We start from the raw sequence: 72,089 nt of genomic DNA on the forward strand, positions 1-72,089 counted from the left end.
TGCTGTTTGTTAGTTTCTGTTGATAGCATGCTTACTAGGCAAAACTTATTCTGCTTTCATTTCAGAAGCATTACAAATACGTTGTATCCCTGGGAATAACATGTTAATTTTACAATTTTACCTAACTTGCACTAGAATGAATTTGTAAGCCAGTATGAAGTTATTTAGTTGACAATTTTTCCCCCCAGGCATTCTGAATTCATATTACACTTACTTAATTCTGTTTAACAGTACAGACTTAAGCTGAAATAATTCATAACTGTTTGTTTAATACTAATACTAATACTAATACTAATACTAATACTAATACTAATACTAATACTAACAACAACAACAACAACAACAACAACAACAACAATAACGATGCTGAACTAGACTAGAATTCAGTGTGACTTTTCATCCAGTGCTTACAGATGAGACAAATGACAAAGACATGGGCCAAAGAGAAGCTATATTAGCCGCTTGACCCACACAGGAACATGTGTCTTCTCATACACTAATCGAGTTTCTGTAAATCGAAGATATCTTGCATTCAAGTGTATAAATCAAAAGTTAAAATTATTTTGGCTTCTTGGCACATAATTAATTTCTGTTCTTTGGCAAAGCATGTATTAACAGGATCGAGGAAGTCCTGTCAAAAACATAAGCACACCTTTGACTTGACAAGCAGGGGCATGAAGAAAGAGGTAGGGAAAGGGTGTTTACATCTTGTTAAATCATGACTGGAGGAAAGTGATAAAAATAACAACAGATATTATTATAAGGGTTAAAGCTGTGGGTTGAACGTACCAAACTTTTCGATATTTCTGAAGTAATCTGAATTGAAATTAAGTGCATTATAAATACATTGCATATGGCAACAGATGCTGAGGCCTGTCAATCCCCAGATATGCACCAATCCACAATGCCCCAGTTTATGGGCAACACTGCTTACACTGCCACTTAATAATCAAGAATTCTGTACACTAAGAGGGGTTATTTTAGAACTCAGGTCTATATTATTGTCTTTAGCTTTTGCTTGCTGCTGTTTTGAGATACTCTTGCAAGAACATAAAGTTTTTATAATAATATCTTGGATTATGACTTACTCTTCATACATTGTTTCAAAATATATTTCTGGAAGAAATTTCTTGGAACAAGTTTCTTTTGTTTCATAATACCAATTACTACTTCCGCATCTGTAGTCTTCCTGTGTCAGTGTTTAAGAGGCATTTGGACACTGCCCTTAATAACATGCTTTAACTTTTGGTCAGCCCTTAAGTGGTCAGGCAGTTGACTAGATGATTGTTGTACATCTCTTCCAACTGAACCATTCCATTCTATCCTATCCTATCCTATCCTATCCTATCCTATCCTATCCTATCCTATCCTATCCTATCCTATCCCATCCTATCCCTGTCGACACTGAAATAAGATTTAATGGAATCTGTAGCTTCTATAAAACACCAAACTATTTGTTTACTGTTGCACTCTACTTTTACAAAGAATTAGACCGTATAGTACAATCTGTCTAAATTTCGTCCTGTACTCCATCGCTGGTGTGATTTCAGCAGCAGCTCTGTGATAAACTTCTCACCAGTGGTATCCTGCAAGACACAGACATGTTTCTTCTGAGGCCTTAGATTTAAGGTCTCTGTTCTATTGATAAGGTAGCATTTGGTTATTAAATTATAGATTCATAGAAAATTGCCAAGCCACTCTCCATCATTTACCAGCAGTCCTGGTCAACCGGGGAGGTCCCAGATGACTGGAAGTTAGCAAACGTGATGCCCCTCTACAAGAAGGGTCGGAAGGAGGATCCGAACTACAGGCCTGTCAGCCTGACCTCGGTGCCGGGGAAGGTCATGGAGCAGATCATCCTCAGTGCCATTACGCGGCATGTGCGGGACAACCAGGGGATCAGGCTCAGCCAGCATGGGTTTATGAAAAGGAGGTCCTGCTTCACTAACCTGGTCTCCTTCTACAACAAGGTGACCCGCTTAGTGGATGAGGGGAAGGCTGTGGATGTTGTCTACTTGGACTTTAGTAAGGCCTTTGACACTGTCTCCCACAGCATTCTCCTGGAGAAGCTGGCTGCTCACGGCTTGGATGGGTGCACTCTACGCTGGGTTAAAAACTGGCTGGACGGCCGAGCCCAGAGAGTGGTGGTGAATGGAGTCAAATCCAGTTGGTGGCCGGTCACGAGTGGTGTTCCCCAGGGCTCAGTATTGGGGCCAGTCCTGTTCAATATCTTCATTGATGATCTGGATGAGGGGATTGAGTGCACCCTCAGTAAGTTTGCAGATGACACCAAGCTGGGCGGGAGTGTCAATCTGCTGGAGGGTAGGAAGGCCCTACAGAGGAACCTGGACAGGCTGGATCGATGGGCCGGGGCCAACTGTATGAGATTCAACAAGGCTCAGTGCTGGGTCCTGCACTTGGGTCACAACAACCCCCTGCAACGCTACAGGCTGGGGGAGGAGTGGCTGGAGAGCTGTCTGGAGGAAAAGGACCTGGGGGTGTTGGTTGACAGCCGCCTGAACATGAGCCAGCAGTGTACCCAGGTGGCCAAGAAGGCCAATGGCATCCTGGCTTGTATCAGAAATAGTGTGGCCAGCAGGACCAGGCAGGTGATAGTGCCCCTGTACTGGGCACTGGTGAGGCCACACCTCGAGTACTGTGTTCAGTTTTGGGCCCCTCACTACAAGAAGGACATTGAGGTGCTGGAGCGTGTCCAGAGGAGGGCAACGAAGTTGGTGAAGGGTCTAGAGCACAAGTCTTATGAGGAGCGGCTGAGGGAGCTGGGCTTGTTTAGTCTGGAGAAGAGGAGGCTGAGGGGAGACCTTATCGGTCTCTACAACTACCTAAAAGGAGGTTGTAGCGAGGTGGGGGTCGTTCTTTTCTCCCAAATAACGAGTGATAGGACGAGAGGAAACGGCCTGAAGCTGTGCCAGGGGAAGTTTAGGTTGGATATTAGGAAAAACTTCTTCACCAAAAGGGTAGTCAGGCATTGGAAGAGACTGCCCAGGGAAGTGGTTGAGTCTCCATCCCTGGAGGTATTTAAAAGATGGGTAGACGTGGTGCTTAAGGACATGGTATAGTGGTGGACTTGGTAGTGATAGGTTAACAGTTGGACTCGATGATCTTAAGGGTCTTTTCCAACCTTAACGATTCTATGATTCTATGATTCTAAAATGTCAATCAAGCGGTTCCATGGCTAATTATATGAATTAAATACACTGGTACAAAGAAGTTTATTTACAATATGGCCTTCAGCTTGTAACTAATAAAAATTACATTAAAAAAAATAAAATTCAGTAGTTCCTTTCCTTCGGAAAAGCTTCTTCACTTTTAAAACTAATATTTTACCACAACCACTTCCAAGCAGTAAAAAGAGACTGGAGACAAAAACTGACCTAATTTAGAGAGAAGGGAATCTGTTATTCCAGTGCTGCAAGACCTTTTACTGTACTTAATCCAACTTTTATATTACATAATTCCTTCTTGCTTTGGAACAAATATACCTTTGTAAGAAACTCTAATTTGTATACAAATCTTTAGTGGACAACCTTGTGTTCTAAATGTTTCATTTTTTTCCCAGGCTTGCATTGTAAAAAATGTAGACATTTTTAAAATGGAAATTTTTAAATTACCTGAAACTGGTAAGCTCATGGTTTTGCTTAACGTTAGAATTGTGCTTAATTCTAACATGAAATGGAGAGCAGTACACAAACAGTTTAACCTATGTGGTATATCTTCCCATGCAAACACTGCCATTAGACAACTAATTTCATAAGGTGGGAGAGGAAGAGTTGGCTGTCTTCCCCTCTTTTATCCTCCCCCTGATCTTGAAATACGTAGCTAATATTTTCAAGAATTTCCAAATCATATGGTGGTTCCCACATGAAAAGGAATCTGAATGAATTTGTCCTGCCGTGTAGGGTCTGGATACACTCTGGATAGGCCTAGAAGAAAAAAAAATCTATTATGGAAGAATGTACTAGGCCTTTTGGTATACATTAGGTGAATCTGTGAGGAGGCAAGCGAACCAATGTGACTACATTTTTAGGAGTGACTCATTTTTAAAAGTGCTGACCAACAGACCCTTTTTACTAGTTTTTACTAGGATTCCTAGTATCTAGAGCTGCTAGCAATAATACCAGTTTGCAGGAATGGAATATTGAGTTTGAATAGCCAATGACCAGCAGATCAGATGTTGTGACAGCTTGTCATAACCTTTGTACCACAGGGCCAGAAAAGGAGAAAAAAAAAAAAAAAGACTGGGGACTGGACACCCAGAATGACTTTGTGCAGAAATATCAACTTAAATTCTTGTCATGAGAGAAAACAGACTCTTGTCTACATTTTTGTCATACCGGATGAGGAAATAGTGGCAGAGTTCACTGACCCACCTGAGCTTTGATTCCACTTCATCTTACACTCATGTTCAAACATCCTTGAATAAATAAATAAGTAGCCATTATGCATTAAGAAACTACATACATCTAGATTATGTGAAGAAATGAGTGCATGGAAAACAAAACCTTGGGTAAGACAGCAAAAGTTTTAGATTTAAGGGTATGCTTATACTTGTGAACATTCAAGGCTTGATCTCAATACTTCTGGTCATTCTTTTGGCTCTCACTTCACTCCAGTTTGGTGAATATAACCAGTCTGAGTTCTCCCTTTGTGATAAATCACTTCAAATGGAGAGGGCTTATTTACTCAAGGATAGACTACTCAACTCTCCACAGACTTTGATGATGGAACACAAAGCACAAAGAATTCAATTGCAATATTTTATATGAAAGTATCTACATGAGGACTTAAAAGATTAAGAGGAACTCAAGTTGTCAACAAGCGCTTTGCTATTTTTGAAAAGTAATGATCAATTGTTATTAGGAATATAATATTGCTCAAATGATGCTGTATTAGTGGCTGAGAAAACATCTGACTCCTATTTCCAATAAAGTTGATAACATACCTAAGTTCCTAATATTTGGGTTGGAAATGTTTTATGCAATGTCTTATGCAGTTCAGTAGACTGAGAAAAAGCTTTAAAAAAGATTTGAAGAAAATATCTTTACTAATTTTTGAAACTTTCTCTATTTCAGAAATGTTCTGTTTGCTCCAAGTATTAAAAACATGTTCAATATTTAAAACTGATCATTTGCCATGTTTTTCCCCTCATCAGCAAAGAATGCACAACATACCTTAAAATGTTTTGATATAGGCAGAGGACAGCTTAAATAATAACATAACTTACTGTATTTTCATAATAGGTTTTCCTAACGTGAATGTCAGAACACCATGTACATACAGAATTTCTCTAATGATGAAGAGATTAGCCTAGAAGAGGCTAGGAATAGTGCTTTCCCTTTACTAGCATATTTCAAGTATTAGAGTTCATAATTCCTGTCTTGGATGCACAATGACACAGTGTATAAAGATTTCAAAATTACATTTGTTTTCATGTAATTCAAATATTATAACTTCAGGTGGTTGCTGGAACAAGTGCTAGGCCTTGAACCTATAGTCAGATGATACAAGTAGCAGCTATGCAGTGCCTACTAAACATACACAGTAAACATTTTATCTGGCAAGAACTGTGAACTTTTGGTGTTTAAGAACTTCTCCCCTGACTATTTTGGTGACAGCATTCAACGCTATGTCTCTGAATGTGGAAAACAGAATTGGAGCTTACTTGTTTTTCTTCTTCCACACCTTGATTCTAACCTCCTGAAGCCCCTGTTTCTACTTAAAAAACATATGCAAAGTGATTTACAAGGTAAAGCATTGTTCAAACTGGGACAGCACAGGTAACCAGGAAAATTCTCTCTCACCTGCTCCTCTCACATTCACCATCTTTTGCATTTGGAATATGTAAATCAACTACGAAGCCACTACATCAACACCTCTATAAAGACCCCATGAGTTTGTAACTTCTGTAAAACACTGCTCTACAATTTATGTCCAAAGAACTCTTCTTTGAATGTCAAAACATTATCAGCTTTTATCACCATTATGAAAATCTAACTGAGCAGTAAGTCCATGGTATCAATTCCTTAAATTAGCTTAGGTAAACTCAGTATTTTCAAATAAAATGTCAGTAGGATTTATAGAATCCTGGCGTTTTTGCTATGAGGAACAACTACTAGACTTAAAGAGCAGGTAGAGCTATGGTTTCTCTTGCACAGAACTAGCATCTTATGGTGCACTGGGTGAAGAACGGGCTGAACGGCAGGGCTCAAAGAGTTGTAGTGAATGGGGCTACATCTGACTGCCAACCGGTGCTCCTGAGGGCTCAATTCTAGGGCTAGTTTTGTTCAATATTTTTATCAGTGTTCTGGATGCAGGGGTTGAATGCACCATTAGCAAGTCTCCGGATGATACTAAACTGGGAGGTGCTGTTGACTTTCTTGAGGGACAAGAGGATTCGCAGAGGGATCTAGATAGATTGGAGCACTGGGCAATCATCAACGGCATGAAATTTAACAAGAACAAATGCTGGATTCTGCACCTGGGACAGAGTAACACTGGACACAAGTATAAACTGGAAGAGTGGCTGGAGAGCAGCCCTGCAGAAAGGGCTCTGGGGGTGCTGGCTGACAGCAGGCTCAACAGCAGTCAGCCATGTGCCCTGGCAGCCAAGAGGGCAAACTGCATCCTGGGATGCATTAAACACAGTATAACCAGCTGGTCAAAAGAGGTGATTATCCCGCTGTATTCAGCGTCGGTGCAGCCTTACCTTGAGTACCGTGTGCGGTTCTGGCCCCGACAATTTAAGAAGGATGTGAAAGTCCTTGAATGCTCCCAGAAGAGGGCAACAAAACTGGTGAAGGGGCTGGAACGTTGTCCTATGAGGAGCATCTGAGGACACTGGGTTTGTCTAGTTTGGTGAAAAGGAGACCTCATTGCTCTCTCCAGCTTCCTGAGCAAGGGACGTGGAGAGGGAGGTGCTGATCTCTTCTCCCTGGGATTCAGTGACAGGATGTGTGAAAATGGTTCAAAGCTGTGCCAGGGGAAGTTTAGACTTGACATTAGGAACTATTTCTTTACCGTAAGGGTTGTCAAACACTGGAACAGGCTTCCTAGAGAGCTGGCCCCATGCCTATCACTGACCTATTCCATTCTATTCCATTGTATTCTATTCTATTCTTGTACCAGAATTAACTAGACAGTCCCAAGTGGGACCACTTTCTCCTTTGGGTCAAATACAAGAAGTAGGTATGTGTTACACCAGTAGTTGTTCACAACTTAAATCAAGACCTGGTAACATTAACTTAATAAGCTGTTGGCTATTTCACCTTTCAGGTCTCATACAGCGTGTTTTTCACAGATGATACATTGAAAAGTGCACTCAGTCTCAGATGGGTTGCTTTTAAGGCCAAAGCACAGAGCAAACCATCAGAAGGTAGATGAGGAAGTTTTAAAGCACACCTGGGCTGCTGGACAGCCTGCGGCTCCTAGATGTTTGGCACGGGTGCAAAGAGGACGCCATGCAGCAGCAGGTTTCCTTTGCCTTCGGCTTCTGGAAGGCGACAACGTGAAGAGGATCCGCTTCCCACGGGGCCTCCCAAGTAATAAAACAAGTTGTGCCGGGCCCATGCCCCTTACTGACGGGCTGTGGCGCCCGGGGCGGGGACGGATGGCTGGGTAACGCCCGCTGCTCGGCTTTTGCTCTCGGCGGCGCCTGTTCGGGACGGGCCGAGTCGCCAGCGCTCGCCAGCTTGGATGAGAGGCGGGCTCTCCTCCCGGACGGGGGCATGCGGGCGACCTTGGGTTTGGCTCCGGAAGCGGGGCAAGAGCAGGGACAAAGAACGGCTGTTCCGGAGCAAGAGCCCGCCCAGGGCAGCCCTGTGCCTCGCCCCGCGGCGTCCTCGGCGCGCCTCGCTCCGGGGCAGTTCCCGCCGGTCTCCTCCTCCCGCCGGTCGGGGCGGGGCCGCCTCACTGCCGTGCGGCGGGACCGTACCGCAGCTGCTTTGCCTGTGTCGCCCTGGGGTGCGCGGAATTCCTCGCGTCCAGCCTCTGGTCACCCAGCACAGCCGCCTGCTGTGGAAACCGCTGGTCTCCGACCTGGCACCGCCTGGCCAGCCTGGTAGGTCCCCGCTCGGTGCTGGGGGGTTTCCTACCCAGAGCCCCGCTCGGTCTCGTCCTTCCCACCCGGCTGAGTCTCTCCGGTTTCTGCGAGAAAAGGGCAGAAAGGGTTGGGATCGACAAGAAGTTTTAGAAAAATGCGCGGTTCCGGCTGGCCGGGTTTCAGACCTGTTACAGCTGTCTTACAAAAAGGGATGGCAGCGCTCAAACCGCCCTTTTGTTGATGAAGCAGTTTTAGCTGTTTACCTAGACAGTGATCTCTAGGGGATTTACAAAGATCAGCGGCTTGTTTAAGCCGGGCTTCTTGTAATCGTGCTAGTTAAGACAGTTTGCGTTCACACCTAATTGTTCACACCTAATTGTTAGGCTGTCTCCGCTTCTTTCACTGGCACGGGCACAGCATTGATTTCATGTGAAATATTTAGGAAGCTGTTAATTGCACTGTGGTACCAAGACCTTTTGTATGGGAAATATCTTGGAAAAAAGCTCTAATTATTATTTTTTTTCTACAAGTATTTTACTAGTGAACAGGAAAACATGTTGCTGCTGCTTTTTTTGTCACTCCACCTCACCCCTGCCCCCAGCCTCGTAGTTATTTCAGGATATACCAGCGCACTTTTTCCCCTCATGCTCCAAGTACTTGATGCAGAAACTGACTCCAACAATAATATTCAAATATAGCCACATACTATGATTATGTTACCACATACACACACAAACATTGTGACCTCCAATCTTTATTCTGCCGTAATTTTAAAAAGCGGGGTTCTCTGCATACCACAAGCCCCTGAACTGTGTACTTTGGGGAGTTAGCATCCTGTGTTCTACAAAAACCACTACTCACCAATTGTTAGTTAATACAATTAACTTTTTCTCCCCTTAGAATCATGGAATCGTTGAGGTTGGAAAAGGCCGTCAAGAGCATCAAGTCCAACCCTTAACCTAACACTGCCAAGTCCACCCCTAAGCCGTGTCCCTGAGCACCACATCTACACCTCTTTTAAATACCTCCAGGGATGGGGTCTCAACCACTTCCCTGGGCAGCCTGTTCCAATGCCTGACTACCCTTTCGGTGAATAAATTTTCCCTAATATCCAATCTAAACCTCCCCTGGTGCAACTTGAGGCCATTTCCTCTCGTCCTATCGCTTGTTACTTGGGAAAAGAGACTGACACCCACCTCACTACAGCCTCCTTTCAAGTAGTAACAGGGAGCAATAAGGTCTCCCCCGAGCCTCCTTTTCTCCAGATTAAACAACCCTAGTTCCCTCAGCCGCTCCTCATGGGACTTGTTCTCTAGACCCTTCACTAGCTTTGTTGCTCTTCTATGGACATCCTTCCTCATGTTTCACATACAGATACAAGGCTATTAGTTTTTATGTTTAACCTGTGAAAATTAAGATATCAGAGCATGCCACATTTTGTTTTTTCTATATTCAATAACCTAGCTATTTTCCTTTTAATCTCTTTTTCCTCTTTGGCAGATGACACAGTCTTTCCATCTCATGCCCACAGGTTTGAGTAGATCAGAGCTACCTCTTTTGAAGCTGCAGATGGCACACCTTCAACCAGTATAAATAGATAATATATTTTTAAGCAGCAGACCAGGTTGTTAATAATTTATTCTAACACCACAGCTCCGTCTGACACAAAAGACTGCACTGCAAGAATTCCTTTTCTCCCTGAAGATTTTGCATTCCACAGTTGATTCTTTCTAGACTTTCTTTGTCTGGCTGAGACTTGATAGCAATGAAGCTTTATTGGTCATGACACTTCATTCTGTATTCCAAAGTGATGCAATCATCAGATAATCACTTTTTCCCCTTCTTTTACACCCTTTCTCGTTTGGATTTTTCACTTTTTCTTTTTAAAGTCTCTTTCCAGGTACCAAGTAGTAAGGGATCCTATATATGCGATTGCCTTCATTCAAATTATCTATGTTTTAAACACTTTTTATTTTTAGTGACTTCTGATTACTTGGAAGGTGCCTATAGAATACACTTTTAAAAAGAGTCTTAAGTTTTAGCTGTTAAATTACAGCTGAGCTTAAAGATTTAGTATATGCAGATTAATTGAAAGGACTAAGCAAAATCTGCCAGAATTCATGGATTTTGTATTACAAAACGAGTTAGCACTGCTTTCTGCACAGTTTATTGTACCATTCCATAACAAATCCGCTGCTAAAAAGCCAAGAGAATTCTTAGAGAAATTGGAAAACTGATAAATTATGGGCAGGATCTCTCTTCCCTCAGTTTCTAAAACATAGATCTAACCAACCTAAAAGGAAAGAAAGGAAGAGACAAAGAAACCCTTATTCTTTCTACTCTGTAATTTCCTATCACAGATGACACTTCTTATTCGTGGAGTATCTCCAACAGTTACAACTCACGGAAAGAAAAATTAAAGGTGAATTATTAATTTCATTTTGTGTACAGTTTACCCATTCCATTTCAAGGAGATTAATTCTGTTAAATTTGGAAGGTTAGAAGATTTTAGATATTAGACATCATTGAGCGTTCTTTAATGAATTCCTTCTTCAAATTAGCCCAGGAAAACAAAATCATGCGCAATTGTCAGTTTTATTGTTTTGCTTCCACAGTAAATCTAGTAGCTTTAGCTTAAACCAGTCTGGCCAGCCTGTTATAAAAAACTTAAGACAACAGCAACAAAACTTTTGTGATGGAATTTTTCCTTGGAGCCTTTAGCCATGTTTCTTTTACTACTAAAGAAATGTTACGTTTGTAAAATGAAAGGTCCTTCTCCGTGGTCTGAGTGTGCTGCTTTGGTGTGCCCATAATGTTCAGAGACTGAGAGACAAATGGGTATGATCTGAATAACCTGAAACATTATCTTAAGTGCTTTGAAGTAATCACAAGTGGTAAGTAGTGGCAAAAGTGTGGAAGACAGAACAGAGATATCTATATTGTGAAAAGTCAGGTTAATGAATGAGACAGCAGGCTAGAGGTATTTATATATTACTCATTCTGTTCCTTGGTGTAGAGAGGGAGGATCTTAATTTTAGTGTACAAGTTAACTTTTATGTGCTGGTTTGCAATCAGCTTTTTTAAAACTTACAAAGAAAGTTACTTTTTACATGATAATGTGCCTTTGGTTCCTGAACAGTAAGGTTGAATCCTGTTTTTCACAGCAGGTTTAACTTTGTTCTTGAATTCTTACAAAAAAAAAAAAAAATTACAAACAGGATGAATAGTCTAAAAGGACACATTTTATTTTCATTCTCTAAAAAGTAGAACTTCATAGACTAATTTGATGTATTTTTTTGGAATGAGTCTATATTGTGATGCAAATCTGTTTCTGCTCCATGTAGTTAGCACTTAAAGAGGCTGTTATGTGTTTAGTACATGTCTTTTATGTCATAAAATAGTAAAAACTTTAATGACAGGTGAAATTTAGCTGTCCCTTACTGCATGGAAATGTGATATATATAAACATAACATGTTACGTAGTTTAAACAGTTTGAAAGTGCTGTTACCTTTGTCACTTAGGTATGCATGCAGAGGAAACCAGTCTTAACATGCAAATAGTGTTTGTTGAGACTGCAGAGGAGGACTGACAGATCAATTTTAGAATAATTAGATTTTCAGTAGTGGATGCCAGATGTGATATGGAGTTATTTTCTTTCTGTGTTCTAACACCAAGCTTCTAGCTGATGTAAAATAAATCTGATTAGCATTGGTGCCTCCACATAAGAGAAAGGAAAAAAAAAATTAACTAATGTATAGCCAAATTGGTCAGATTATAGACTGGATAACTGGATTATAAGGCCGGATGAACTTTTCGGATGAAAGTTTGTGATTTATTAATAGTACAAAGTCCAACTTGCTACCAGTTACTAGTTGGTGTCCCTCAAGGGTTGATAGTGGGGCAAGTACTATTTAACATCTTTATTAACAACCGGGACACTGAGACTGAGAGTACCTTCAGCAAGTGCACAGATGATAGCAAATTGGCAAGGTGTGGTTGATACACAGGAAGGCAGGGCTGCTATTCAGAGGGCCCTGGACAGGCTGGGAAGTGGGCTGGCAGGAAGAGACCTCATGAAATTCCATATAGGCACATTACAGAGTCCTGCATCTGGAATGGAATAACCCTGTGCAACTGTGCAGGCTGGGGACTGACAGGGTAGAAAGCAGCTTTGAAGAAAAATCTGAGGGATTCTGATGAACCCAAGATTGACTGTGAGTCAGCAGTGTGCCCGAGTACCAAAGAAGGCCAACACCCAGCAGGTTGGGGGACGTGGTTCTTCCTTTCTGTTTGGCACTTAAGAGACTTGTGTGACACTGGAGTACAGTGTCCAGTTCTGTGCTCCTTAATACAAGAAAGATACTGACAAACTGGAATGAGAACATGATGAACCACAAAGATTTTAGGGGGCTGGAGCACACAACCCATGAGGGTAAGCTGAGAATTGGATTTGTTCTGCCATAAGAAGAGAAGGTGAAAGGATGATCTTACATTTGTCTACAGCTATCTGACAGGAGAGCGTTGAGAAGATGGAGCCAGACTCTTCGTGGAGCTGCATAGTGACAGGACAAGATGCAATAGACAGAAGTTTGAACATTGAAAAATCTGATTAGATGTAAAGATTCCTCCCCCCCACCAATAATGGAGGTCAAATATTGCAATGTGTTACTCAGAGATGTTGGGGAATATCCGTCCTTGGAGATAATGCAGAACTTGATGAGCCAAGGCCCTGAAGAACCTGGTCTAATTGGTCTAGGTTTGAGCAGAGGGTTGGAGGTACTTTCCAACCTCAGTTATTCTGTATTTTAACTGGAAAACTGGTGTAAGTAAGACATTAAGTAACGTAAGTACTGTTTGAATTCAGCATTAAGCAGCTGAAATGCTAGAGGAGAATTCTGAAGTTTATGTGAAGAAGTCCCATCTGGAATGTGTTGTGACATAAAGAATTTGTGATCCTGTATTGCAGCTATGATTGATCTGTCTTTGAGGCCAAAATACTAATTCTTGGATCAAAAATACTCTAAACCAGTAGGAAACCAGATGGTATTCTCTCAACTTTATCCAGAATACCTGCTGCAAAGAAATGTTCTTTCTAATTTTCAGAGAAGATGGAATCTGTGATAGTCCCAGCTCTACTGCTGAGGTACCTCTTACATTTTGAAGTTCAGTGCATTTATCCATATATCAGAGGGGAAAAAACAAAACAAAACAAAACCAGCAACCCTGAAATCCCAGAAAACCTAGGCAGATTCCATATCCTATGTGTTATGAGGTGAAACTGTGCCTATTTTCATAGATAGGAGAACTTACAACCCATACCTGGCAGAGAAGCTCAGTATCTCCTTCAGAAAGGAGACCCAGTAATTTCAGTGACCCAGAGGAATTGACACAGTCATATGCAATGTCAGAGTCACCACAGTAGAGTGCTTCTGTTTGATATCAGAACTCCTATGGCTCAACTAGGCTGTTCATAAAGCTGCATCTTGTTGTACCTGTCCTGAGGTTTTTGTCACAGGTCTTCCTCAGTGGGCACTTGTACTAAAACACTGTAAAAACCACCCTGGATTACGTATAGAGAAGCTGCTAAGCTATAGAGAAATGAAAACTGATGCCACTTAAGATGTTAGCTGCCCCTCAGGCTACTGATGACCAGTTAAATGAAAGAGCCTGCAAGGCATGTATAGCTGTACTGTAAATGAGCAACATTATTTGCTGTATGACACACAGCAAGAATCACACCAGGCAGATACACTTCCTAGGGACACAAGGACGAGAAGGGAAAAAAAGATTTATTTTTTTTTTTTTAACATCTGTTAAGCTTGTATTTTTCAGCAAAAGATCATAATAGCATGGGAAAACAAAGAATACAGATTGAGTAATTTTTGGTCAAACAACCAAATGCTCTCTAATGCTTCCCAGTCTGGGGACAGCATAGTAGGTTTGGTTTTTTTTTTTTTTTTACTGTCAGTGAGTTGTGTGTGGATTCAGTATAGGGTTTTATTGCTACAGCCACTCCTTAGAAATCACAGTCTCTTCTAGAGATATAGTGTTAATGTTGAAAACATTTTTAAATATAAATGTGTTTTGACAGGACAGCATACTGTGAAATGGGGGGAATAATTTGTCTGTGAGGAGAAGTGCTGCATCTTTATTGATGTGGACTCAAGACTGTTCCACCTAAGATACTAAGTTCCATCTTCCTGAAATTTTTTTGTGTCTTCACTATAGGAAATAATACCAACAAAGTGAAAGCCTTACTGAGAAAGTGTTTAAACTAAACTTGATCTAGTCAGTCTGTTTTGCTAAGTATTTATAAAATGCGTGCTTACCACTACGGATGGAGATTTACAGAGGTCTATCCAGTGGCTCACACAGAACTCAGACATTCTGCTTGGGATGGTGTAAAATGGTGAAAGGTCTGTAGTCTGGCAGGGTCACAACCATTGAACCATCAAAGGATTTCGGAAACGGGTTGACATTTTACGAATACTGATATATTTCAGTGCTGTGCAGGTCCTCTCCTATTGCTTCCTGCCCTCTTGTCTGTTGTTTCTTTGGTGAATTCTCCTGGGATTTCCCACTGAACTATTCTCAAACAATGCACACAGGTTATTCTTGTGACCAATCCAGTAAGTAAGTGGCCTGAAATTGCTCCCTACCATCTCAGAGAATGGAGTCACAGTTGCTGATGATTGTCAGATGTTTTTTTTGAGAACAGAATGACAAATGTTTACCAAGGAAGAAGTCTGTTGACTCTAACAGCCTTCTTGTTTTCAGGGAGATTCAGGCTTTTTCTTTGAGGTGCTGAGTGTTGAGGAACTGGACCATCACATTACTAGATCATCCCAGAGTGGGAGTGAAGCTGCATTAGCAGCAGGGGTTTGTGCTGTGATGCTTTTCTGCTGCCAGGCTGTTGACCAAGTGCTGGCATTGTCATGGCTGTCATCCATTTCTGACGTAAAAGAGGTCTTTATTGGATGACTTTGTTAATTGTAGGGAGAAAATAAATCATGGCTGCAGGTAGGCAGGAGGCTGTTTGGCTTGGTAAGCCTTCTCTCAGGTGGGAAGTTGGTAAAAGAGCTAAAGGAATGTGTGTCAGTTTCACAAATAGGTGAAAAGGGGACAAAGGCAACAGGAGAAAACATAGAACTATGTTTTTCTCTTCTCTGTAGGATCTGACTTAAGGGAATGACACTGGAGATGGGCCTATAGCTTTGATGTCATAAAGTCTAGCACGTTGTGCCTGCTCCTGCTCAGAAAGAGCATCTTAAGCTTTAAGCCTGTGTTACCGCAAACCAGTCCAAACGACTTTATAACACCAATGTGGCATTTAGAAAGTAGGCATTCTTTATTGCAGCGCTGGATGCACTGGGGATATCTCCACCTAGCGTGCATACTGTCATACAAAACTATAGTGTATTTATCAGGTTACATGATTACTATAAACCCGCCTAAGTTTACTCTTATTGGTTAGTGATGAACATTGCATACACTATTGGTTTATTGTATTCAAATTAGCCTCACTTGCTATGTAAATGAGCACACATGCTCCTTTCAGGTTCAGGGCGGCAAATCTTTTGGGTCCTGAATTGAGTCAATGGTCGCGATCTCCCCTCGCCGCATTTACCTTTCACCCAGTTTCTGCAGTTTTATCAAACTTCATGCTTCTCTGGCCACCGTCCAGTCTTTGATGCCAAGATGTTGCCTTTTATCGGTCTGTTAGCTCTTCTTCAAGGCTAGAGCCATTATTTTTCCACAGTTCGTTACTGATGCGAACACTTCCGTATCTTGTAGCTCCTTCCCAAATTCCTTTCCCAAGGCACAAGTGGTTAGTAGTTTTGCTAATTGGAAAAATTACTGTTTCTGCTTAGCTTTAGAAACTTTACAACAGCATGTCGGTTTGCATGGCACATTCTGCATATGCATGCACCATGTGTGCGCTATGTGTGGGTGCACGCAGTGTCTGTGAGCACTCTACATCTATGTACATTATACCCTAGCTAGGGTATCACCTGAACTGCACCTAATTCTGATTCTACAGCCTTAGTGGGAGTGAGCATTTATGGACTATGCAGGTCAGGGCTGTTGTCAAATTCTGAAAAGAACTGAATGTTGGAATGGGGGTGTATCCTCTGTCTTCCTTCCACTGACCACTGCCTATCCACAACTAATATATTAATTTCTTTCAGAAGGTCAGACCTTCATTAGTATCATAGGGAAGGTGTTGAAGTGACTATTTACATGGCTACTGATTGTGGTGCAGAGTGTGAATATCTGTTTTATTACCAGGTTTTGATGGAAACAAGCACCTAATGTTGGTGCTCTGTAGTCTGCCAGAGAAGCACACTTGGTATCACTCATAAATGCTTGAAAAGATTTGGATCCTTTTGATTAAGAAGCATAATTTAGTGGGATTGATGGATGGGTCGCTAAATGGAAACAACACTTCTTGACAAGAAGCTATTCAAAGTCCGGTGCCTTCCACACTCAATAATCTATTTCTGTTCTTGATAGAATTTCTGATGCATGCTGATATTACTTAGCATTAATACCTTTGCTGAGTAGCTTTATGTGTTTATTTTATTGACTGTGTTTTGTCTGAATGCTTTATTTATTGAAAGTGATGCCAAGTCAGTAGAGTATGTTTATTATTCCTACCATAAATCAAAGTAAAGTCATTCTAATATCGCCCTCAAAACCACACATGTGTTGAAAGTGGTTTTCCTGAGCATGCAATTGGGGCATAATAAGCATGTGGTTTACTGAATACCTAAATTGCTATGTCCGATAGCATAAGAACTCTGTTTGTAGTACAGTACAGCTTTGGGGGCAGAAATGCAAAATAGATTAACGTTTACTCTTAAAAGTTTCATTGTCAACTCAGTAAGATTCATGTCAATCTCCCTTTTGCTCTTTGCTGAAATGTATTAAAATACTCTGGCAGTTTACACGATATTGAATCTTTAGCGCTGGATGGCAAATGCTGTTAGGTAGTGAGGACAGTGGAATTTTTCTTACCTTTCTGTTTATCTTATATGGAAATTCAGACAGTGACCAATGGAGTAGCTTTAATGCCAGTTAGCTGTTTTTGTTGTGTTTTCAGGATAATAAATCTTTGGTACATTGTCTTCACATAAACAAAACTTTTGGGTATGTTCTTGCTAATGAAGTACTCTCTGCATCCTTCAAATATCTCTATAGTAGTTAAAGCCCTGCAGGTTTTAAATATTACATAATTTTAAAAAGAAAGTAAGCTCTTCTCAAAGTCTGTTATAAATCATTACCATTATTCCATATCCTGGTTTCTAAGTCTCTTTCTACTAGAAATAGATTTCTTTTGTGGTTTTGACAACAGTTTTTGAGTTGTCAGGACAGTTACAAGTATGCACTTATACTTGTAACTTTCAAATTGGGAAATGTGGAGAAAAAAAAAAAAGAATTTTCCTTTCATTTCTTTCTTTGTGAAAATAAAAAGCACCTAGACCAAATTCTAAAACTCCACATATCAAGTGACCTGTGAACTGAAGGTTAGTTCTGCTTCAAACCATTAATACCAGAGGAGACACATTCAGAACAAAAACTTTAAGAGACATTACTGGGACATTAGTCTTTTGAGAGAGTTCTTCAGTAAAGCCTACCATTTAAACTGCTGAAAAACAATTTAGAAAATACTTTATAAATTCAAAAAATCAGTGACTTCAGAGTAAATCTAATGCAACTAATACTTCTGGTTAAGTATCCCTTCAATTCAAAGTGTGTTGTGTTTTGAATACACTAGTGTTGCTCATTAATTCTTTCTGCACACAGCAGTAGTCAGTATTCAGTACAGTCAGAAGAGAAATAACTGAGGAAAACAGTATAAATTTCCCAGCATGGATTAATAAAACCATTGCCAGAAGATCTGCATGGTCTTGTTTCCTGGGAACATTTGTGTAGGCATTTTAAAAAACAAGACTTATTTTGGCCATGACTTATCTGGCTATGCTGCACTTCCACATTGCATTAAGTTCTTTATGTGGCAAACTATGTTCTTACTTTTTTCATATGTTAAAAAGACAGTGATTGCCACTAGCACTTTGTGGGGACGTGAATTTGCAAACATTAGGCTGAAGAAGAATCATTACTGGTTGTCAGTGTTTAATCCAAGCCTATTCCTGTAAACTACAATTCTGTTCCTGAAAACAGTTGCTGCCAGTTTTTTACTACTTATGCTAGAATAATTTGCAGTTGCAAGCAGTTGCAGGATTGGATCATTTAATTTAGTAAGGGCTATGTTAATATGTACATCTTAAACATTTATTATATATAAATCAAGTTGTTGTGTTGTTGTGTTGGGAGTGGAGCAGAAAAGGTGATCCTGAAAGATAACTACATATGCCTTTTCTACTCTGGGATTTTAAAAAGCATGTTGGATTCCACTGAATACCTTTGAACTACAAATCCTTTTTACAAGCAAAATTATGATGTATCTGCTGAAAAGCATTGTGGTCTGATCTGTTGGCCACACTATGGATTTGTTTTCTATCAGTGTTGATGGATAATTTTCTGGAAACACGTGTCTGTGGTGGGTTTTAAACACCATGGCCTCAAAAGGTAATTTGTTTTATGGGGAAAAAAGTATGTTCCTGAAGGAATTAAGGTGGCTTTTTTAATGGGTGATTGACTATCGAACGTAGGTAGTAGCACTGGGAGAATGTGAATTGTTCAGCCTAAAAAGAGACAATACAGAACAGTTGTCCCTATTGATCTCATTCAGAATTTACCTAAGAATGTAGAAGACTGCCTTGCAACTTTTACTCATTTATATGATGGTATTGTGTAAATGTTTTCAGTTCTTGAACAAACAAAACAAACACAAACAAAAAGATAACTTTGAACTATTATGCCTGCTCTGTTTTGTTCTCTGACTTCCGTGTAATCCTTTCAAACTTACCATGGTGTCTGCAGAGGTGTGTCTTCTCCTTGCCTTTATTTAGCATCCTTCATCAGCCCTTGCACTGGAACAGTTTTCCTACATCTTTTTTCTACTCCCTAACTTTTATTGCTGTGAACAGTTGCTCTGTGCAATTTTGATGAAAAGATGGATTTTCTTTTGTACTGAGATCTCTTCTATGCCAACTGTTTTCTGTGTTAACCAAGATTTCCTCCATTATTTGTCTCTGTGCAGTGTAGACAGTCATGTGGCATACAATTTAAAAGAACATTATGGTAAGGCTAAATTGTGAAATTAACTTTAGAATATAATACTGTAAAGTGTCATAAAGAGCAAAATATGTTCCTCAGTTAAACTATTTTCTCAGTCATTTTCTTAATTATTTTCTCAGTTTAGCTATTTTTTTTAAGAAAATAGATCTTCCAGATCTCTGAAACACTTGATGTTTGAGTCCAAACCTAGCTGGTGCCTTATAATAGTTGTCATTGTAAAGAGGACAAAATCACAGGCCTAGTGACTGTGAAAACTGTTAGTCTCCCATTTTCTGATTGATATATTGCTCTTAGATCATGCAAAGATTTTTGTGTGATTCTGAAGTGAGGGCATGTTCAATGCAAACAGATGTCAAAGGTCTCAATAGCAAATTACTATACATCTGCACATGCTTTGTGCAGATATGTAACAGCATGTTCAAAATAGGGTTTGTAGGCTGAAGATAGAATTTTTTGAAAACAGAAACAAGGAACTTTCCAAACTAAGGACTTTGTTTTAAAGCTTAATTTATAAATCCTTTTGCAAACCAGGTTTCCTTAAAGCAGTTAAAATAAATGTAGATTTTCTTGTTAATGATAAGCGGTAATTTTATTTGGGACCACTGTTGTTCCTGTGTGGCAGGAACACCCAATTTTCAAGTATTTCCAACTGATTTTGGTTGAATGTGGTCCCACAGAAAAAGTCCCTCCACTGAATATTTTCTTTCTTATAACAAAAGTATAACTTAGCTGCCTTCTAAAAGAATATTAAGAGGGAGCGGGATGATTTCAGGTTCTCAGTTTTTTGATGGTGTTCTGTTAAGTGCATTTTGAAAATAACATTTTGCAAGTAAGATTTGTTTGTGCAATTAATGGAGATTATATGCTCTAAAAGGTAGCTACAGGCTGTCAAAGAGCTGCAATTCATGACTCATTCAGCAGTATTAAAATATGAGATCTGAGCTAGGAGGGTAGGGTTTTTTTCACTTTGAAAAGGCATGGGAGTATGAGGAACCATTCCATCTTTGGGGAATGAATGCCTTGCAGTGTTTTTGTGTAATCTGATCTCTTACATATCTGAGACAAAATGCCAAAAGGCCAGGGTATTGTGCTATGGACTCACAGCTGGGGGGACTTGAAGAAAAAAACGTGGGAATTCCCAGATGATACTCCACAAAAAGTAGATTTTGGTACAAACCAGTTTTTGCTCATAGCTGCCACAAAAAATTACTTAAAAGTAACTAGAAATGGAAATGAAAATGGTGAAACAATCACTTTGGTAGTATATGAACATGTCTGAAATAAATTATGCATTATGATAATGATGAGAAAGTGTATTATTGAAACTGCAACTCTATTGTGATGCATGCTCTGCTGGTGCATAAGCAATAGCCAGGCCCCACCATGGAGGAATGTATATTCTAAAAGTTTTACTGAAAATAAATGCTGCAATAATTTGACTGAGGGAATAGTTGCTTAGGATTTCTTGATACTAACTTTAAGCACACTGTCCGCAAACTACAACCCCATGCAGGGTTTCTTCGAGCATCATAAGCAAAGATTAATCTGAGTGGCAGTTGCTTTTAACCTTACGATTTTAAGCCAAAAAGGATAAATATTTTAAACTAGTTGTAATCTCATCAGGTAAGGGTTTCACAAGTTCAGTCATTCAATGATTTGATTATTTGAGTACAGTATGGTATGTAGGCAGACTTTTAAGTATATTGCCTTGGAGAAGTGTATTTGAGTTTAAAAGAATGATGGTTTTCCCAGGATGGGACTCATCCCTTGCACCCCAGGTATGCTGAGCACTTCAGCCAGGTTGAATACAGAAAACTGCCTAATTTGTGGTAGTGGAGGGAGTGGAGCTCTCTTCCTGGGATTAAAAAAAAAAAGCAAACCCCAAAAAACCAGTAGCAATAAGTAGATGTCTAGGACTACTAAGAAAGCAACTGTTTATGATCCTCACTTCTCCAGCCCTCACAGAGCAAAGATTATCTTCTATGTTGGATTAGGTAGTTGTGTTTTTTCTTTGACATGCAGTCATTGACTGGTGATTTGCAGTGAGCTTTGTGAATGCCAAATAACTTGAGAGTTCTGTTTTAAATGCAAGCTGATTATTTCTGATGTGGTAGAAATTATTGAGTGGCTTCTTGTAATGGCAGTGAAAGATGATTTACATACTAGTTATCTGTAGAAACAGTTTCTTGTAATTAGAGTAGTTATAATGAAAACAACAGTCCAGAATATTTGGTCACTATTTTAACATAGGTATTTCTTACAACATCAGAATAGGATTTTGAAGCATTATACTTCACACTTAATCCATATTATATTAACCAGTAAAAACCTTCGGTAATGGAGAAAATTGTTTAAACTACTGACATCATGATTTAGCAGGCTTACCACAAAAGGTTTCTCAACAGCAGTGAGAGCTGCTATGGAGACTAAATGTTAGTGAGCCTATCAGCTGCCTGAGTCCTCTAGCGCTGCTAGCAAGCTCTAGAGCTATTTTAGATTTACTGACTATTTTATTTTTGAGTGTATGAATAGATTATTACTTTATGAATTAGTGGCTGAGTGCTTTTTCACAAGTTCACTTTTGTCCTGGGATGAATGTTGAAGAAATGTTGGAAAACATTTGCATTTTGAGTCCAAACTGATTCCTTTACCCTTCCCATTCCCTTCCCTTTTCCCTGCCCTTTCCCTTTTACCTTCCCCTGTCCCTTTAGCCTTCCCATGCCTTCCCCTGATGGATGGTGATCTTTTAGCTCCTGGCCAGGCAGTGGAACAGCTGTTGTATTGTTCTTTCTCTTTCTCTTTTTCTTTTTTTTTTTCCTTTTTTTTTTTTTTGATAACTGAGAAAGTTACATCAGCATGCATAATGAAGCAGTAGAAGAGCAGTTTGCAGTATTCAGAAGCATTTACTCTAATCTTATGGTCTGACTAACGGGTTATTGGCAGTGAAGAATGTTTCCTGGGAACACTTACTGTTTATAAAATTGCATAAAGAGGGGCGGTGTAAGCTGGAAGAAATGTCAAGTGAAATTATTAGTGACATGGATGTCAGTGCTTTGCATTGTCTTGACAAAGTGCAATTTATGCAATCTTTTTTTGCGTTGAAATTGGAACAGAGGAAGTCTCAACATGGAGCACCAAGCCCAAGCTCCAAAGACAAGCGATGATAGTTGACTAAGCATAAAGTATGTTGAATGCAAATGCAGTTAGGGAAGTGATAGTAGATGTATGTGGCCATAAAAAAGAACTTCCGAAAACAAAAATTGTATTTATGGATGTTGGTGATGATTTTATGGTTATCCTAAGTAATTAAGATGTTCAGGTAGCACTTGGTAAATTCTGAGGTTTACATCTAGTTTTTCTTTCTCCCATGAGAGAAAAACAAAATAAATATGGGTAAACATTCACATTTTTCAAGAGTAACTTGATCCCTGTGTGTAAGTTATGAGAGAAAGGGCAATGTACCGTCCTTCCTTCTGCCTTTGTTCCTCAGCTTTAGAAATGAGTACATTCAACAGGCTGCTTCTCACTGTTGGAAATAAAACGGGTTTGGCACTCTTCGATTATAGACATTGATTTTATTATTTAGAGAACTTTCCATTTGGCTTAACAGACAGGTATCACTTAATGAAGGAAGACAACACAACAGTCTTAGTTGCCTGTAAGTTTTTGAGAAAGGCTTGGATTGGGTGACATTTTGGTAGACGAAGATTGCTAATCAACATTATTTTATATTTATACCAAATTTGGAATAAAAGAACAGATAGATTTACAGTTGTTGGTTGGAGAAGAGTATGTGATTTTTTTTCCCCCTAAAGTTTTTGCATTACTTGTGCAAGCAAAATAATGTCAGAACAGTACTTGAAAGGAAGACCAAGTGCTTTTAGTATCCCCAAACATTGCTATTAAAGAGGAAATTTTAAAAGAACAGCCACATTCGTTGATCTATCAGGTGGTTTGAGTTGCCTTGTAGTGCAACTCTATTGCTATATCCCCGTAATTCACAAAACATAATAAGTGTTCAGTGCTTATAACTTGCTGTCAGATAAATGGTGGATTCAAGCCTGATTCAGTGTATATTTTTGCTATACAATACTTGCCATGAAGAGAATTCAAGCTGTTTTTTATACATAAGCAAATCTCCGTTAATTAAAAATTGAGAGAATGTCTGTAGTGTTTTCCTGTGAGGTCACAGGAAAGCTGAGCAGCTTTGACCTTACTCAATGGGAAGATAACATTTGGTAAGTTTAACGTGTCTGTCATGCCAGTTGAGAAATGTTCTAGGTATAGCAATTCATGGTTCAGTGGTTATACTCTGTGAGCTCTATGTTTAAAATTAGTTCAGCATGAGGGACAAGTTAATGTTCAGTAAAGATTGTTCAAGAGAGAATTGGGACATTTTGATCTTTTTTTTGAGTTCAACAGTGTCTGGCTATGAAGACTGAAATTACCACCTTATTTGTCTTTGAGCTTTAATCAGCAGATGAACCAAGCTTACTTCCTACTATTTGTCACCTTCAGACTTCCTGAGGCGGTGAGTGAATCTTTAAATTGTAGTGTGTGTTTGATAGAGAGATTTTTTTTTTTTTCCTGCTTCTTTTCTGCTAGCAGGTAGAAGCAACTAGGCATCCTTGTAGTAGTGAGACTAGGTGGATCAGAAGAAGTCAGGCAATCAAAATCTAGTTTTCTCTCTCAAATATTATTTCTATACAGTGCATTTTCAGAATTCAAAGTGTGTGCTGAAATAGCTGTAAAAGAAGACTTAAGATTTAACTCTAGAAAACAGATCAAACTATTTCTTTTGCCTCAAGGGACCTTTCCTTTGGAAAATATTATCTCAAGATCAAGCCTGGTTTTAAAGTTCTAGAATAACTTTGTTGCTAGCAAATCCATAGCATCACAATTAACTCTGAGATAAATGCAGGCTCTAAGGTGCAGCTGATGAGAAGATGGTTCCAAAGGGTCTGAAGTACCTGAAACACTATGCTTTGAGAAAGACTAAGTCTATGTAGCAGCACTAGCCAGTGTTTGGATGACTAGCACTTGGTGTACTTCTATAAGGTTTTTTACTGCAATATGAGGCTGGCATAATCTTGTATCAGTAGAATTGTGTGTGGAATTCTTTGGCATGTATGACAGTGAAAATAAGAACAATGTGCCAACGGGAGCCCCACATCTGTCTCTCTTTTCCTTCTCCCACTTCCAGATGAATGAGCTGGTGGGCAAAATGAGCTAAAGCTGTACTCTATTCTTACCTCGTCCTATCTGCTCTGTGTGAGGCAGGCACCGCTCTCAGGATTATTGTTCACTCCTCTTTTCTTCAAGGAAGAGAGAGCCTGAAGCTTAGCAACTGCTTAGGAGATGATTACTCCCTGAAGAGATGCTTTTCATGCTCTGTGCTTCCACGTGAGTAACACCATCCAGCCCTTTATATTTTACACCAGAAATGCTGAATATAGAAAGAGATTCTGGTGTACTCTGTGTGCTGTAAAATATATTTAGGTTCTGTGGGACCCAACCCTGGGTCACTCTGCTCCCTGTGGTCCAGTTTCCTGTCTTTAAAACAGGTCTTGTAAAACTTACCTGATCATTGCACTGCCAGACTAAGCTCACTTTTCTGTGAAATATCTGGAAGTCTGGGCTGTACTTGTACACTGTGGTATTTAAAGCAGATGACAACTAGCAATGAAGAAAAGCTCTCAGTTTTCAAGTGTTTGCGCAATTATTGTTGTTCCTCCCATATCCTTGTTCCTCTTATTCTCCCTTTAATTTTTTCCTGACACAAATCACGTCAGGAACCAATACTCTTAAGACTTTTTTTTCCCCATGATCTAGATTAACTTAAATATTTCGAAGAAGCCTATGGAAGGAGTGGAGATAGGGTTGTGTGCCATTTCAAAACACCCAAATATGGGAAGTCCACTTGATTTATTAACCTCCAAAGACAAAAATTGCTCCTATGGAGGCTTCTGTTTTATTCTGGAGATCCCTTCTCTGATTGTATGTTGTTCCCATCTAGCCCCAAGCCCTGTTTTGAATAACCAAACAAGAATGGTTAATGGACTACACAAAAGGCAATGCTGATTATGTTGGCCCTTTTATATGCCAATCAATTCACCCAGCCTATAATCAGACCAATGGGTATTTTTGCAGAACGTTACTGTTTTATATGGGTTTTTTTAGGATAAAAATAAAACTTTTGGGGGCAGCAGATAGGTCTTGTTTATCTATTTCTGTGTATCATCTCTATGATGTTGGAGTATTTTGACAGTGTTTCTTGTTTCCAAACAAATGAGAAGTATGCAGACTTCTCAAATATGTGTGAATAGCTTTTAAAATTTCCTCTCTCTTTGCTTTGCTGTGTTGCTATCAGCTTTTCTGCACTGGTGCTGAGGAACACTCTATGATGCCATATATATCACAGGTTGAGGAACACTGGCCTAGACTGAGGTGATGGTACAGAAAAACAGTGTCTCTGAGTACTGTCTTTCTCCCAAATTGCAGGAAAAAAAATATTTGGTGCTCTTATGCAACTCACATTCAGACCATTTGATCCAAAATTATATGTTTAAAAATGTGAACTCATATTTCAGGGTCCGTCTGTAAGTTTTATCTTCTGTTGAGAAACATTTAAGAATCTTAACAATTTTTCCAGCAAGGTAGAGTTAAGTGGATAATTCTTGTAGGGATGCCGTGCTGCTCTACATTACACAGGACTGTGGGTTTTCTCTTCCTCTCTTCTTAATCTAAGTCAGGATTTGTGATCGTTAACAAGCCTGAGGTATTGGAAAAGAGATTTGTAGTATGTTTGGCTCCTTTTGGAGCCCACACTGGTCTCAGTGGGACTGATAAAAAAATTCACAGATGCTTCTCCTCACAGTCCGAATCTCCCCAAGGGAGAAATGGAGTATTCAGAGAGTCCCTGAAATGAAACTCAATAGCAATGAAGTTACTATTAAGCAGGCATCCTTTATTGCAGCGCTGGGCAGCACTCGGGATTCTCCACCGTAAGTGCTCCACCGATTTGGTAGACTTTCAGAGATTATATACTGTGAAGTCATACATATTCACAGGATTTCTGAGAATTCATTTACATAAACATTATATTTCCTGGAACTTATTAACATATGCAAATGTACAATCCGCATGCACAGTCATCTCCAGTGGTGGTCTTCAAGTGGTCTTTGGGGATCTTCAGATGAAGGCTCGTAGTCTTCTTCACTGTGTTCACTGATTGACCTTTGCTTCTGCGTAAACTCAGTCGTAGGGTCACTTAAACGGTGTCCTTCAAGGCTGTTGTCATTCTTTTGTGACTTCCTATCTCCCCTGCATTTGTTCTCCCAAGGCCCAGTTGTCTGAGATGGGTTTATCCGCCCAGCGCCCTTATCTTACAACCATTCTAACTACTCTCTAAATCACAAAGGCCTTTCTTTGGTTTAGTTGACTAAGATATTTAAAATATCTTCCTTGCCCCTAGGCTTTGATTCTTTCAGGAGGCATTTTGATGCAGTGACTTTGTCTATCTTGGCTTTAACCCTTTCAGGACCAAAACTTACAGTCTATGATCTATGTGCAGTGATACAGTATGCCATGACACAATATGGCATGACAATGTTCTCAGTCCATGCTGCATTACCTGCTCTGTTTCTTAGCAGTCTCAAAAAAGATTTATGTGTGGACATCCAATACCATCAGCTCAGAACGCTGGATGTGCTTGAAAAACCTTTTGTATCACCTACTGTATGTTTTGGGAAACTCTATGTTTTCCTTTTTGAATACTAATTAAAGAAAAATTGTCTTCTTCGTAAAATACTTATCTCTGTATGTCCTTCAGAATGGGTCCACAGCTTCAGAAACTGGTTTACATTCCACCACATTCAAGATTGTCCTGGTTTCAGCTGGGATAGAGTTAATTTTCTTCTTAGTAGCTGGTATAGTGCTGTGTTTTGGATTTAGGATGAGAATAATGTTGATAACCACTGATGTTTTGGTTCTTGCTGAGTAGAGTTAACACTAGTCAAGGACTTTTCAGCTTCTGGTGCTCTACCAGGTGCATGAGAAGCTGGGAGGGGGCACAGCCAGGACAGCTGACCCAAACTGGCCAAAGGGCTATTCCATACCATATGACGTCGCACTCAGTATATAAGCTGGGGGAAGAAGAAGGAAGGGGGGGACGTTCGGAGCGATGGTGTTTGTCTTCCCAAGTAACAGTTACGCGTGATGGATCCCTGCTTTCCTGAGGATGGCTGAACACCTGCCTGCCCATGGGAAGTAGTGAATGAATTCCTTGCTTTGCTTTGCTTGTGCATGTGGCTTTTGCTTTCCCTATTAAACTGTCTTTATCTCAACCCACGAGTTTTCTCACTTTTACTCTTCTGATTCTCTCCCCCATCCCACCGGGGGGGGGGGGGGGGGCGGGGGAATGAGCGAGCGGCTGTGTGGTGCTTAGTTGCTGGCTGGGGTTAAACCATGACAAAGATGTATTTCAAGACTCATCTCTCTCACTTCTATGGAAAAAGCATTAGGAGATATAAACTTGAAACATTTCAAACAAACTTGTAAACTATTTTGATAAAGTATTATGTCATTTGGATTTACTTAAGATTAATTTCCCAGTAGGATGAAGCAATGAGGTCATTGTAAATAGTTGTTAAAGATCATGTGTATCTCAAATGAGAGGAAAAATAATGGATATGTCAATACATAAATGGTATCAGGAAAGTTGTGTGCAACTATTCAAAGCGTGTGTTGTTTATCATGCAGAACAAAGCCATATTCAGGTGTTTCCTTTAAAAGTGGAATCTGGTTGAAGTGAGCTTTTCTAACTTGACATCTCATTGGACCTCTTCTGATGACAATGTAACATAACTGCAACCATCTGTTTCATTCCCATTTTCAGTGAATGGGAATACAGCTTTTTCAGCAAGTTGGTGGCAAGAGCTGGTGCCCGTAAACATTCACAACAGCCTGGGTCCAGACTCTGTGCTTTTGGACAAAACCCAAGACACAGATGATAATCTGAAAGTTTTATAATTGTCTTTTTTTCAAAATGTTTTCTGCATTTGTTTTTGGACTTGCCACCAGCTCTGAACATGGGAAACTCATGAGTCCGCACAACCCATCTGCTGATTCTCTCTCTGATGCTTGGAACATGAAATGAACTAAGTTTTTCTGACCAAATGAATTCAAGGGAATCAGCCAATGTATCAGACTGACATCTGTACCATTGCCTAGATCAGAATACACAGTTCATTCTGCAGGCTCCCAAACAAAAAACAGAGGTGGCAAAACTTTGCAATCAGGAAAAAGCCATGATTCCTGTTCTTTGCTTTGCTTTATTCACATTTCCAGGAAAAACTCTTTTACTCCTGCACTTGTCCTCTGTTGCTCAGTGTCCCTGGTTTAGTATTCTTTTGCTTCTAATTCATGTATGATCCAGAAAGAAGTAGAATGTGGAAGTCCACATTCTATGTGTAAGCTCAAAGCAGGAGAGAAGATAGTGGTCAAGGTAATACATTACTGAGACTCTTGTCCTGAATTCTTTGAAGAGTTACAGACTGCTACCCTCAGCTTCCTTTTGTTGCAGAAGACTGAGCTCTGGTAGCCTTGAAATGTGTCATGAAGATGAGGAAAGGCTTGTGGAGCACCAGTGACTGTAGCTGCTTTGCCTGCTGGGACAGAAGCAGCACCCCAAGCCATCTAGTAACTTGGAAGTGGAGCACTGTGCACTGCTTGAGGGGGTTACTAGCTATATCCACTGAATATGGGAAAACATGTTTTTCCTAGGTTTGCAAACCACACCCACTCAGATATTCTTGTGCCAGCTAAAATACACAGCTGTACATCAGGAAAGAGAAGCTCACTGTCAGTTCTCTTACTGTAAGGTAGCCACATGCTGTTGCGCAGCTAAGCCAAGTCAATCAACATAAATAAATGTTAAATAAAAAATTAGTTAAGTTAACAAATACAAAATTTATATAATTGAGGGATGAGTGGTTATTGGAAAAAGAGAGACAAAGTGAAATGCTGCTAGTCTAGATTTTGGCTCTAGCTTGTGCATAAGAAACTATTGTTGGAATTAAAATGTTTAGAAATGTGACACCTTTGTGATGCCTGACTACGTTTCTTATTTTTGTACAGCTTCTGACTTTTTCAGAGCTGCTGGCTATGCCTAGCCAGCATAAACAGTATGAACAAGGCTTCACTAGGAGTTTTGGTTCTGTCTAGCTATTAAGTTTTCGTTGTCTCTTTCTGTGCTAGTTGGATACAGTATGAAGTGCCATTATTTCTTCTTTGGTATTTCAGCTTAATGCAAAAGTGTTTTTCTTGTATACTATTATCTTTGCAAAGATTTCCAAGAAGGATGCAGACATTTTCTTTGGCCTGGTTTTCTTCAGGTGCTATTTTTATCATGTATCTTAGATAATCTGTCTCTTGGTTAATACAAAGGAGCTACTTAATTGCAGAATTCCTTCTTAATTGCAGGATTCCTTAGCTATGCTGGGAGTTGTATGTTGTCAGTGCAGTCTGAAGTATTTATTGCCTTACTCTGAGATATTGACTTTAGAACTGTAGAGCTGCAGGCAGCTTTCAGTTTCTTCCTTCTTTTGTAAAAACCAGGCTAACTTTGTCTCCCTGTGCTTAGAGATCAAAAAAAGCCTTCTGCTGATGGTGGAATGTAATTGTTTTTACGGAACATTCTTCTCACCCTTATTCAATAGCTTATTTTAGTTCACAAACATCTTGGTGTCATCAAAGCCTGCTTGGAGTGGCCAGCATTATCTTCAATTATGCTATGTGTAGCTGTCACCTTCCAGTGTTAGTGTGTATTGCAACAGGACCATTAAGACTGATACAGGATCTAGAAACTACTGAATTAACTTGATGAGAAAGAAGGGTGCTGGTACACTTTAAGAAAGATTTTAATGGTTTTAAAGATTTTAAAGATTTGAAAGGTTTTAAAGGGCACAAAGACTTCTGCATGTTTCTTCTGGAAGGCTATTGCACAAGTCAGTGATGAGTACTATTGTAAAAATAATCAGTAAGATGCCCAGTAGATGGTCAAGCCAAATGAAGGGGCAGTACATGGAAAAAAAAAAACAAAAACCAAAGCCTCAGGTCAGCTGTTTACGTCTCTCTGATAGTAAACTCCCTGCTCCCTCACTTGCTACTAGTTAATCTGTGGCTGGATCAACATCAGAGCAACTGGCTCTTCCAGAGACTGCTTCTCTTCACTGATTTATAAAAACAGTATGTGAGAAGATTTATTTAAGCTTAGAATGCTTACAAAATTAGAAACATGTTTGAACTGGACAAGTAATTGTTGTTGAAATGAATAGCATGAATTAATCAGAGCCCTATTGTTATTATACAAAATGAAGTTCCTGCTTTTGCTCCTTTTTTTTTTTTTTTTAAGGAAAAAAGAGGGGTATTCTTTCTTTATCTGAAATGGAATTTGCCTGTTATAGTGCCATTCCGTAGCATAGGTTATATGCTAATGCATAAATTAGCTCTAGAACAAGGAAGAATTTCTGAATATGTAACTATACAATAGATGAATAGATAGATAAGATCTTGGAGATATCCATCAAACTTTTAGTATAAAAATCTTTATTTTAAATTTGGCATTTTAGTAACATACTTATTTTTGAAACCCAAGACTGGGTTTCAAAGGCTTGTGAACACTGCGTGTTGCAAATATTCAATGTAGCTTTTCATATCACAGTATGGGAGTGTATGACATCATTGAAAAAAAACGAGACATGATATACCCAAAGAGGAATTGCTGCATATTTTGTTGATTAACAATTTTTAACATCCCTTGTATTATTAATTGCATTATATTGCATCCCTATGTTATTAAATACATGTAGGACTAAGAGTTAAAGTGTTGGTTATTAATATTTGTTATTTCAAGAAAGGTAAAGTACTTACTAAGGTGTCAGTAACACCGGTGCTTACAGAAAAGAAGTAATATTAGTAGTGATAAATCAGATGCATCTTAAAAGACAACTGCAGTTCTTAATATGATATTTTTTTCTTGACATTAACTGGTATTGAAATTCAGCTAAAGACTGCGTGATGACAATGTAATTATTTTTCTTTTGCTCAAGCAATAGCTAAAATAAGTGTGTGAATCTGATGTTAATTATTTTGAGGTGATATGCTAATGTCCAAGTTCTATGTTTTGTCAATTTCCTGTTTATAATTCATTGAGCTGATTAATTCCGTTTGGTGGGGTAGAAATCCTGGTTAAAAAAATGGGTATTTATTAGCTTAATAAGACAGTAAATAATCTGAAATATAACATAGCAACTAGGTGTTTCACTTAATAAGGCTGTGCCCCCTCTCCCTCCAGGGGAATAAGTGGAAAGCATTCAACAGTTCTTTGATGTTTTCTTCTTTTTTTCCTTGAAAGATGGAAAAACACAAAATTAGTATTTCCATATGTGAATGATCTGTAAGGGTAAAGGGAGTTACTAGATGAGTTTGTGGTAGATTATGTAGGTTGTTAGATGAGCTAAGCAATTCTAAATTAAAGAAGATTGACTGTGTTTAATTTAAGAAGCCTTGAGATCTGCAGTTAACTGTCTAGCTTATTGGAACATGAACCTTCCTGCCTTCTTCTGTCTTCTTTCTGCTCTTTTTGTGATGGAGGAAATTTTTAAGTAGCAGCAGTTTGTTAAATAAGAAAATAAAATGCCTAATGTTGTGAGCTAAAGCATCCTTATTGTGGCAGTAGTTACCAGCTGTGACTCTTGCATTACCGTCTTCCTGATGCTTTAAGCCATGACAGCAAGGCCTCCTTTACTGACTGGGAGCTTCAGGACCCTTAAGAACCCAGACCTCATGTCGTTAATGCTGTCAATATATCTTTGCTTCCTCAGAACAACTCTGTGAAGTTGCTTGTGCAGCATGAGTCATATTAAGAAGTAGGGAGTTCGGTTGTACAGATTTGTAGGATAAGACTGTTATGCCCTAACCCAGCAAATGTGCAATATGAATAATTATTTCTGTTTCCTCAAACAAGAGGCTATCTTAATACTGTACCCTTATAAAACTCAAGGGTATGACTTAGTGAGTGGCAGTGAGCTGATTTAACAGCTCACTGATGCTGAAAGGAGGATCCTGCTCTTGCACACTCTTGTCATTTACCATGTCTAGTCCCTAACTCAATCTAACTCTCAAAAGCAGTGGAAAAGAACTCAGCAAGAAAACAAACCTTTCCCTGCCCAAACCTTGGAATTTTCCAGTGAGCTGCATCCATTGAGAATTAGACGTGTGCAAGCTAGGATGCTGAGCCTTGTGGCAGGGAAAAGAGGATGGGATGAAGGGACAGGGTACAACCCCTCTCCCTTTGAATGGCACCAAGCCATTAGAGGTGGCAGTGAAATCACGGGCTAGTTCCATTTGATAGACATGGAAATTTATAGGTAAAATGGCCTCTCCATCAGGCCAAGTGTGGGACTGGAAATGGCAGCCACCTCTTTGGATTCCCCTCCCAGTGCTTATCTGTTCTGTAAATGTGTTACCATGAATAACACATTCTAAGCGGACATCTACCTGGTCTTTTTATCAGTCTTCTCCTAGAATTAAATGCTCATTTTATTTTCTTTAAAAAAAAAACCAAAACCACAACACAACTTTTTTCCTCATTGTGTTTAAATCTTCAATTAAAAAAGACTTTCTGTTACCCTTGAGCTAACTTGAATTGGTTAAATTTAATATTTGTATGTGCTACTAAATGAGGCTGTGATAGATGGTATGACAGGTTTTATCTAATCATAGATTAATTAATGATATGCCAGCTCATCACAAGCTCTATCTTTCTCAAATGCTTTGGTACCAAGAAGATCCTGTAACAGAAAACATGTATTTTGGGGAAGCAAGAGTGGGGAATAGGAGAGGGAGAAAGGAAAAGGCTGCCTGACCTTCATTCTCATTACTTCTCCCTCTCTCTCTCTCTCTCTTTTTTCTCTGTCTTGTAAATTGGAAAATTATATGAATTGGCAGTATGCCAGAGTAAATTGTCTTATTTCTCTAACAGTGGAAAGATTTTATGTTTATTTCTTTAGCAGTCTGATCAGTTGAAATGTAGCATTATTTGGGCCTTTATATAAGTAATTATCCTCTTGCTTGTGGATTTTTTTAGGGCTTTAATTTGTTAGCTTGTTTTCATGCTAAGAAATTTCCTCTAAGGTTGATAGGTTTCTGTAAGATTGTGCTACAGGGAATATCTGAAGTTTTATAAACTTGTTTTCCTGCAGGGCAGCACAAACTTGTTTTACTGCTTAGAAAGTTTGGGTTTGGGGAAGGTGAAAGGATTCATAGCTGAGCACTTCAGGTGAACTGAGTAAAGCTATGGAGGCATTGTGAAACCACTGGTTGTGGCTGGGCATAGGAAAGAAAGAGATGCTAACTAATTGGGGGTAAAGAGACTTTCCCTCTGCCAGGGAAATAAGGTGCAGGAGTGTATCACTGACTGAGAGTGGGAAGGAGCAATACTGCTTGAGGGAATGCATATTTGCTTTCCCAGGTGTCCTCCGTCCCCCCACCCGCCTCCCCAACTCTTCCTGCTCTTTTTTATTGACTTCGTTGTTTCTCAGCAGGAGCATCCTCCTGAGTAAGTTTTTCCTGTGTAAAGCCTGTCAGTTCTGCTTCCACTGCACTTACACCTTCTGGCACAGCAAAATATAATGTGGGTTAGCATTCATGCAGGAGTACTTGGGATGCTGTCAGGGTACAAGTTTTGTGGCATTCATAGAGGGGGAACAGAGAGTAGCTTCAGGTACTCATTTTGTGAATTAAGAGTAAGAAATTTTAACATCGTGGCAAGGGTGCAGTTTTAAAAGGAAGATGCAATACAACCTCTGGCTTCCTTGTGAGACGGCTTCAGGAATGTTCTAATGATATCGTAGTGGATGCTAGGTTGAATGACTTCATTTTATCGTTATCATAGTAATAATTATAATATCCTAATGTTTATAATGGCATAGTTTGAAAAAGCTAGTGTTCCATGGGCCCCAGCCTACACAGGGAGGATTTCTGAGTCTGAGCACTCTGGGTAAAAGTGGATAAAAAGAAAAAAAAGTGTTCCAGCTGCAATGGCCAGAGTTGGAAATTCCAAGTGAGAATAGACAGGTGATGCAAGAACCTCAGGGATGAGAGGTACTTTGATCTTAAAAATGAACAAATTCCCTTGTTTCCATGTGGTCAGCCCTGGCAGCGTAATCCTGTTACCAAAACATAGCAACCCTTGGCAAGCACATCTGTTCCTCTTATTGGCACTAGTGTGTTTCCATGACCTTTCTTATCTCCTTTTGAGATGAAAATTATTGGAGGGAAAAGGATGTAAATGACATGCAAAGCAAAATTTCTTGCAAACTAAGTGTTGTCCTGATTATTGCTCTTAAATCACCTAAATAAATTTATGCCCCATGTCATGGGAGTGTTTTAATCTGGTACTGAGATAGTGGGTTATGTGTTCAATGTGAACTCACTTCATAGCACGTGTGTACTTTTTGATACGATTTGTGTGACAGTAGGGTATAATCAGATATATGTATCTGCAAGCAAAGTAGATAATTCATCTTTTATCATATTTAATATATATTTCTGAGAAACAGAATCTTTTTTTTTTTTGGCCTTCCCTTGTACAATTAGACAAGTAAACTGTAAAAGCCTTTGCTTTGCTGACCACCTTCTGATGTTGGGCTGAAAAATACATCAATATAACATACTGTAACACAGGCAGAAAAAGACATACCTGAGTTGTGCCGAACTGAAAGAAAAGCTTGAGTTTAAAATTCAGACACATTAGGTCGGTCCTTTTTTTGCTCTCTGCAGCATGCACCGCATATTGGAAATTCCATATACACAATCCATAGGTGGTTTAGCCTTTACTCCTGCCCTCGTGCACTGACTGACAAAATTATTCTTCACCTGCTAAATGTTCAGTCTAAATGTTTGTCATGTTCAAGAGCATTCTACCACATGATGGCTGTTGTCTTCTACTTCAACTTTGAGTCATTCTGGGTTTTGTGCTTCAGTAGGACTTCAGATGAATTTTAAGCATTGTAACTCACTAAAATGGTCTTGCTTGCTTGGCAGTAAGACAAACCTACATGACCTGTCTGTGCCAAGAGAAAGTTTTATCTTGAACAGTCTAAAGTATTCCTTCTGTTGACAGCCATTACCTAATTTTTGAGAAGAAAGCAAAAACTGCATAACATATATGTCTCATCTTATATATGCTTAATGAAACTGTTTGCTATCAAACTTGTATTCTGCTTATCCCCAGGAAAAAAATGACCTATGTTCTCTAGGACAAAGATGATGATGTGGGAAAGATCAGCCCCCAAAAAGCTTTTTTTGGTGAGAGATTGTGTTAATTCTTGCTAAAGGAATTGTTAATCTGTTAGGGATTCAGCCTTCAAATAATCTCCAACGTTCTCAGACATCTCTGGAGATAAGTGCATGTCTTAAGACTACTTTTTCAAATGTTTTTAAAAATACTTCTAATATGCCATTTTTTCCTGTGGAAAGTCATCACTCTAGCATGGCTATTAATAATATAAAGTGATACTTTCTACTAAATCAGGTTAAAAGCAAACCTTTGAAGAGGCTTTTTGAACAGCTAATTTATGTAGCTGTTTCCATGAGCAATTCAGTCAGAATATAAATGATTTTATGTAAATCAGTATAAAATAGTTTATCTTCTGGTGCTTTGATTTTTTTCCCCCTTTTTTCTATACAACAGCATTCTGTTGTTGCTTCAGGCTGCCTCAATTTTCACAAAAGACAACTATTTTCTTTAGGAGCCTTTCATCTGGAAAGTTCCTAATTTGTTTTCCAATAGTCAGCGTTTCTCTTTTTACATCTTCTTTCTCATTCCAGGCTTATCTTTGTATGGTGTAATAGACCTTCATACCAACTGTATGTTGGTATGAATGCTTTGCTGTGTTGCTTGTGAAATACAAATACTTGTTCAGGGTGGTGCAGATGACTTTCCTCCTTTGCATTAAAGAAGCTGACAGTAGCAGATTCATGAGAGAGAGAAGATTGGAAGCACACCTTGTGTCTTCCCAGGTCCTTGGCTTTTAGTCCGGAGTTGCTCTATAGTTTGTTCATTGTGCAGGAAGATCCTTGAAATTGGGATCCAATCACCCCCCACTTATGTTTGAAGCTCTTTGATCAATCTACTTCCTGTTACTACTGATTGGATTAGAATTTATAAAAAGAAAGTGTGCTTGGACCATTGAGGTGTGAGGTGTCATTGCTAACTTTGTCTATGTTAGCAGGCTCTGTTTATGCAACAAAATGCAGTGTATAGCAAGGTATGGGGCTTTGAATGCCCCAAATCAGTGTAATAGGTGTATCATACAGGTGTACACTGGGTTAAAATTTTTTCATGGTATTGCAATGCATTAAGTAGCTTTACTGCTGAAACCAAAAATAGGTATAGTGTCGGTTCTGTAATCTTGCACTTCTTTCCTGCATATAAAGTATTTAAATTTTCATTATAATTGTTCACATAATTCTGACTGCCCCATTGTTTGTTGCCAGCTCAAACCTGAGTCTTGATATAACCCGTTACGAAAAGTTGCATCCCTAACTATTATATCAATCAGCCTTTATAGTATGAAAGTGTATTAACTTTGTTAATTTATTAGTTCACATCATCACTGCAATGTAATGAGGTAGTGGAATTTTACTGGAGGCTTTGGTATTGTTCACGCTTAAATAAAACAAACTGAAGGACAGCCTGTCCAGGGAAGTAAGGACTTTGCTTCTTGGAAGCTTGGAGCTGTCCGTGAAGGATAAAAGATATACCCTTGGACAACCAAGATAATGCCAGCATCCTCACCCCTCTAACACATCTTTGAAACCCTCCCAGGGTTGCCTGGCATCATAGATAAGAAATTATAGCAAGACTGACTCCAGGGACATCGGGACACAAGACAAGCAGCAAGAATGCTGCAGAAATATAGTTGCTTTGCAAAGTTTTATTATGATTAGTAATGGGTAGTATGGATGTTAGTGATTAGTCAAATTCTGTTGTACCTGAATGCTTGAAGGGTATAAGAACCCTGTGTAAAACCACATTTGGGGTTCCCCAGTTTGGCTGGGACACTTCATGCACATGAATAAATATTTACCCTTGTAATTCAGGGACCAGCTGCAAATTTTCTTAACAAACAATACTTGTCACTTGCAGACATTTGTAAGTGCTTTTGAGGAAAAAAAAAAAGGAAAAAAAAAAGAGACACAACTGTTTGATTTCTTTGCTATGTAACTTGAAATTTGTCATTAATTAAGAAATTGGAAATAAAATGAGGGTACTTTGCGAAAGTTCTTAGTCACAGCAGATTTAGAGCCAAATGGAATGTTGAAATTTGGAGCTATCTCTACCAGCCAAACAACAAAAATAGGTTCTGTCAAAGAGCTACTCTGGTGTAGAGCTAATGTAACATAGGTGTCATTGCAGGAAGTCAGGTCCTCAGCTCTCGTCTTAATTTTAATGGGATATGCATTCATAGCTTAAAGTACTATAAAGATCCTGGATATTGGTTTCTTGAGAAAGTAAAAATTTTGCTATTTGAGCTGTTATTCCAGCAGATATTTCATGGGGTGGCTGTACATATGATGTTTCTTTTTTTAAGGTCAGCTTTGGGATTTTTTTGTTTGTCTGTTTGTTTATCTGCATCTGCTACAGTTCATTTTTTCAGTGTGGATGGGATTTCACACATTTCTTTTGCTTCAAGACCAAAGGCAGTACAAACACCATTAGTTAGCTGGTGCTTGATGTAATTGCATGTTAGTTTCCCATCTTAGTGTGTAAAAGAAGGCCTTTTGTTCCTTTTTAATTTATTAATCCGTAAGTCTTCAGTTCAGTTAGCAATGTTGTTTCTTCTTGGGGTATATAATGACATCACTGAAGAGATAAGAGGGGAAGTACTAAGGAATTTCCTAGTACTTCCACAGCGCTCACGCTGTGGAATATAGTTTATCTTGCAAATTGCACTTATTTCATTTTTTTAAATGGCTGTAGAATAAACTGAATTTGTTAGGCACTATGCTGCTTTGCCTGTAGAAGAGCAGTATGGGAAGTCTCTGTAGCTGCTTAACAGGTAACTTCCATAGGAATCTAAGAAACAAAATTTATTCTTTAAGTATCCTGCTTTTGTCAGGTTTTACTTCAATAACAATAACAGGAAACAAACAGTAGAACTTCAAAACAAGTCATTTCCACATTGTGTGAAGTTCTCACTTCAGGAATTCTCAGCCCCATAACAAATACTACTTTTCTTTGGACAGCTACTCACACTCCTACACAGGCTGAATCCCCAAGGCTCATTTCAATAAAAGCAATGTCAGCTAAAAGGCTGCCTCTTCTGGGGAGGTGGCTATTAGAAGGCTGAGCTACATCTCAGAGGTGTGGGCATGAGAAGTGTGAGAGGTAGAAAGGCATGAGTGATCTTTGGTAATGTTATAAGTCAGTTAGAAGCTGCATTGCAGTGGGCTGACCTAATGAGCTTTCCTGAGTGACAGGGTGTATTGTTTTGGGCTCACCACTGTGCTTTAGAAATGTAGATCTTCCAGGCAGCTGGGGGGTTCAGCCTACTGCGACTGATCGTGCAGATACAGAGGGTCTGGAATCAGCTGGACATGCAGCTCTCGGAGCTGTATGTGGCTTCAGAGTTTCACAGACTGGTTAGATTAGTGAGAATTGCTTTGAAATGGACTCCTCCCAGGCTCCTGATTTGTATGACTAGCTTCTATATGACCAGTAGTTGCATTGTATGGATGTTCCAGTCTTTTATCTGTGCATTTTCCCGTCATGAGTTGTGTGATTTTTCTGTGCCACATTCTTCTCTTCTTCTCTTCTTCTTCCCTTTCCTTTTAGCAGGTAAGAATAGTGACAGCACAAAGTATGTGTCTCACAGCCTTAGTTTATTCTAGTAAATAATACTTTGTGAGATGTCTCAAGAGTCACCTGTACTCTTATGGTTTTACTTACCCAGGCTAGAATCTGATCAGCTTTCAAAGGATTGCTGTTTTTATTAGCTGCACTGAAGAATAAGAAGAATAAGAATAAGAATAAGAAGAAGAAGAAGAAGAAGAAGAAGAAGAAGAAGAAGAAGAAGAAGAACAAGAAGAAGAAGAAGAAGAAGAAGAAGAACAAGAAGAAGAAGAACAAGAAGAAGAAGAAGAAGAAGAAGAAGAAGAAGAAGAACAAGAAGAAGAACAAGAAGAAGAAGAACAAGAAGAAGAAGAAGAAGAAGAAGAACAAGAAGAAGAAGAACAAGAAGAAGAAGAAGAAGAAGAAGAAGAAGAAGAAGAAGAAGAAGAAGAAGAAGAAGAAGAAGAAGAAGAAGAAGAAGAACAAGAAGAAGAAGAAGAAGAAGAAGAAGAAGAAGAAGAAGAAGAAGAAGAAGAACAAGAAGAAGAAGAACAAGAAGAAGAAGAAGAAGAAGAACAAGAAGAAGAAGAACAAGAAGAAGAAGAACAAGAAGAAGAAGAACAAGAAGAAGAAGAAGAAGAAGAAGAAGAAGAAGAAGAAGAACAAGAAGAAGAAGAACAAGAAGAAGAAGAACAAGAAGAACAACAAGAAGAAGAAGAACAAGAAGAAGAAGAACAAGAAGAAGAAGAACAAGAAGAAGAAGAACAAGAAGAAGAAGAACAAGAAGAAGAACAAGAAGAAGAAGAAGAAGAAGAAGAAGAACAAGAAGAAGAAGAACAAGAAGAAGAAGAACAAGAAGAAGAAGAACAAGAAGAAGAACAAGAAGAAGAAGAACAAGAAGAAGAAGAAGAAGAAGAAGAAGAAGAAGAAGAAGAAGAAGAAGAAGAAGAAGAAGAAGAAGAAGAAGAAGAAGAACAAGAACAAGAAGAACAAGAACAAGAACAAGAAGAAGAAGAAGAAGAAGAAGAAGAACAAGAACAAGAACAAGAAGAAGAAGAACAAGAAGAAGAACAAGAAGAAGAAGAAGAAGAAGAAGAACAAGAAGAAGAACAAGAAGAAGAAGAAGAAGAAGAAGAAGAACAAGAAGAACAAGAAGAAGAAGAAGAACAAGAAGAAGAAGAAGAAGAAGAAGAACAAGAAGAAGAAGAACAAGAAGAAGAAGAACAAGAAGAAGAAGAAGAAGAAGAAGAAGAACAAGAAGAAGAAGAAGAAGAAGAAGAAGAAGAAGAAGAACAAGAAGAAGAAGAACAAGAAGAAGAAGAAGAAGAAGAAGAAGAAGAAGAAGAACAAGAAGAAGAAGAACAAGAAGAAGAAGAACAAGAAGAAGAAGAACAAGAAGAAGAAGAAGAACAAGAAGAAGAACAAGAAGAAGAAGAAGAAGAAGAAGAAGAAGAAGAAGAAGAAGAAGAAGAAGAAGAAGAAGAAGAAGAAGAAGAAGAAGAAGAAGAAGAAGAAGAAGAAGAAGAAGAAGAAGAAGAAGAAGAAGAAGAACAAGAAGAAGAAGAACAAGAAGAAGAAGAAGAAGAAGAAGAACAAGAAGAAGAAGAACAAGAAGAAGAAGAACAAGAAGAAGAAGAAGAAGAAGAAGAAGAAGAAGAACAAGAAGAAGAAGAAGAAGAACAAGAAGAAGAAGAACAAGAAGAAGAAGAAGAAGAAGAAGAACAAGAAGAAGAAGAACAAGAAGAAGAAGAACAAGAAGAAGAACAAGAAGAAGAACAAGAAGAAGAACAAGAAGAAGAAGAACAAGAAGAAGAACAAGAAGAAGAAGAAGAAGAAGAAGAAGAAGAAGAAGAAGAAGAAGAAGAAGAAGAAGAAGAAGAAGAAGAACAAGAAGAAGAACAAGAAGAAGAACAAGAAGAAGAACAAGAAGAAGAAGAAGAAGAAGAAGAACAAGAAGAAGAAGAACAAGAAGAAGAAGAACAAGAAGAAGAACAAGAAGAAGAAGAAGAAGAAGAAGAAGAAGAAGAAGAAGAAGAACAAGAAGAAGAACAAGAAGAAGAACAAGAACAAGAACAAGAAGAAGAAGAAGAAGAACAAGAACAAGAACAAGAAGAAGAACAAGAAGAAGAACAAGAAGAAGAAGAAGAAGAAGAAGAAGAACAAGAAGAAGAACAAGAAGAAGAAGAACAAGAAGAAGAACAAGAAGAAGAACAAGAAGAAGAACAAGAAGAAGAACAAGAAAGCCGTGTCACAGAATATTTGCCCTTGTGGTCCTGAGATCCCTTCATTTGAATTTGAACTGTCATCTTGTGGTGTTACCCTGACTCAGCTGCAGCTTTGAAGTAGTCACTTTTTCTTATAGGGAGCTCCCTAAAAGAGATGAGAAGACATTAAAACATGGTGTTTCAAGTCAGAATAAAAACTAGGAACATAACTTCCTTTTAAAGAGAGATCAAAACCAATAGGTGAGACAAAGTAGAAGAAAAAAGTCCAAATACATAATGCTTTTCCTGCCCACTCTCTCATTGCAGGTGGGTTTATTGCTTCCATTCTTGATTACAATTAGCTCAGTATTCAAGAAGTTAGCAGATTCTGCTTAGTGCTAGAAAGACCCAAAGATGTTCTTTCTATAACCTCTGAGGCCTGACAGCCTGGTCTTAACTCTTAATTGCAGCTTCTGCCTCTGTTGTGAGCTAGAAATTCCCACACCCGTGTTGTGACTTGTGTTTACCAATGCTTGCTGCCTGTAGAACCCTCTCTCCTTGAGTGGATTTTGTACTTCCAACGACAAGAATGATTGTCTCCCTCCAAGTAGAGTGAGGCAGTCACTTTACTTAAAGAAACAGATGACAAAATCTGAAAACCGAAGAAATGAAAACATGGTCTTGCAATCTTTCTTTCATTCATTTGGTTGTGCATCAAGTGCTTTTGTGGCCTCTGGACATGACATAGGTAGCTTCTTGTTTCTTACCAACACCTGTATTATTAGCAAGTGAATGCAGTTCTAGCCAGGTAAATAAAGCAGTATTGTACAACATTTTTTTTGGCAATTTTTCAGCCTTGTTCAGTGCTGCAGGATGTATGAATACATTATGTTCTAATATTTCCATCTGGCTGAAGGACTGAATATATACCACTGCTTTTCTGGGCTATTTGAGGTGAATGAAGGTATTTCTTAAGGTGGTGGTGTCCCCACATGCAGTGAAGATACCTGTTCTGTCATGATCTCATGCAGAATTCAGCTTGTATTGTATGCAGATGACCGGGGAAGGGGAAGGTTTATTCCAGCCTTACCTGCTCCTTACATATCTGAGCAGCGTTTGAAAGGATGGAGGACTGGTGCTCCCGAGACTGGATATACCCTTGAAAGCAGACTCCTGTCTCAAATTTGCTTTGTGCTAAATGCATTTTGATGGATGACTCATGGGGCTAGTGAAGTTGCCAGTAAGCATTGGTCACAAACCAGTCCAGTTCTATTCTCTAGAGGGATGCCAACATCTATTGTGTGACTGTCTTCTGCTGCTGAATTTCCTTCATTTCTAAGCCCCATTGGTTTTGGGTGTCTTGAGCCCACCCCTGTATGCAGATCAAATAGCTGAAATAACTTAATCGTCCTAAACTGCTTAAACTTGCAGCTTTTCAACTGCTGTCTCCTCCTCTCCCCCCTTTCCCCAACTTGTTTTCTTTCAGAGCCTGCCTTCTTCTATCTATCGTTTATAGATGCATACATCAAGGACTTAACAGTGAAATGAAGACTAGAATGTTTAGCAAAGCAGTGTACTAACTACAAACATTTTTTTTTCCTCTTAAGAGCAGTAGAACTAAAGACAGCACATTGTTTGTCACTTCTTTGCTCTCAACAGTGACCTCTTAACATTTCAGTGATTTCTGGATTTGTTCCAAGTTCTAAAGCAAGAGAAGTCTTTCCTTCTTAATCCATTTCTGGTAGAGGAATCCCCCTTACACAGTGAGCATTCCTTTAAAAAAAAAAAAAGTTTAGTGGCATGCATCACTGCCTCTGCCTGTAGGCTCTCAAAGGGTAACTTCCAGGTTGTGACCTCCAGTCTCTCCCACTCCCTTTATTCCCTGAAATCTCCAAGCAGAACTGTGATTTGTTACCTGCACCTCTTGGAAAATGAGACACAAATTCTCCATGCATTTATTCCACCTTCTTGTCTTTATACATTCCATCCAGTCACAGCTCATGAGAAATTTCTCTTCTCTAAGTTGCACAACAGTGTGTAAAAGTTAGTTCCAGATAATTTTTATGTTACAATCCAAGCTGCTGTATTTTAACACCATTGTGCAATTCTGGGAGACTTGTCAAATTACTATTTTAATGCTTTTATTACAGGACTTTAAATCTCTTGACACTTAGATTCAGAGCACACTCTCTGTGTTGTAACCACCTTTTGAGGCCACAGCTGCCACTGTCCTGTGGCAGCTATTCAGCTTAGTGTAAAAGCTGTATGGCGGGGATGATCTCAGATGCCTAATTGACTTCCTTGTTCCAGCTAAGAGAGCCTTACAATTTATTCAGCAAGAAGCACGTGTGAGTATACCCACTCCTGCAAAGCAGAGGCCTCCTTTGTCCCTGAGTTAAAGAAAAAGATAAGGTTGAATTTAAAAAAGATAAGGTGGAATTTAATCACTTTACTGCAGGGATCTTTAGATCTGGCAAACAGCTCCAAATGTAGTCATCAAGCCCCGTTGTAAACGTACAAAAGAAACAATTAAAAGCTTTGTAAGTATTTCTTTTCAAACTGTTGACATCTCCAACAACAGAAACTAGCAGCTATGTAAAGAAAATGTTCTCTGCAAAACTTTGGAAACATCGAGGAAAATGTAGCTTTGTTATTACTTACTTCAGTTTAAATATCCCAGTTTTATTTTAAATCATCCTACTGCAGTCACCAATGTAAAACTAAGGCCAAAATAAAACTTGGGTTAATTAAGCACTAAATGAAGGAAAATGCTATAAAAATCCCACAAACCTGCAAGATGCTTTCTGTGGGGTATAATACTGCAGTTGGGCAAAGCATGCAAACAAACAAGTGTTGTGTTTTCCAAACCAAGAGCTTAAATTCTGGTTAATGGGTGTCTTTAGGATGAATTGACTGTAACTTACAAACTGTTGCTGCCTAGGTTCGTTCCTGGGAGGACATACCCTATTGCAGGAGGGGATGTTTTTCAAGGAAACTTCCTGGGGAACCCATGCTGCCTTCAGGTCCTGAAACAGATTCTGTTGCAGGCCAAATGAATCCTGTGGGCTGGGAAAGTTAAGAAAAACAAATCCAAGAAGCTCTGTTTGTTTTCTGGGTTTTTTTGTGTGTAAAGTTTTAGTCCTTTCTTCCCAGCTACTGACTTCATTGTTATGTTGTCTAGATTCCCTTGCAGCTGTTCTAATATTTGAGATTAGAAAAAACCTTTAAAGAATTTGATTTTCTTTTCTTCTTCCCAGTTTGAGTTGCTAAACTGAAGTTCAGCTGCAAGTCTGACATTGTTGGAGATACACGAGAAATAAGACAAAGGATGTGAAGGCAGAAGACGTTAATCAACCTCTGTAGACAGTTAACCAGACCTGGCCTGAGAGAAGAAACAGGAGGACACCACAAAACAGTCTAGCAAGGAAATACCACGATAAGCACGAGAACACAAGGCCGCTGAAAAAGCCGAAGTAAGAATCACCTGAACTATGAGTAAACTATCCTAATTAACATAGTAAAAACCACACCTCCAGCGAAGCCCCCGGCCCAAGCAAAGACCCCCTACCCACTGAGCATGCTCTGTAAATTTAAAACACACTGTACCTTTAAGTGGAGACGAGGCTTGTGAGAACCAACAGAAGCAAAGATGAATAAGTGGAATTGTGAAAGCACAGGTAACAGCTGCTCAGAATGTATAAAATGTCACTGCATGTTAACCAAGGTGTGCTGGCTTTGTGGAGTTACCACCTAGCACCCACCTCTGCGCAGACATGAAATAAACAACAAATATCTCGACTCTGTGTGTGTCCTGGTTTCAGCTGGGATAGAGTTAATTTTCTTCTTAGTAGCTGGTATAGTGCTGTGTTTTGGATTTAGGATGAGAATAATGTTGATAATGCACTCATGTTTTGGTTCTTGCTGACCAGAGTTAACACTAGTCAAGGACTTTCCAGCTTCCCAATGCTCTGCCAGGTGCATGAGAAGCTGGGAGGGGGCACAGCCAGGGGGGGATGGCCCAGACTGGCCAAAGGGCTATTCCATACCGTATGACGTCATGCTCGGTATGTAAGCTGGGGGAAGAAGAAGGAAGGGGGGGACGTTGGGCGTGATGGTGTTTGTCTTCCCAAGTACCCGTTAGGTGTGATGGATCCCTGCTTTCTTGAGGATGGCTGAACACCTGCCTGCCCATGGGAAGTAGCGAATGAATTCCTTGCTTTGCCTTGCTTGCGTGCATGACTTTTGCTTTCCCTGTTAAACTGTCTTTACCTCAACCCATGAGATTTCTCCCTTTTACTCTTCCGATTCTCTCCCACATCCCACCCGGGGGGGAGCGAGCAAGCGGCTGTGTGGTGCTTAATTGCTGGCTGGGGTTAAACCACAACAGTATGTTATTCGGCTTTTTTGCACACTGGGTAAAAGAACCCTGCTTTTTGGGACAACATCAACTTGTATTTTATTGTTCCCTTCCCCCAATGTGTTTTTGTATGCCATGGAATCTAATATCCTTTATATTGTTTAGTGATTTAGAGGCTTCACCTCAGGTATACTGTTAAAGCTCTATGTATCTGGTTTTTGCTCTTATCCATGATTTATCTGCTCTGTCAACCCACTTCATTTAACTTGTACGGCTGAAAACAAAGCGGGCTGAGACAGGTCTCCTTTAAATTTACTAGGCTGCTTTTATATCCTGCTAGCTGTGGGAATACAGCAAAGTCCATCCACCAGATGCAGTTCATTAAGCCCTTTGTCCCACGGGTGATTTCTGAGAACAGCATTTCACCTGTGTCACGTCCCGCCGGGGAGGAGGAGGGGAGGAGCGACTAAGATTCGCAAATCCTCTCGGTGTGGACTAAGGTGGGCCAAAACTCAAGGTCTGTACACAAACACCAGCTTTAATAGAAAGCTTCTAGAGAGACAAATATTGAGCACAAATATTCGATACCCGCCAACCCTCTCACGGTTTTATCCACCCCAGCTATGCGGCTTTACGGAAAGTCAAGGTAGGCCGTGCAGTACTTGACTACAGTTTAGCAACTTTAACAACTTAATCACCTTAGGAAAAGTGAAAGAGAAAGAGGGAGAAGGAAAAGAGAATCGCCAGTCCTGGATCCAGTGCTGGTCCTGCCAGCAGGGGTATTTAGTGAGGAAAAAGGAGGAGAGCGAGGAGGAGAAGTGAAGGTTCTTATGGAGATGTTGATTCCACGCAGGGTGCTCGGTGGTAATTCCACAAATCGAGCACACCGTCATACAAACTACAGCATATTTATCGGGCTACATGATTAGTATAAACGCGCCTAAATTCACACTTCTTGGTTAGTGATTAACATTGCAAACGCTATTGTTTACTGTATTTAAATTAGCCCCGCTGGCTATGTAAATGAGCACGCATGCTCCTTTCAGGTGCGGGGCGGCAAATCTTTTGGGTCCTGAATTGAGTCGGTGGTCACGATCTCCCCTCGCCACATTTACCTTTTACCCACTTTCTGCGGTTTGATCAAACTTCATGCTTCTCTGGCCACCGGTCCAGTCTTTGGTGCCAAGATGTTCCCTCTTACCGGCTTGTTAGCTCTTCTTTGAGGTTAGAGCCGTTATTTTTCCACAGTTGGTTACTGATACGAACACTTCCGTATCTTGTAGCTCCCTCCCAAATTCCTTTCCTAAGGCACACGTGGTTAGTGGTTTTGCTAATTGGAAAACTACATCAGAGATAAGTCGAATTAAGAGGGGCGACCAGTCCGACCAAGAGAAGTGATACCAGGACCCTCCCCCAGGCGGTGGGGGGGTGTCTGCGTGTGTGTGGGGAGGGGAATAAGAGGCTTCCCAGCCCGCGGGGGGTGGGGCCGAGGCAAGGCCGCCCTCTCTCCACAGGGTGGCCTCACGCCAGGGGCTGTCCGGCCCTGGGTCCTAGCGACCGTCGCTTTGCATTGTGGTTTTAGCACCAAGACTGAGACATCTCGTTGTTTTGCACTAGCAGTTCTCTACAACCTGATAGCAGTGGCTGTCGGGAGGTTGAGAGGAAAAAAGGAGAAAATACAATTTACCAAAAGAAAAAATACTGCACAGATTATGGTCTGAAGATTTGGGTTGTTTAACAGGACAGGAGTGCTTCTGAGTAATTACTTTTAGTTGATATTTAAAACATGCAGATAGCTGCTGAAATTAAGTGTGGTTCATTAATTCTTCCAGGGCAATTGGAAGAACTCCTAATGGAGAGGTTAAACTGTCAGGGCAAATATTGGAGAGAAAATGCCTGAGACCGCCAAAGATGGGAAGTCCTTCCATAACCTGCAGCTTTACTCTGCCAGTTATTTTGAAGAGCCAACCCTTGCAAAACCAGAACGTGTGTGGACATTAGCTCACATTCACCTCGGTATGCTTTCTGTTTGGAAGTTTCCTTAGCTGAAGACCTTAAGAATGTATAGAAGTAGAATTGGAAGTCTACAGAAAAAAAGGCTTGTTTCCATTTTAAGAATGGGAAAGGAAAGGGAGGGCTGGATGGACCATGTCCTCCCTGATAACTTCAGTCTCTACCCACTGACTTGCAGAAAAAACTCAGGATGGAATGGGACATAGAAGGAGAAAAGGGCAGCACAACAGAGCAGGAAATATTTTCTGCTATTCTGCTGTCTTTACCCCATTGATCCTGCTGCTTTACTTGCTAAATTTAGGCATTTCTGTGGAGAAGACACATCCTTGCTCCTCTTAACAGGAAATAACAAATTCTGTGTATTTCCCCTTCCCCCAACCCTAGGCAGCACACTTGATTTGTTTTTTTTCTGAGGGTTAGAGGCTCATCTCCTCCATTAAGGTCTTCAACAGGATTTGCAACACTTAACAGCTCTCCTGATGTTATCTGGCAGGAGTCAGTCCTGCATAATCCCAAACAGACCAGAGAGTGTGTATCTAAGGGGAATGTGTTACCCTGTCTTCTTCCTGTACCAGCCCATTTCCAAACAATCTTCGAGTACCCCCAGAAGCAGAATTTTTCCTTTCTGCTCCTTGAAGCCATCAGCAGAGCTTGTGATTGAAACATGTTAGTCATAAGCAGTTTTGACTTTTGTACCTTCTTGTTCTGTCCTTTCTGAGTGCCCCCAAAGATAATCTGGGTATAATTAAGAAAGGTAGGAAAAGGTCAGGTGTTTTGCCAGGAGGAATGGATTTAGGCATATTAAGGGGAGGGGCTAACTAGAAATTTTCTGTCTAACGTGGTAGGTGAGGAGTCAACCCAGCCTTCAATTCTGCTTTACGGGCAGACACACATGTTGCCTGAAGGAAAGATTGGCTGAACTCTACTGTTCTTTGAAAGGAACTGCCTGTCCGTCAGTCAGAGCTTCATGTCTTTTAAAATAAAAGATAAGGAGGCTTGAGGCAGTTTTTGGAAAGTGTGATATCTTTCCTTCTAAATAGTTTTGTGGTTCGCTTCTGCATCTTTGTAACCAGTCTTTTTCCTCACCTTCTTAACTAAAATCTTAGGGTTTGCCCCTTGTTTCATGTGATTAGTGCCTGGCTTTGCCACCTGTCGTTCCTACGTTTCTGAAAGATTCCATTCACTCTTACAGTGTAGTCCAGCTTCCTCTGTGTTCCCAACAGAGTGCTACATCTGGAAATGTATTTTTTTGTCTTGGTATCACCATAGCTGGAAGCTGCCTTCTGTCTTGAATGGTAATAAATATTATGAGTAGTTTGAATACTACTCATAGTGTATTTTACCATGTCATTATTTTCACTGAGGATGTCTGATGTTCTTTTTCACCTGATACTCGTTACGCAAGAGGTCTCTTTAGTGACTTCTATTTCCTAGCATAACTGTTTTCTTCTAATTCTCAGTTGTTTCGTTTTTATTCTTGACTCTCTGAAGCTGACATTACTGTGTATATTTCTAAGCAAAGATGAAAGCTGACAAACTGTTCAGAAAGAATGACAGTCTTTGCATTTGAAAATGTAGTGTAAGACTTGCATTGATGATGGATCCATGGAACTCCACTTCACCATTGTTTCCACTGAAGCCAGAAACAAAGGAGCAAAGGTCACATGATTTCCTTTTAGAACCAACTCCATGAGACCCCACAAACAATTTCTTGAAAAACTCACTTCAGGAGTTTACTGGTTTAGATTCAGTGCTATGTTATGTTCATGTCTGTTTGTGAGCTTCATATTTATATCTGGAGAAAGTAACCTGTATCCTTGAGGGGTAAGGATGCTAATTTGTAAGCATCTTTTGGCAGTAAGTGATTCCTGGTCAGTTTTAACTAATTCAGGTCTCCCCAGGGTAGGTACAGAATCTTAAAGCTGCGGATTAAGGCTAAGCCATTTTTTGCTATTGCAGTTTGATGATTATTTTTCATGAAAGCCTGTAACATACTTAATAACTATTCTTATGTTTCTGCCATACTCTGGTAACAAAGCAGTATTAACATCTCATTGGGGCCTCCATGGTTACCCCACTGTACAACATTTTATCAAACTACTGCAAAGCGCAGCTGAGATGTAAATTTACAGTTTTTTCAGTTACTCCAACTCAGCAGCTTGTGTATAGCATCATATTCCACATTAAATGCAAAGTATTCGGTAGTTACCTTAATGTTGTGTGCACAGGTCATTTTTTACTATTGTGTACACAGGTTGTTATTGTGAAGCAGCTGACATGCCATAAATCCATGTTCCTCATTTCTCTAGTTTTAACTCTCTGACCTTTTGCAAAACTGTTTAGAATCTAAAGCAGTGCTGCCTATTCTGATTCCCCAAATACAAGTGACATAAATATAAATCTTTGCCTCTCCAATGTTATATTTTCTCATCAAAACGTGGATGGTTTTGGACTCAGTCTGAATGGCAGTCTGTGAAAACCATGCCTCCCAAGATGATGCTGAGCCTGCACTGGCACGTGTTTGGGATTTAACAGTGTCTGTTAGAATCCAGATGACACTTAACAAAAATGAATATTTGGATATATCATTGTCATTCAGAATTTCTCACCTCTTAGGTAATTAAAATTTTTTTGTTTGTTTCTTTTGAAACTGTATGTAAGCAATGGTCTCTGTCATTTTTTTGCTCATCAGTCCACTTGGTTAGTTCTTTACCCAATTCTGTGGATTCTGAGAGCTGTGTGCCCAATTGATACCAAAGACTTAAACAATTTAGTAAAAGATCAGGCCCCTTCTTGTCCTTTTGTGTAAAGTTTGTAAGGTGTAAACTTTGTAAGACAAAGGAGTCTGCATGTCAAAGGTCTCAATAGTAGTACCTCCTGGGTTATAAAGCCTGACAGACTGAAAGCAGGATGTGATAAGGAGGAACTGAAACAATGAGATGAGGAGGGAGGAATGATTACATGTTGGAAGGGATAGTTACATGTCTGCCTAAAGCCAGTTTCCGGATGGTTGAGGCTTTAGAAACTTGTCCGTAATCTCATCATCCAAATTACTAACCAATCATCGTAAAGAGAACGAGCTTTGCGGTTCTTGTGTATAAATGTATCGTGGAAGTCCTGTTCGGTGTGCATGTTAGGAGGAGAGATCCGCCGTGCACCCAGCACTGCAATAAACCAATGTCGGCTTTCTAAATTATCATTTGGTTTGGAGAGTCTTCTTGGTTACTATTTTCGGTAACACAACCGGTTAATCTCGTAACGTTTTCTGAGCCTGAGAAGACTTCTAAAGACATGAATCATGAGATAATTCCATAAACTTCTATTGCAGTTTCACTTCTATCTGTTTCCTTATCTTTTTAGGAGTGCTTTATCTGGATGCAGCTAACAGTTTAATATTGCTAGCTTATAGTGGGTATCCAAAATTGCAATCCTTTTCACCTTTCTGCGCTCCTGTTTGAAAGAAAATGTTTTGACTGATAGTTTTATCCTTCTATAAAGAGCAGTAGTCCTCCAGCTTTGGTAATGAGTCCATCATCATCTCCCTATTTTGTATAAAGGAAAACCATCTTTTATTTGGTTCATTGATGGTGGACCTAATTGTCAAAGAAGTTTTCAATGGAGGGAGTTAGCTTTCCTCCTTAGATCAACCCAAGACCAATTACAAACACAATAACAAAAATTGCAGATTACACATTGAATTTACAGATCAAATTTAAAATGTACTGGGAAATAATGACAGAGCTATTTGTCACAGAAGTTATAAGACATGAACTGATCAGTTATTGGTCCCAGTATGTTGTACCAAAAACTTGGGTCCGTCACCTGGTGTGTATTGCCCAATTGATACACAGAATCGAGGTATTTTCCTTTATTACGTAAATGCACACATACGGGTGCATGGTACAAACCAGCACACCATTGATGTAAACTAACAATTATTTATACAATCATCTAATACATGTTCATTGTCACTTTGTTGAATGATTGGTTAAAATTCTTTGTCTGCCATGTAAATTACTACGCATGCTCACTATGATTCTCGAGACCTTTACTTCCTTAATCTTTTGGGTCAGTGGATTTCTTGAGTGGGTGGTCCTTGAGTCAGTGGTCGGTCTCCCCCACCGGAATTATCTTTCCCCTAAGTTCACTTAACTTTGGCAACACTAAGCAGTCCTTTACAGACTGTTAGTGAACCAAACTATCGTTCACTTTAGAGTTCTTTGTTATTAGACATATATACTGTTTCGTGATGCCATAGTATTGTTAGGGTAAAATGAGCAAGGTTAATCTTTACCAACATCAAATAGACGATTGGAAACAAGTAACAAATATCCACTCCAGTTTCCAGAAGGAAACTAAGCAGTCTTTGTGATTATTGCCTTTATGCTGCTTTTCTAGAGAAGCTGGAAACTGAACTGCAAATGCAAGTAGTTTTCATTACTACGGAGTTGCTGCACAACACTTCTAGTGCTTGATCGGTTATGTGGCTCTTCTTATCTGAGAATAATTAGAGTACCCACAAGTCAAAAAAGCTTTGTAGACTCATGACTTTATTGGACTTCAATGAGCTGCCTATCTTTAGTGTGAGCAGTGACAAACTACAGAGGTGTTTTTAGAAGTTTGTAGATCAAGCCTTAATATATTTGTGATTAATTTTTTTCTTTTTGAAATTGGAGAAATTTTTATTCTATGTTTAACTTGAGGCATCCCTGCAGTGAAAGAATTAATTTTTCATAAATCAGTGTCTTTTCCTTACCAGAAACAGCTGAATCTAACTGAAATTTCCATGACTCCAGCCTGCTCCATTTAAAGTCTGCAGTGTTTTCTACTTATTCCAATAAGTGCTATCAAATTCAAAGTCTGATAAAGGGAAGGACAAGGTATGAGAAACTTGCCTTAGTCTCTATTGTGTGAACTGGAAATTTCCCTGGTACACAACTATTCAAGAAATGCTTTGAAAATTTACAGTATTCAAGCTGCAGTTACAAGAGGCTAAAGGACGTATTACCCGTTGTTTGTCCAAAGTACAGAATCTTGTCGGCGTCCAAAACTCTCTGACCAGGTTCTTTTAGATATTCCACATGCGGAGGGTATAATGTTCAATATCAAATTTAGTTATTTGAAGATATTTGATGTTACATGGGGTTTCTGATTTAGCAGTGATACAAAATATATGGAAACCACAAAGTATATTTTAGCAAAATATAGCAATTGCAATACACTGTTCAATCTTAATACCAGTGTGATTCCTATTATTGGTCTACAGTACGCTCACTGTCACAACGCTGGGCATCCTGAGTCGCTGGGAAAGAATACATTGGTTAAAGCCATCTCAAGCCTGTTGCTCTCTTTGAAATTCTTTTGTTAATTTTGTTTTTTATACTCTATGTCATGCTAAGCCATGTATTTACTCCCCTGATCTAGTCTAGCTTACTCAGGGAGAAACGTTTATATCATCAGTTGATTTACTTAACTGTGATAGCCCTTTATCTAAAACAAAGGCCACCCTCACAAAGGTCCCCTTTGTGCTGACATAAAGTCAGCTTTGCAACAGCCGTGGTCAGTCACAGTCTGCATTGTTCCCTGAGCTTCATGGACACATTGCCCTTGCCCATCTTCTCTGAGCCTTCTTCCATTTTAGGAGTTTATTGGTCAGTCACAGATCTCTTTGCCATTCAAAATAATGGTGGTGTGACTGCAGAGTGGATGGTTTCATTGTAGTATAATAAGAAAGCAGTTATTTGTTGCCTTAATAACAGATGTTACAAATGCCTACCTTTCTCCATTTTGCCTCGGGTCTACTCCTCCTCCTTCCTCAGCCTCCCTATGGTATCTTGTTACTTAACTGGGAAGATGAACTGCATATCCTGCAGTTGCTGATGTAATAACACCATAATCTTTTTAACATTAGCAGCTGGAAAAAGAATCTTCTACCCCCGAGTTCAGAAGTAGAATATTGGAGCAATCTAACATTAGACAGGGAAGAGATCTTAGGGAGGTACTGTAAAGAATACCGTTGCATTAGCTCTTGGAAGCTATTTAAATAATGCAGTTGACATTTTTCTGTTTCAGAAAGTAGTAGTTCGAGTTACTTTTCTTCTTTGGAGCTGTGAGTAGCAGCAATCCAAATTTTGGAATGGTATCACAGGGTAATGATCTACCCCTGCTGGCGATGGATGAAAAGATATAATTTTAAAAGGTACCTCTTCTGCACGTATTTCTGATCCCTTACCTGCTTTACTTCTTCTAAGAGTGTCTTACTTGAGTGTCAATCCAAAACATTTTGCAAAGGAAACTAGCAGTTTTTCACATTCTGCTCAGGGCAGTTAATGGCCTTGTTCATAAATGTTTAACATTAAAAGCTTCAGAATTTGTGCCATTCATCGTGTTTCTACAACACACCATTGCATGTTGATTAGACAGAAGAAACAGGTAAAGATTTCTGAAAGGTGGTTCATAAAAGACCCTAATTTTCTTATTTCATAAGCAAAACTTAGATGGTTTAACAAAAGCTCTTAGATGTCAGAAAAGAGATGCTAAATTATCACTTACTTTCCTGTAATGTATTAGGAGACATTTGAGAGAAAAGTATTGTATTGGAGACATTTTCTGAAGTCCTGTTTTTGTTTAAAATTTTAAAGAAATGCAGCAGTACTGTAGTTCAAAACTTTCTGCCATTCATAATTGAAACTAAAAACCTTTACATCTGTCATCTTTTCATATTGAAGTTTATTTGCTGTTTATTGGTAGGTAAAAAGTCATATTTGCTTGTATTTACATGTTTCTCTCAGAAGGGTTCTACTGGAATCAAACATAGAAATAGTAGTTTACAAGATTGTAATCAGAAACTGACAAATGATCATTAGAGTTCCAAGTATGTTTAAACCAGCTGTGTTTTTTCTTTTTTTTTTTTCGGTTGTTGTTTTGTTTTGTTTTTAAATTATATAGTTTCCCACAGGAATTGTGAGCTAATGTCTGTCATACCTTTGTTGGATGCAGGTTTTTTCTCTGCAGTTCTGGGTTAAAATGTATGAGAGTCTTTTCCTGTTGTCCTGGTTTCAGCTGGGATAGAGTTAATTTTCTTCTTAGTAGCTGGTATAGTGCTGTGTTTTGGATTTAGTATGAGAATAATGTTGATAACACACTGATGTTTTAGTTGTTGCTAAGTAGTGCTTACACCAGTCAAGGACTTTTCACCTTCCCATGCTCTGCATGGCGTACAAGAAGCTGGGAGGGGGCACAGCCAGGGGGCCTGACCCAGATTGGCCACAGGGCTATTCCACACCATATGACGTCATGCTCAGTATATAACTGGGTCGAGTTGGCCAGGGGGAGAAGGGATTGCTGCTCGGGAACAGGCTGGGCATCAGTCAGGGGGTGGTGAGCAATTGTGTCGTATATCACTTGCTTTGTACATTATTATTGTATTTTATTATTATTATTATTATTATTATTATTATTATTATTATTATTATTACTACTACTACTACTACTACTACTACTATCATTCTATTTTATTTTACTTCAATTATTAAACTGTTCTTATCTCAACCCAGGAGTTGTCTGACTTTCACCCTTCCAATTCTCTCCCCTACCCCACTGAGGGGGGAGTGAGTGAGCGGCTGTGTGGTGCATACTTGCTGGCTGGGGTTAAACCACAACAGTCCTTTTTGGCGCCCAACGTGGGGCTCGAGGGTTTGAGATAATAAGAGATTAATCAGAGTGTATTAAGGAATTTGTATCTGTTAACAGTTGCTGGTCATAATATTGATTCATCTGCTCTCGGTATTAGTCTACCTGATCTGCACCATGCTCTTGTTTTTGCAGTACATGTTAAAGATTGGTGTTGGGTGTTGCAGTTTTCTGTGCTCTGCCGTGATTAGTGATGTTTTGCCTGGGAGATTTGTTATTAAAACACTGACCTTGAGCGCTATCTGGTATTTGGGTTCTGTACTGAAGCCATTACTGTACTTCGGGTACCACCTCATGGAGACAATTAGCAATTATACCTCTTCCTCTGAGAGGCTTTTTATGGAGGAAATACAGAATAGCACCTTCACTGACGCCTTCTATAATGTTTCCTCCTTCATTGCAACAACTTTTTTGTATCTTGAACATCCTTGGGTAGTTAAGATACATCTATTGGTATTTCTTGGGTATATTGTTTCGGTTTTGTCTAGAGTTAATATGCATTTTAAGAATATCATCCAGAGATCTGCCCCAAGGCTGGATAATTATGAGTGGCAGGGTGTGTGGGAGAGTATGGGCAAATGCCTAGGACGGTGGGCCCCTCCAGTGTTTTGGAGTTTCACCCCTGAACAAGTGCAGAATCCTGAAAAATTAGTAGAACATTTGGAAAAAGTATGCTGTCATCCTGACAATTCTAGGGAGACACAAATCACTGCAATGTGCTGGGGCCTGGCCCATGCCTACCGAGCCGTATTAAACGCTATTCAGAACCCTCAAGGGGAAGAGAAGGTCTCTGGATCTGACAACAAAACGACTGGCGTTGCAGCTGTGCCAGCCCCGGCAACAGACACTACGGCTACGCCAGCCCCTGTGACGAGCGCTGCCGATACGCCAGCCCCTGTAACAGGTGCTGTGGCTACACCAGAGAACCAACCCGTGCCAGTATCAGTTGCCCCTATACAGAAGAAAAAATACACAAGAAAATCAACTCGTTTAGTAAGGGCTGATGATGAACCAGGGCCATCACAAGAACAGGAGGAGGAAGAGGCAGAACCCACAAATGAGATGGTAACAACCCGATCTCTGTCCCTGAGTGAGCTGCGAGATATGCAAAAAGATTTTAGTCGTCATCCAGGCGAGCACATCATCACTTGGCTGCTCCGATGCTGGGATAATGGGGCTAGTAGCCTGGAATTAGAGAGTAAGGAAGCCAAGCAGCTGGGATCCATTTCTAGGGAAGGGGGCATTGACAAAGCGATTGGAAAAGGGGCAAAAGTCCTCAGCCTCTGGAGGCGACTTCTGGCAGCTGTGAAGGAAAGGTATCCTTTCAAGGAAGATTTTTTATGTCAGCCAGGCAAGTGGACCACCATGGAGAGAGGTATCCAGTACCTGAGGGAATTAGCCGTGCTGGAGGTGGTGCATAGGGACTTGAACAGTGAGCAGTTATCCAAAGATCCAGATGAAGTCCAGTGCACACGACCCATGTGGTGGAAGTTTGTGTGGAGCGCACCATCATCATATGCAAACTCTTTGGCAACAATGACCTGGAAAGATGAAGAGGGACCAACGGTGGATGAATTGGCTGGCCAACTCCGACAATACGAAGAAAGTCTCTCTGCCTCCCTACGGGCCTGCGTCGCGGCTGTGGAGAAACTGCCTGACGTGCTAGCTGAGAAATTATCCTGGGAGTTCCAGCGATTCAAAGAGGACATGTCCTACTCCTCACCTGTACGGACCAGTATCTCAGCCATCAGGAGTAAGCATCCCTCTCTTCAAGAGAGAAGATACAGTGAATACACACCACGGGCCACCCTGTGGTTTTATCTGCGTGACCATGGAGAGGACATGAGGAAGTGGGATGGAAAATCTACCTCGACCCTAGAGGCACGAGTACATGAGTTGCAAGGAAAAACAATTACAAAAGGTGGTTCTTCCAGGAAAATTGCTGCTCCAGTTTCCAGTGAGCAGTTCCCTAGACAGGATAAAAGGGCTGATTTTGCTTCCGATCTCAAAAAAGGGGTTTTTGATTCGCATTTACAAGAAGTGAGTAACGAATGCTATGACCGGGACTAGAGGGGCCCTGCCTCCAGCCAGGTGGAGGAAAGGGACAACCGGGTGTACTGGACTGTGTGGATTCGATGGCCTGGCACATCAGACCCACAGGAGTATAAGGCTTTAGTAGACACCGGTGTACAGTGTACCCTAATGCCATCAAGCTATGAAGGGGCAGAACCCATCTGTATTTCTGGAGTGACAGGGGGATCCCAACAGTTGACTGTATTGGAGGCTGAAGTAAGCTTAACCGGGAAGGAGTGGCAGAAGCACCCCATTGTGACTGGCCCAGAGGCTCCATGCATCCTTGGCGTAGATTACCTCAGGAGAGGGTATTTCAAGGACCCAAAAGGGTACCGGTGGGCTTTTGGTATAGCTGTCTTGGAGACGGAAGAAATTAAACAGCCGTCTACCCTGCCTGGTCTCTCGAAGGACCCCTCTGTTGTGGGGTTGCTGAGGGTCAAAGAACAACAGGTGCCAATCGCTACCACAACAGTGCACCGGCGGCAATATCGCACCAACAGAGACTCCCTGATTCCCATCCATAAGCTGATTCGTCAACTGGAGAGCCAAGGAGTGATCAGCAAGACTCGCTCACCCTTTAACAGTCCCATGTGGCCAGTGCGAAAGTCTAATGGAGAGTGGAGACTATCGGGGCCTGAATGAAGTCACGCCGCCACTGAGCGCTGCTGTGCCAGACATGCTAGAACTTCAATACGAACTGGAGTCAAAGGCAGCCAAGTGGTATGCCACAATTGACATCGCTAATGCGTTTTTCTCAATTCCTTTGGCGGCAGAGTGCAGGCCACAGTTTGCTTTCACTTGGAGGGGGGTCCAGTACACCTGGAATCGACTGCCCCAGGGGTGGAAACACAGCCCCACCATTTGCCATGGACTGATCCAGACTACATTGGAACAGGGTGGGGCTCCGGAACACCTGCAATACATTGATGACATCATCGTGTGGGGCAACACAGCAGAAGAGGTTTTTGAGACAGGGAAGCAAATAGTCCAAATCCTTCTGGAGGCTGGCTTTGCCATAAAACAAAGTAAGGTCAAGGGACCTGCACAGGAGATCCAGTTTTTAGGAGTAAAATGGCAAGATGGATGTCGTCAGATCCCAATGGATGTGATCAACAAAATAACAACCATGTCTCCACCAACCAGCAAAAAGGAAACACAGGCTTTCTTGGGCGTTGTGGGTTTTTGGAGAATGCATATTCCAAATTACAGTCTGATCATAAGCCCTCTCTATCAAGTGACCCGGAAGAAGAATGATTTCAAATGGGGCCCTGAGCAACGACAGGCCTTTGAACAAATTAAACAGGAGATAGTCCATGCAGTAGCCCTTGGGCCAGTCCGGGCAGGACAAGATGTAAAAAATGTGCTCTACACTGCAGCCGGGGAGAATGGCCCTACCTGGAGCCTCTGGCAGAAAGCACCAGGGGAGATTCGAGGTCGACCCCTAAGGTTTTGGAGTCGGGGATACAGAGGATCTGAGGCTAGCTATACTGCAACTGAAAAAGAGATATTAGCAGCAGATGAAGGGGTTCAAGCCGCTTCGGAAGTGGTTGGTACTGAAGCACAGCTCCTCCTGGCACCCCGACTGCCGGTGTTGGGCTGGATGTTCAAAGGGAGGGTCCCCTCTACACATCATGCAACTGATGCTACATGGAGTAAGTGGGTCGCACTGATCACACAACGGGCTCGAATAGGAAACCCCAGTCACCCAGGAATCTTGGAAGTGCTCATGGACTGGCCAGAAAGCAAAGATTTTGGAATATCACCAGAGGAGGAGGTGACGCGTGCTGAGGAGGCCCCACCATATAATAAACTATCAGAAAATGAGAAGCAATATGCCCTGTTCACTGATGGGTCCTGTCGTCTTGTGGGGAAACATCGGAGGTGGAAAGCTGCTGTATGGAGTCCTGTACAACAAGTTGCAGAAACTGCTGAAGGAGAAGGTGAATCGAGTCAGTTTGCAGAGGTGAAAGCCATCCAGCTGGCTTTAGATATGGCCGAACGAGAAAAGTGGCCAATGCTCTATCTCTTTACCGACTCATGGATGGTGGCAAATGCCCTGTGGGGCTGGTTACAGCAATGGAAGCAGAGCAACTGGCAGCGCAGAGGCAAACCCATCTGGGCTGCTGCGTTGTGGCAAGATATTGCTGCCCGGATAGAGAACCTGGTTGTAAAAGTACGTCATGTAGATGCTCACGTACCCAAGAGTCGGGCCACTGAAGAACATCAAAACAATCAGCAGGTGGATCAGGCTGCTAAGATTGAAGTGGCTCAAGTGGACCTGGACTGGCAACATAAGGGTGAATTATTTCTAGCTCGGTGGGCCCATGACACCTCAGGCCACCAAGGAAGAGATGCAACATATAGATGGGCTCGTGACTGAGGGGTGGACTTGACCATGGACACTATTGCACAGGTTATCCATGAATGCGAAATATGCCCTGCAGTCAAGCAAGCCAAGCGGTTCAAGCCTCTCTGGTATGGAGGACGATGGCTGAAATAGAAATACGGGGAGGCCTGGCAGATTGATTATATCACACTTCCACAAACCCGCCAAGGCAAGTGCCATGTGCTTACAATGGTGGAAGCAACCACCGGATGGCTGGAAACATATCCCGTGACCCATGCCACCGCCCAGAACACTATCCTGGGTCTTGAAAAGCAAGTCGTGTGGTGACCTGGTGCCCTAGAAACTGTTGAGTCAGACAACGGGACTCATTTCGGAAACAACCTCATAGACACCTGGGCCAAAGAGCTTGGCATTGAGTGGGTGTATCACATCCCCTATCATGCACCAGCCTCCGGGAAAATCGAACGATACAAGGGACTGTTAAAGACTACACTAAAAGCAATGGGTGGTGGGACATTCAAACACTGGGATACACATTTAGCAAAGGCCACTTGGTTAGTCAACACTAGGGGATCTGCCAATCAAGCTGGCCCTGCTCAGTCAAGACTTCTACGTACTGCAGAGGGGGATAAAGTCCCTGTAGTGCACGTAAAAAATATGACGGGGAAGACAGTCTGGGTTACTCCTGCTTCAGGCAGAGGTAAACCCATTCGTGGGATTGCTTTTGCTCAAGGACCTGGATGCACTTGGTGGGTGATGCGGGAGGATGGGGAAGTCCGATGTGTACCTCAAGGAGATTTGATTTTGGGTGAAAATAGCCAATGAACTGAATTGTATAATGTTAGTTGCTATATAATATTAGATGTCATCACTTCAATGATCACTATGTGCCATATCAAGGGTATACAGTAAGAATCACCCAAATTAATGAAGAACAAACTTTGAGGAAACTGAACAAAGTGCAGTGGTGATGGAACCAGAACTGACTTCAGCATACAATAATCCAACACCACACACCATCTCTCCTGCCCTGAAAGACTGTTATGACAGATAGAGCCTAAAGTCATGAACTAAATGAACTCAACAAACATTTTAGAGGGATAGCCTATAGACTAGGGAAATTATATCTATATATGTGTGTGTATATATATATATATATAAAATATATCAAGAGACTGGAAAAGTGGTAGTGATTAATTGGAATGTATTTGAAAGACCTGGGCATGACGTATATGGTATGGAATAAGGGGTGGATACTGTCCTGGTTTCAGCTGGGATAGAGTTAATTTTCTTCTTAGTAGCTGGTATAGTGCTGTGTTTTGGATTTAGTATGAGAATAATGTTGATAACACACTGATGTTTTAGTTGTTGCTAAGTAGTGCTTACACCAGTCAAGGACTTTTCAGCTTCCCATGCTCTGCCCGGCGCACAAGAAGCTGGGAGGGGGCGCAGCCAGCACAGCTGACCCAGACTGGCCACAGGGCTATTCCATACCGTATGACATCATGCTCAGTATATAACGGGGGCGAGTTGGCCGGGGGGGGGAAGGGATTGCTGCTCAGGAACGGGCTGGGCATCAGTCAGGGGGTGGTGAGAAATTGTGTCGTATATCACTTGCTTTGTATATTATTATTGTATTATATTATTATTGTATTATATTATTATTCTTATTATTATTACTACTACCACTACTACCATTCTATTTCATTTTACTTCAATTATTAAACTGTTCTTATCTCAACCCAGGAGTTGTCTGACTTTCACCCTTCCAATTCTCTCCCCTACCCCACTGAGGGGGGAGTGAGTGAGCGGCTGTGTGGTGCATACTTGCTGGCTGGGGTTAAACCACAACACCTGTTTTTCTTAGTTTCCAATTAAAGCAAGAACCATTGAGCTATTTTTCCGCTAGGATTTACATTCTGTGCATGTATCAGACTGAATTACGTATCAGCCTTTAACAAACTTGGACTGAGGGTTATGAGTTTATAATAAAACCTGCTTGAACAAAAGTTATGTTGTATTTAGTGTTTTATAATTGGTGATGCACTGTTTCCAAAGATGTTTCAAATATGAGCACACCTGTTGTGTAACAGAAAATCTTTTCCCTAGGGCAAAGGTAAACTTTGTGTTGTCCATTAGGTATAAAGATGAACAGACTATGTCCATAGATTTGTGTTTACTGAGGCATGGTGCAGACAGATAGACCCAAGAGATCTTTTCTGTCTCAGGTCTGGACAGGTATTTTGCCCCTCCAAATAATGTATTACCTTTTTTTTTTTTTCTGGGCTAACCGTTTTATTACTGTAGTGAAAAAATGCTAATCGTGTCTTTTGTTGAAGATCAGTGTGCTTATGGAGATAACAAATCCTACTGTTGTTAATAAATGTCAAGTTTTTTTTCAAATGATGCACCAGATTTTCTAAATCTTGCCCATTTTCCATCCCCAAGTAAAATAATTAAAAGCTGCTAAAAGTAGCAGTTGTTTCCTGTTTGTTGAAAAAAGTTCACTTGCCCTTTTTTTCTTTTCCCTCTATCAACAAACCATTTAAAAATAAAGATCAAAAACTGGATTTGAGGAGAGGAAAGAGAGGGACAAAATTGCTGCAGGGAGGAAAAAAAAAAGCAGAACACAAAGGAAAAGAGAGAGGATAGAAAACTTAAGATACAGGAACTGTTGCGATGTGCTCTAAGGAAGTGGTAAACGTGATGAACCTCTTCCAAAAAAACCATCACAAGCTGCTGTTAACCAAAAGAAGAAGCATCAGAGGCTGACTGTTTTTAAATACAGAATATGTTACATCTTGGACCAGATTGATTATCCAGTTACTTTGCTCTCTTTGCACGTGCAACATTCATATCAGGGAAGGTAATGAGGTCTTTCTACATGTATAGAAAATTGCAAAAGGAACTGCAGAATGCGTCACCCCTTTAGAGATCTCACAACAGTTCCTATGTCTGCTTTCCTCTCCCATATTTTTCTCTAGCTTTCCTAGTCTTACGGCTCTTTGTTGTTAGAAGGCTCCGGTTCAAAATCAGAAGTGGCCTGACAGCTCCCCTGTCTTCGTTTAGATGTAGATTACTGCACAACTGAAGGCACCAGAGAATCAAACTCTTAGGGTAATGCAACTCTGTTAATAGAAGAACTTCTGACTTATAAATCGAGAGCCGCTAATCTTCTGTTACTTCTAGCGTATGCTGGCAATTTTCTAATGTACACAGGCTGTAAATGTTCTCATCATGTTGTTAGTATTTGTGTATCTGTTGAAGTATTTTACATGATGTTTCCAGAGTGAATGAGGAAAGCGTTGACTGAAAGAACAGTGGCTTTTCTGAGGCCAAGATTTTACTCATCCTCTTTCTAGCATTAGTGTTTTACCAGAAATCTCATTTTGTGAGTCTTTCTCATGTTTCTGAAAAAATAACAACAGTTTTAATGATTATTCTCTTTTTACAATGACTTCTCTATTCTCTCTGTGTGAATTCTTCATTCAAACTACTATTACATTTCTTTAGTAAAGCAGGAAAATGCTTTAAAATTAATTTAATTATGAAGGATGCCTAGATGAGCAACCATTTCCTATTTAATAAAAGCAATGTATCAACCATGTTCTTTAAATTACTTTTCCCCCAGTAATAGTGAAAAAAGTGAAATGTATTTTTTGTATATATATTTTATGTCCCCAGGGTCCAATGCACAGGAATATCATCACGGTTTGGAAGAAACCTGAAAACAGTTTTTATTAAAACCTGTTCTGGATATTTGCATAAGTTTGCTTTAAATTCAGTAATTTATTTAAAATATTTTTAAATCAGAAAATGGAAGAAGAAAGTTTTCCTGGGAGCAAGGGTTTGCCTTTTTAAAAGACAGTATACATTTTAGTAAAAGCAACAGAACCACTAACAAAATGTACTGCTGTAACATAATCTTCCTGTAAATGTAAGCCTTAGATAAACTTTTCTGGTTTGATATACCTGTATCATCTGGTATTTGAATGGCTTTTTTTTTTTTTTCCCAAGTTTCAGTAATACATTTTTACTGTAGCACTTCTACAGTAAAATTTGCTTAATTTGTAAGCATTAAAAAAAAACCTGCTTAATTTGTAAGCATTTTCTTCTTCATACTCTGTTCATGTTTCCAGAAAAGTGAGGCGATTTTAAATGTCTTTCACTTTCCTGCCTAGTAATATCCAGATTCTTGCAGTATCTGGTAGAAAAGTTATAGAACACTCATTGGTGTTAAACTGTTGAAACCTTGTCATTTTTTGTGGGAACAGAGCACAGTGTGGTGAATGGTATATATGCATTCTGAAGGAGCAGCATATTTGTCTGGAGATAGAGGAAATATGTCCTCTTTTAACAGCATATATTTAAGTCTACTTAGTCCTCTTAGTTGTTCTGCCTTCTGTCCCCCTCCAATACTAGATTAACTTATTGTCCAGCCTTTCAACAAATTTTTTAAGTTGGAATCAGATTATGATTTCTAGTTCATACATATTGTGGGGAAAACAAAACCTCTTGCTACTTGTATAATTGAACTTTTTAAGCTATCTTTCTGTTTTTAAACTATACATTGAGTCCTTCCTGGAGGAAGATACTTTACAAGTAAGGTTGGATTTGGTACTGTCTTCCCAGCTGTTTAGAAAATGTAAAGGCTGTTTTTTCTGGTTTTAACAAAGTGAGGTAGTGGGACAGCGATGAACAAAATTGTGTTAATTCCTTTCCTCTTTTTGAGACAACTGTGGCCCCTGATGCATTGCAAAGCTCCAGTTCTAGAGTCATGTGAATAGAGCAGTAGGAAATGCCTTTTTTAATTTCCTTTTTTTTTTTCTTTTTCTTTCCTGATTGCAAAGAAATGGTAAGAAAATCAAAGCTCAGAAACTCAGGATTTTAGCATCACGTGTTTTTCCAGTCAGTCTCTTGGATTTGAGACTTAGTGTTGTTTTGTTTGTTTTTAACTTGCCTGCTTAGAAGGTAATACTTAGTAATATGAAATTGTAATAATCTCTTTTCTAACCTGTGCAACATCTGGAAATCTAGAGTAAAGGCTGAGTTGAAGAAACAATTTTCCCTTTAGCAGCCAAGAAGGAAGAAAATACATAGCGTAGTAGAGAGGTTGCTCTTACATTTCAGCAGGGCTATGGAGCCATCTTAGGAGAAACCACAATTTCATTCTTGATTGAGAAAACTTTGTAAAAGAGGGGAGTTCTACCTTTTGAATTGGAAGCTTCATGGTGCTTTAAACGAACGAATAAAAACACTCATATGGGTTCCTTGGCTTAGATCCTTAGGTTGGCTTCTCTTCCCTCTTTTCTACCTCTCCCCCATTCCTACCTTACCATTTGTAGCTAAGGTGGATCCTGGCTGTCCTGTGAATCCTGGAATTTTCATATTTGAGACAGCCAGAAGGAAGCCCTCCTATCTCGGCCTCTGGAAAGAATGAATCCTGTGAAACTTTAAAGGTCTACTGGAAAGTAGGTTTCTTATTGTAGGTAAAGAATGTTCTTGATAGGCACTTTTGCAGTGTCTTCCATGTTGTGCCCCAGTTGTCTCGTGAGAATATCCAGGCTGGTGTTGACTGTAATTTTTAAAGGTATCTATTTTTTTAAAGCTGTAATTGGTATCCCTCTTGAGCTTTACAAATGCAAGTAATGCTCTCATTAGGGAATGTTTAGTCTTTTTTGCTGTGTACCATAATCAGTATTTACAAAGGAGGAAACTGAAATGTAAAAGAACAGACACTCTGCAGTTCAGTAGTGTAGATCAGAAAGGGAGCTAGATATTTTGACACCCTGTCCAGTCCTTTAGCCACGAGGCTACATGACTTCTGTAATGCTACCCTTTTCCATTTCCAAGCTGTACCAATAAGCTACAGTAGCAGAATATGGATGGTCTTATATTAAAACATGTTATTTCATTGTTCTGTAGACATACTGTTGACTAGACTATGCTGACATGTTGTAATGTGCAACACCTTGATAGTGTTACAAGGGAATGCTAACTGAAACAGAATTTGACCTTGTTTGCTTTTTAGAAAGAACAATATGCTCAATTAAAGATCAGATTTTTCTTTCTGATATTTTTGCTTTTTGTCCTGCTTATAGGCTAATTACAGTGGTCTCATTTTCTACCATGACTGCTGGCCATTGTGCATCCCTGAAAAAGTGGTGGTACAGTTAGCATCTCTCCACAGAGTTTTCCTGAAGTCATGAGATTTTTACTTACAAGTAGTACCTGCAGGGAAGCATTTGTCAAAGTTAGTTTTAAAATGCCTCTACAGATGTGGACAAGGAATGGAAGGAGTTGTTATACCTGAAACAATGTATGGTTGCATTTTTACAGTGGCATTTTTTGAAAATGTGAATTGTGAATGAGAGAATTTTCCATTGCAGAGCTGCTTACTGACAACTGACCCAACTGTATAGAACCCCATGGGAGAATATAATTAATCCTGTCTTTGTTCCCACAACTGAAAGTATCCTGCATAATTACTCTAGTAGTCTTCTCTTTGATCAGCTGATTAGTAACAATACTGATGTCAGAGCAATGACCCAGACCATGGAAGGCAACAGCTCATGTGACAGCTCTGTTTGCAATGTTACTGGCTCTACTGTGATAGAAATTACCTTGACGAAGAATCGCAACAATCTCAATAATGGTGTGTCAAGTTCAATTCATGCCTCTGAAAATACACTTGAATTAGAATGCAGGAAGACTCCTGGCAAGAAAATCAAGGACGACTATGTCAATCTCTGTGTATGCTCAGGGACTTGCCCCAGCATGACAGGCAGTGGTTTTGAGCCTGAAAAGGAACTTAAGATGTTGAAAGATGAGGTGTTATTTCCCGTTGTGGGAAAAAAAAAAAAGTAGCATGAAAACCATAACTTTCAACATGGATTTGAGCAAGTCAGGTCCAAAAGAACAACAGCTCAGGGATTCTTCTTGCTTTGAACCAAGATGTTTATTTAGAAAATCATACATAGAAGCACTGCAAAACCTAATGAATGTCAGTTTCATTTCAGAGGAGTGGTTTGCTGAAGAGGCTTCAGTACACATAATGGACTTGGATGTTGTAAATGAGAAACAGACTGAAAAGTGAAACTTTCTTTCTGGTTGGCTAATACCAAAGGATGAAAAGAAAGAGGTCATAATCTCTGCTGATTGTCTACTGGCTTTTGAAAAGCTGCTCGTACCTAATGAAGTTCCCTCAATAGTAGACCGCAAGACTGAGACACACTCCTGGTCTCTAGACAGGTCAGTCAAAGGTCCACATTTTAAAGATCAGGGACGTGACAAATTTTTGCATGACATGCCAGGTGGTAACCCTAAAAAGTCATTAAATGTTGTTTTAAGGCCAGGAAAATTGGACAGTGATGGGCAGTTATTCACTGTGAGAAGCTACAAGCACAGCAAAGGGGAGGAATGTAAAAACCAAAAATCCTTTAGCTTTTGCTCTTTTCTTGTAGCATCCTCATATGTGTTTGGTAGGATAATTAGCCTACCTAGATAATTTCCTTATTTTGAAAATAAAATTAAGAGTGAGATTTGGTTTACTGTAATTAACTGATTTTTTCATCTATCTTGTCAGTGCTTTATTTATTTTCTCTTAAAACTTTTTCATGCAAATTGCTTCTCAAAATGCTCCATATATACTGTTTTGGAGTAAAAAAAGAAAAAAAATTGGTATGCAAGATCACCTGACAATCTTGGTAAGTATCCACCACCTGTTGTGGATAGATGAGAGCTTGCTCTGCCTATGAAATGGAAACCCAGGGTTCCTTTTGTATGTCAGTGAGCCTAAATATGCTCTGCACCTCAGCAAGATCTGTTGGCTGGAACAGTTAACAGCTACTGACTGTGATTGTATACTAGGCTGCCTCAGATTATGGATAGAAAAGATTTGTGTTGCCTGTGAAATGTAAGCAGGGCAATTTTTAATATTTTGTCTTTGTTTATTGCCCTGTAACCCCTTTTTCAGCTACAGGTTGTTGGTGTTTTTAATCTCATTTTGAGTTTCATGGGCATAGCTGGGTGCAGAATGAAGTCAATAGTGTTTGTGCATGTGACAAAGATCTGAAATGTGTCTTCCTGGGCTACATATTAAAAGCAGGGACAACTGACTTCTGCCTGTTTTGTGGGTTGGCTTTTATTCTCAGCCACGGTTTTCATGGCTTTGGACCAATATTACTGCATTTGTATGTGTGTGTAAGGCTTTATCTGACTTAGTGGATTCTGCCAGAGTGCATGTACTTCCTCCAGTTGACAACAAAATTGTCCAGTCCAGATGAAATTGCCTTGTGGCTTCATTCTTGATCTAGGCTACAAGTTAACTAACCCTGACTTGAAAATAATACAATATCTCTAGTTACTTAATATGTTGTTAAATCAGTAGTCTGAAAGACAGGAAAATCAAAATAATTGCTGTTTTCAATATAAGCTGATGACAGAGGAGTGCTAAGGAGCTATGAACTATGGAATTTCTCTCTTCCAATAAAACTGTCTTTATTCCAAAAAAGAAGTACAGTAAGTTTTAATGCTTGTTGTCAGACTTATGTAAGATTATATTTAAATAATTAAGACAATTTTCAAATGATGGTGGCATTTCCAAAATATGTGATATTTTCTATCCTAACACACTGCCTTTCTTCTCAAAAAAGTTTATATTATTAAGGTTGTTGTACCTTCAAACAATAATGAAGTGAAAGCAGAAACTTAGTATACTATAGTCTTAAATTAAAATGTCATACTAGCTTTAATTTTCAGGTCTGTCTAGAAATTTACAGTATTTTCTTGGGGCTCAAGGGGCTTTAGAAGCAGTGGTGAGAGAGACTGGATGCAAAATTGATGATCTGGTTTTCTTTTTCCATCATGCAGAGTTCAAAGACCATACCTTTTGCTAATCAAAGGAAGGTAAAAAAAACCTTATAAACCTCCCCTACAATATTTTGAAATAAACAAGTACCATAACATCTAATAACATAATGTTTTTCTTAGAAGCAGTTGAGTGAAAATTTTGTAGTAGTTCTTGAACAGCATGTCCCTGCTCACACCTGCCCTTCTCCAGTTCCATTGTGTGTTATAGCAAGTGTAGTCTTGTTTTTCCTCTTCCCCAAGATGTTCCTATGCTGCTAGTTTATGTTCATCTTGCTATCTTCCAAGACCTCCAGATCCTTTTCAGCAGAGCTGCACCCCAGTTAGTGAGTTCCCAGCCTCTATCATTGCAAGAGGCTCTTCCTTCCCAGGTACATGACTTTGCATTTGTCCTTGTTGAATTCTGTAAGCTATCCTGTTGGCCAACCGTGCAACGTCTCTAGGACCCATTGTATGGCAGCACTGCCCTAAAGCATATAATCTGTTTCCTCCCAGTTTGGTGTCATCTGCAAACTTGATGAGAGCATACTCTGTTGCCTCCTCACTTTATTGATAAAAATGTTAAACAGGACAGGTTCCAGGATAGACTTGTGTGGTACTCCACCTGTTACCAGCCTCCAGCTAGAGTACAACCCACTAAACACTGCCCTCAGGTTTTTTACCCATGTGTTGTCCTCCCCCATCCATATAGCAGTGTCCTAACTGGGACACAACAATATTGTGGGCAGCAGCATTGAAAGTCTTTTTGAAGTGAAAGTGAATGACTTCCACTGCTTTCACCTCTATCAGATATCCAGGCATTTTATCATCAAAGGCAAGCAGGTTAGTTGAGCATGGTTTATCTTGGTAAATCCATTCTGACTGTTCTCAGTCACCTTCTCCTACTTCATGCACCCAAAAATGTGTTCTAAGAGGACTTGCTTTGTGATTTTTCCTAGATACCAAAGTGAGGCTGATTGATCTGTAGTTACATGGATTGGCCACGTTCTGTAGTCATGGGGGGCCTCTGCTGATCTCTGTGACTTTTCAAAGATGATTGAGAATGGCCGTTCGAGGATATCAGCCAGTTCTGTCAGCACTCTTGGATACAACTTGTTGAGTTCTATGGTCTTGCATGGCTTAAGTTCTCTCATGACATGATCCTTGTTCACTGCTGGTAGTTTGAACATTTGCTAATCACAGAGGTCTGAGAAACTTCACTGGTGAAGAACAGGGCGAAAATAGGCATTGAATAGCTCAGCCCTAACTGGGTCTGCTGTCACTAAATCACCTATCCCATTCAGCAACGGTCCTACATTTCCTGTGTTGTCTTTTACTACTAATGTAGCAGTATGAGCTCTTATTGCCCTTGACATGCCTTGCACGTTTCAACGCTCTATGGGCTTTTGCTTCCCTAACACCATCTCTGCTTGCCTTGTTAGTGTTTCTAAACTACCCATCAGTTTCCTGAATGTACTGAAATGTGCTCTTCCTAAAGCCCAGAATCTGTATGCTGCTGTTCTTTCTTCACTATCCTCAGGTTCTTGAACTCCACTATCACACAGCTACTACAGCCACGTAATAGTGGAGTTCGAGATATGTGATTACCACATCCCCATCCAGTTTTTCCTTGCTGGCAATTAGCAGGTCCAGCTGTGTGCCGCCTCTGGTTAGCCCATCTATTGCCTGTATCAAGAATTTATCCCTGACATCCTCCAGAAATCTTCTCGACTGCTTAGATCCTGCAATGTTGCCCCCTAAACGTCAGGGTCTTTAATTCTTAGACTTGATGGAGTTGCTTAAAGAACACTTCATCTGCTTTCTCTCCCTGATCATGTAGTTTGTAACACAGTCGCATCATGATGTCACTCTCGGTGGCCTCACCTTTGATCCTCACACAGAGCTTTAGTTCCTCTTGCTTGTTTTTTGAACTGTGTGCATTTTGCATTTACTCCTGTATGTCTGTTCAACTAATGTGAATGTTATTTTCATACAACCTGCGTGCTACAGTGCAGAAGCTAGACTTTTGTCTCCCTGCATTTTCTTTCTTTGATGACCATGATCAGCATCTGGTCACAGCTTTGCTCTCATTATTTCCTCTCTTGGCATTCAACAATTAAAAAGCATTGTAGGAGCATTCTGAAAAGAAAGCACAACTGTGAAAAGTAAAGAGAGGAATAAGAGCTGTGGGAACTAAAAAAAAAAAAAAAAAAAGACAGTAGAAATAGAAGGGGGACCAGTGTGAGATCCAGGGAATGACACTAAGAGGTCAAGTAAATGGGAGGGAGGCAGAGGATTCCATAACTCAAAATTATATTTGTATTCTTTCAGTAATGAAGGACCCAGAGGTGGAGGTGGAGTAGAAACTTGCATGTGGTCATGATTAGACTATGTAATGTCTAGGAAGGAAATCACAGGAAGACTGAATGCTGCAGAGTTCTCTTAATATTGTAATTCCAAACTTTCAAGTGCTCAGCTTGAAGCCTGAACACTCTTTTAATGTAGGAATATTATAACCTTCATAGGCTTTTGTTTTGTTTACAGCTGGATACATATTTTTCATTACTAAAGAGCAGTATCCCACTGTCTGGAAAAAGAAAAATGAACCCATTCTTTTATTTGTCTAGGCTTTTCTCAGAAGTTGACAGTAACCAGTTAAAGAAACAGTTTCCAGGGAAGCTGAGAGTAAGCGAGCTATATATGCATCTCGTATTCTGTACTGTTATGAGAATGACCTACTATCTGCAAATGCTGGAAGACTTTGTGACAGACTACCAAAACAGTTACTTGAGATCAATCAAGGATTGGAGTAATTTCTCTGTGTGACATGTATTAGGGAAATTACAATATACCTGATAATAAATGAAACATATACAAAGCATATATATGTAGTTTTTTTCAGCTTCATGATACCTGAGGTAAATTAGAGATAGGTTACCAGCTGATGTAATCAGCAGTTTTGCTAAATAGAGCAAACCTCGTTTATACCATTTCAACAGAATTAATTGAAGGAGCAGCAGAATTTTGCAAACTTGCTTTTGATCACATAGGAATGATTGTCTCAGCTTTAGATCACAAATCTCATAAGAATTGCTTTAAGCAGAAACACTTTTTAAAGACGCAGATTTGCTGATTTTCAGACACGTGCAAAAACTTTATTCTAAATCTCATGTACCTAGCTAAACCTTTATAAGCCTTTCCTTTGCTTTTTTTACATGTCTAGGAAGTAGACACAGAAGTGGCAGAGCGGTGATTGATAGAAGTCTGCAGCAGGCATCCCATATGGTTAAATGAACATTCCACAAGTACAGTGATTGCTTGCCTTCTGATGTACCTGTACAGCATCCCCAGGTACAAAGGAAGCCAAGCTGCTGGGTTTTGGCTTTATCTT

The 72,089-nt window shown here is 39.9% G+C and overlaps 1 protein-coding gene across 3 annotated transcripts; it reads left to right on the top strand.

The window, feature by feature from the left end:
* The first annotated feature begins 7,350 nt into the window (after positions 1-7,350).
* On the top strand, positions 7,351-57,552 carry LOC148057533 (uncharacterized). 3 transcript variants are annotated; one of them, XM_087765938.1, is made up of 5 exons: positions 7,351-8,077; positions 23,680-23,796; positions 24,469-24,668; positions 44,627-45,046; positions 56,127-57,552. In XM_087765938.1, the coding sequence occupies exon 5, from the start codon at positions 56,146-56,148 to the stop codon at positions 57,499-57,501; it is 1,356 nt and encodes a 451-aa protein (XP_087622064.1). In that variant the 5' UTR covers positions 7,351-8,077; positions 23,680-23,796; positions 24,469-24,668; positions 44,627-45,046; positions 56,127-56,145; the 3' UTR covers positions 57,502-57,552. The 3 variants fall into 3 exon arrangements, with proteins under 3 accessions (XP_087622064.1, XP_087622058.1, XP_087622050.1); XM_087765932.1 differs by having other exon boundaries at positions 23,688-23,796; XM_087765924.1 differs by lacking the exons at positions 23,680-23,796; positions 24,469-24,668 and having other exon boundaries at positions 7,358-8,077.
* The last annotated feature ends 14,537 nt before the right edge of the window (positions 57,553-72,089 follow it).

The sequence above is a fragment of the Nipponia nippon genome, unplaced genomic scaffold, assembly GCF_047370975.1.
Source record: "Nipponia nippon isolate SJK-2023a ecotype South Korea unplaced genomic scaffold, ASM4737097v1 scaffold_1, whole genome shotgun sequence".
In the NCBI taxonomy this organism is placed as follows: Eukaryota; Metazoa; Chordata; class Aves; order Pelecaniformes; family Threskiornithidae; genus Nipponia; species Nipponia nippon.

Excerpts from the sequence above, each read along its gene's own strand:
- LOC148057533 (XM_087765938.1), top strand. The coding sequence starts at position 56,146 with ATGTGCTGGGGCCTGGCCCATGCCTACCGAGCCGTATTAAACGCTATT.